Genomic DNA, 72,089 nt, shown 5'->3' on the forward strand with positions numbered 1-72,089 from the left:
TTGTGTACACCTGGATTGTACAATATTATTATTTCAAAATTCTTCAAGCTCTAGTTGTTGATCATTGCTGGACAACCATTGTCAAGTCTTGTCATAGATTTTCGAGCAGATTTAAGTCAAAACTGTAACTCGGCCACTGAGGAACATTCACTGTCTTCTTGGTAAGAAAGATCCAGCATAGATTTGGCCTTGTGTTTTAGGTTATTGTTCTGCAGAAAGGTGAATTAATCTTCCAGTGTCTGTTGGAAAGCAGACTGAACCAGGCTTTCTTATTTTTATTTTTTATCCTCAAAAACTCTCCAGTCCTTAACGATTCCAAGCATATCCATAACATGATGCAGCCACCACTATGCTTGAAAATATAGAGAGTGGTACTCAGTTGTATTGGATTTTTCCCAAACATAACACGTTGTATTCAGGACAAGAAATTAATTGCTTTGCCAAAAATAATTCTGTATTATTTTAGTGCCTTAGTGCCTTGTTGCAAACAGGTTGCATGTTTTGTAATATGTTTTATTCTGTACAGGCTTCCTTCTTGTCACACGGTCAATTCGTTTAGTATAGTGGAGTAACTACAATGTTGATCCATCCTCAGTTTTTTCCAATCCCACCCATTAAACTCTGTAACTGTTTTAAAGTCACCATTGGCCTCATTGTGAAATCTCTGAGCGTTGTCCTTCCTCTCCAGCAAACGGAGTTAGGAAGGACACCTGTATCTTTGTAGTGACTGGGTGTATTGATACACCACCCAACGTGTAATTAATAACTTCACCATGCTCAAAGGGATATTCAATGTCTGATTTTTTTATTTGTACCATCTAGGTGCCCTTCTATGTGAGGCATTGGAAAACCTCCCTGGTCTTTGTGGATGCATCTGTATCGGCTGATGTAAAAAGGGCTTTATAAATACATTTGATTGATGATGTTGGGGAAATACTTTTGGGAAGGTGCTGTAGCTCTGTATGCAGCTATCATCATTGATGATGTTGGAGAGATACTTTTGGAAGGTGCTGTAGCTCAGTATGCAGCTATCATCATTGATGATGTTGGGGAAATACTTTTGGAAGGTGCTGTAGCTCTGTATGCAGCTATCATCATTGATGATGTTGGGGAGATACTTTTGGAAGGTGCTGTAGCTCAGTATGCAGCTATCATCATTGATGATGTTGGGGAGATACTTTTGGAAGGTGCTGTAGCTCAGTATGCAGCTATCATCATTGATGATGTTGGGGAGATACTTTTGGAAGGTGCTGTAGCTCAGTATGCAGCTATCATCATTGATGATGTTGGGGAGATACTTTTGGAAGGTGCTGTAGCTCAGTATGCAGCTATCATCATTGATGATGTTGGGGAGATACTTTTGGAAGGTGCTGTAGCTCAGTATGCAGCTATCATCATTGATGATGTTGGGGAGATACTTTTGGAAGGTGCTGTAGCTCAGTATGCAGCTATCATCATTGGTGATGTTGGGGAGATACTTTTGGAAGGTGCTGTAGCTCAGTATGCAGCTGTCATCATTGATGATGTTGGGGAGATACTTTTGGAAGGTGCTGTAGCTCAGTATGCAGCTATCATCATTGATTATGTTGGGGAGATACTTTTGGAAGGTGCTGTAGCTCAGTATGCAGCTATCATCATTGATGATGTTTGGGCGATACTTTTGGAAGGTGCTGTAGCTCAGTATGCAGCTATCATCATTGGTGATGTTGGGGAGATACTTTTGGAAGGTGCTGTAGCTCAGTATGCAGCTATCATCATTGATGATGTTGGGGAGATACTTTTGGAAGGTGCTGTAGCTCAGTATGCAGCTATCATCATTAATGATGTTGGGGAGATACTTTTGGAAGGTGCTGTAGCTCAGTATGCAGCTATCATCATTGATGATGTTGGGGAGATACTTTTGGAAGGTGCTGTAGCTCAGTATGCAGCTATCATCATTGATGATGTTGGGGAGATACTTTTAGAAGGTGCTGTAGCTCAGTATGCAGCTATCATCATTGATGATGTTGGGGAGATACTTTTGGAAGGTGCTGTAGCTCAGTATGCAGCTATCATCATTGATGATGTTCATCATTGGGGAGATACTTTTGGAAGGTGCTGTAGCTCAGTATGCAGCTATCATCATTGATGATGTTGGGGAGATACTTTTAGAAGGTGCTGTAGCTCAGTATGCAGCTATCATCATTGATGATGTTGGGGAGATACTTTTGGAAGGTGCTGTAGCTCAGTATGCAGCTATCATCATTGATGATGTTGGGGAGATACTTTTGGAAGGTGCTGTAGCTCAGTATGCAGCTATCATCATTAATGATGTTGGGGCTCAGATACTTTTGGAAGGTGCTGTAGCTCAGTATGCAGCTATCATCATTAATGATGTTGGGGAGATACTTTTGGAAGGTGCTGTAGCTCAGTATGCAGCTATCATCATTGATGATGTTGGGGAGATACTTTTGGAAGGTGCTGTAGCTCAGTATGCAGCTATCATCATTGATGATGTTGGGGAGATACTTTTGGAAGGTGCTGTAGCTCAGTATGCAGCTATCATCATTGATGATGTTGGGGAGATACTTTTGGAAGGTGCTGTAGCTCAGTATGCAGCTATCATCATTGATGATGTTGGGGAGATACTTTTGGAAGGTGCTTTAGCTCAGTGCCGAATACAACAGTTGTACTGTGAAATGCTTACTTATGAGCCCTTTTCCAACATCACAGAGTTAAAAAGTAAGAATATTTGCACAAAAAAAGAAGGAAATACTGGTACTGGGTCTATTTGCAGGGGTATGAGGTAGTTGGGGTGATTGAGGTAATATGTACAGTTGAAGTCAGATATTTATATACACTTAGGTTGGAGTCATTAAAACTCGTTTTTCAACCAATCCACAAATTTCCTGTTAACAAACTATAGTTTTGGCAAGTCGGTTAGGACATCTACTTTGTGCATGACACAAGTAATTTTTCCAACAATTGTTTACAGACAGATTATTTCACTTCTAATTCACTGTATCTCAATTCCAGTGAGCCAGAAGTTTACATACACTAAGTTGACTGTGCCTTTAAACATGTCATGGCTTTAGAAGCTTCTGATAGCCTAATTTACATGATTTTATTAAATTGGAGATGTACCTGTGGATGTATTTCAAGGCTTACCTTCAAACTCAGTTCCTCTTTGCTTGACATCATGGGAAAATCAAAAGAAATCAGCCAAGAGCTCAGAATTTTTTTGTAGACATCCACAAGTCTGGTTCATCGTTGGGAGCAATTTCCAAACGCTTGATGGTGCCACGTTCATCTGTACAAACAATAGTACGCAAGTATAAACACCATGGGACCACACAGCCGTCATACCGCTCAGGAAGGAGACGCGTTCTGTCTTCTAGAGATGAACGTACTTTGCTGCGAAAGTGCAAATCAATCCCAGAACAACAGCAAACGACCTTGTGAAGATGCTGGAGGAAACAGGTGCAAAAGTATATATATCCACAGTAAAACGAGTCCTATATCGACATAACCTGAAAGGCCGCTCAGCAAGGAAGAAGCCACTGCTCCAAAACCTCCATAAAAAAGCCAGAACATGGTTTGCAACTGCACATGGGGACAAAGATTGTACTTTTTGGAGAAATGTCCTCTGGTCTGATGAAACAAAAATATAACTGTTTGACCATAATGACCATTGCTATGTTTGGAGAAAAAAGAAGAACACCATCCCAACTGTGAAGCATGTTGGTGGCAGCATCATGTTGTGGGTGTGCTTTGCTGCAGGAGGGACTGGTGCACTTCACAAAATAGAAAATTATGTGGATATATTTAAGCAACATCTCAAGACATCAGTCAGGAAGTTAAAGTTTGGTCGCAAATGGGTTTTCAAATGGACAATGACCCCAGGCATACTTCCAAAGTTGTGGAAAAATGGCTTAAGGACAACAAAGTCAAGGTATTGGAGTGACCATCACAAAGCCCTGACCTCAATCCTGTAGAAAATTTGATAGCAGAACTGAAAAGCGTGTGCGAGCAAGGAGGCCTACAAACCTGCCTCAGTTACACCAGCTCTGTCAGGAGGAATGGGCAAGAATTTACCCGACTTATTGTGGGAAGCTTGTGGAAGGCAACCTGAAACGTTTGACCCAAGTTAAACAATTTAAAGGCAATGCTACTAAATACTAATTGAGTGTATGTAAACTTCTGACCCACTGGGAATGTGATGAAAGAAATAAAAGTTGAAATAAATCCTTCTCTACTATTATTCTGACATTTCACATTCTTAAAATAAAGTGGTGATCCTAACTGACCTCAGACAGGGAATTTTTACTACGATTAAATGTCAGGAATTGTGAAAAACTGAGTTTACTTGTAATTAGCTAAAGTGTATGTAAACTTCTGACTTCAACTGTACATGTAGGTTGGGGTAAAAGTGACTAGGCAATCAGGATAGATAATCAACAGTAGCAGCAGCATATGTGAAGAGTGTGAAAGAGTGTGAGAGTGTGTGTGACTGTGTATGTGGCATCAATATGTATGCATGTGTGTGTGTGTGTTTTGTGTGTGTGAGCGTATGTAGTGTGCGTGTGTGTGTGGTGTGTATTGGAGTGTCAGTGTAGTGTGTGTGAGTGTGCAAGAGAGTCCGTTCAAAAATATTCTGAGTAGCCATTTGAGTAATTGTTCAGCAGTCTTATGGCTTGGGGGTAGAGCTGATCAGAAGCCTTTTGGACCTAGACTTGGTGCTCCGGTATTGCTTGCCGTGCGGTAGCAGAGAGAACAGTCTATGACTTGGGTGGCTAGTCATATACAATCTTCAGGGCCTTCCTCTGACACTGCTTGGTATAGAGGTCCTGGATGGGAGGGAGCTCGACCCCAGTGATGTACTTGGCTGTATGCACTACCATTTGTAGCGCCTTGGACTCGGATGCCAAGCAGTTCCCATAAGAAGCGGTGATACAGCCAGTCAAGATGCTCTCAATGGTGCAGATGTAGAACATTTTGAGGGTATGAGGGTCCATGCCAAATATTTTCAGTCTCCTGAGAGGGAAGAGGCGTTGTCGTGCCCTCTTCATGTGGGCACAACAATGATGTGAACACAGAGGAACTTGAACCTCTCATCCCGCTCCACTTCAGCCCCGTCAATGTGAATGGGGGCGTGCTCGGCCCTCCATTTCCTGTAGTCCACGATCAGTTCCTTTATCTTGCTGACATTGAGGGAGAGGTTGTTGTCTTGTCACTTGTCTTGTTTCATCGTCGTCGGTGTCTTGTTTCATCGTCGTCAGGCCGACCTCCGTTGTGTTGTCAGCAAACTTAATGATGGTGTTGGGAGTCGTATGCGACCACTCAGTCGTGGGTGAACAGAGACTACAGGAGGGGACTAATATGGAGCACTAAGATACTTAAAACAGGCTTAGTGTCTCACTGACTTATGAGCAGATCCAATAAATATCCCAAACGATCCAATAAACAATTGAGATATTATGAAGTATGTAAAGTTTTACTCTTCGGCTAAGTAATATGAAATGTTATTTTCATGAGTCAGACTGCGACTACCAATTTCTGCAACATCTAGTGGAGATTCTTTGCACTACATTTTTTTAATAACCTTGAAAATTGTGTCAAGTGAAAGATCCTCACCTCAAAACGTTATTTTTAGTAGTATGTGCTCTGTGATCACCAGCTGCAAAATGCAATAAAGGACACATGATATTTGTTGAATATTTAATTTTGAGGCAAAGACAGGAAACGGTCACAAATTGAATGTTTTGATGACGATCAGAAATATGATGATGATCAATGGAGAGAAAACAGAAAGCAGAAATAGCAGACCTGAAGCCAGAGAAACCCCTGGTGGGGCGGGGGAAGGGTATTGGGCTAACTAGCATCGTTGCCTCCCCATCCTCTGCATTATGGTTATGACAATTCGATCTGAAGGATTATTAGTGGATATGTCTTAAAATATAGTTAAAAAACAAATAAATATACTGAACAAATGTAAAACGATTACAGCACATATACAGTACGTCAGTCTGAAGCGCAAATAGTCTTTATGAAAGTCCCTTTGTGAGATTGTGACAATCATGTTACACACAAGTATATTGCATGAAACAATAATACTGACAGCAGTCATGTACATACATGATAATACCGACAGCAGTCATGTACATACATGATAATACCGACAGCAGTCATGTACAGACATGATAATACCGACAGCAGTCATGCACATACATGATAATACCGACTGCAGACATGTACATACATGATAATACCGACAGCAGTCATGTACAGACATGATAATACCGACAGCAGTCATGTACAGACATGATAATACCGTCAGCAGTCATGCACATACATGATAATACCGACAGCAGTCATGCACATACATGATAATACCGACTGCAGACATGTACATACATGATAATACCGACAGCAGTCATGTACAGACATGATAATACCGACAGCAGTCATGTACAGACATGATAATACCGACAGCAGTCATGTACAGACATGATAATACCGACAGCAGTCATGTACAGACATGATAATACCGACAGCAGTCATGTACAGACATGATAATACCGACAGCAGTCATGTACAGACACGTACAACTCAAATACAAAATAAATTAACATACTTTACAAACACCACAGGATGACCTCTCTTGACTTAAGGCCATTATTACAGAATGTGATAATGATAACATATCAAAGAAAGAGAGTAAAACAAGAGAGGGTCAGACAGACAGACAGACAGACAGACAGACAGACAGACAGACAGACAGCAAAACACTATTATAATTTTTAAGAAGAAAAACTGAAATAACTGCAGGCACATTCTTTCAAGAAGTGTTAACATTAGAACAGTATCTTCACGTTTTGTTGTCTATGTTAAATTGTTCAATTCAAGTCACAGCAGTATTACAAGGAGATAAGGAATCATTGCAGAGAGGAGGAGCCTCAACAAGGGCAGTTACTCTTATTAACATCTGTCTCTTGTGAAAGCCTAACCCTTCCATCCTCCCTCTCAACATCCCTGTACAGCAGGGACTTCTGGGCTTTCAGCCGACATGCCAGGCACATGAAAATGGAGTCCACATTTTGGCTCTCCTTGGGGTCCTTCGCTGAGGTCTCAAACAGCAGCATGTTGTGGGCATCTGCAAACTTGAGGGCAGTGTTGGAGGGTACTTGGATATGACTAACCAGGTCACACTTGTTACCCACCAGTACCCGAGGCACAGTGGGTGAGACACGGTGCCCGTTGCACTCCTGGATCCACGTCTTCAGGTTCTGGAATGAGGCCATCTTGGTGACGTCGTAAACGAAAACGACAGCGTGCACATTGCGGTAGTAGTGTTCTACCATGCTCTTTCTGAAGCGCTCCTGTCCTGCAGTGTCCCACACCTGAACCTGTTGAGGAGTAATAACACATCCAGTGGTCAGAGAGGAATCGTGTGTATTGGTCAGAGAGAAATGGGAAAACATCTCTAGATAATGCATCACAGTAAACACACACAACCTTGGCTGACCATTGCGTTGTGTTTGGAGGACCATTGCGTTATGTTTGGAGGACCATTGCGTTATGTTTGAAGGACCATTGCATTATGTTTGGAGGACCATTGCATTATGTTTAGAGGACCATTGCATTATGTTTGGAGGACCATTGCGTTATGTTTGAAGGACCATTGCATTATGTTTAGAGGACCATTGCATTATGTTTGGAGGACCATTGCGTTATGTTTGAAGGACCATTGCATTATGTTTAGAGGACCATTGCATTATGTTTAGAGGACCATTGCATTATGTTTAGAGGACCATTGCATTATGTTTAGAGGACCATTGCATTATGTTTAGAGGACCATTGCATTATGTTTGAAGGACCATTGCGTTATGTTTGAAGGACCATTGCATTATGTTTAGAGGACCATTGCATTATGTTTGGCGGACCATTGCGTTATGTTTGAAGGACCATTGCATTATGTTTAGAGGACCATTGCATTATGTTTAGAGGACCATTGCATTATGTTTGGAGGACCATTGCATTATGTTTAGAGGACCATTGCATTATGTTTAGAGGACCATTGCATTATGTTTAGAGGACCATTGCATTATGTTTAGAGGACCATTGCATTATGTTTAGAGGACCATTGCATTATGTTTAGAGGACCATTGCATTATGTTTGGAGGATCATTGCATTATGTTTGGAGGATCATTGCATTATGTTTGGAGGACCATTGCATTATGTTTGGAGGATCATTGCATTATTGTTAAGTTCCCCAGTTTCAGTGTTGTTGTGGGTTTGTATGTGTTTGTATGTGTGTGTTTCAGGATGGCTTCCTGGATTTTAAGCAGCTGATTGGTCGGCCCCATTGCAGATTGGAGCTCTGACCCTGCCCTCTCATCAGGGGATACAGCTGTCTGCAATTACCGACTCCTTCTGCAGCTTTAAAAGCCAGTGTTCCTTTGTTATGAGGGAGAGTGTCTTGGTATGTGCTGGTCTGGTAAATTTGTTGCAAAGTATTTTGTAGCCTAGAGAGGTATGTGTTTGCGTATAGTACCTAGTGTTTTTGGTTTATTAAAATTGTTCATGGAGGTTGACTTATGTTACATTTGTTCCCAGGAAAGCACCGTGGGAGTGTTTAGGCAAGAGGCCTGTAGGCATACATATACCCATTGTATGTACTCTTTCTAGGCACACTAGGTAAGACTTGGGTGGACCACCCCCTGTGCCAGGTGGCATTGAGAGTAGGTGGGTAGGCAGGTAAGTTAGGAGCGGGGACTTTAACTTTCACTTTGGTTCTGTTTATTTATTTAACTAGGCAAGTCTGTTAAGAACAAATTCTTATTTTCAATGACTGCCTAGGAACAGTGGGTTAACTGCCTTGTTCAGGGGCAGAACGACAGATTTGTACCTTGTCAGCTCGGGGATTTGATCTTGCAACCTTTCGGTTACTTGTCCAATGCTCTAACCACTAGGCTATGCTGCTGCCTCTTCTGTCCAGCACCTTTTTGGCCACTTTACTGTGTGAAGAGAACAAATTCCCTGTCAACGGTAATATTCTCTACCTCTGTCATTGTTACCTGCACCTACAGTCACATACCTCTTTCACTCCACGGGGAGTTGAGTGTAGCAGGGTGTTATGTACACCTCTTGGCGGGTAAGCAACAATTATGTTTGGAGGACCATTGCGTTATGCGGCCTGTGGGCATGAACCATTCCCAAAAGGGCAGACTATTAGAATAATTCCACATGGATGCTTTTATCATTAGAGATGAAACCCACTGGTCACACCTGTCATTTCAACGTGGACAACTGAGTAATATCTGGTTGAGATGTTGACAGATGAAATTACAACAGTCATTCACTCAAAGACAGACACAAGTTAGTTTCATTCACAATGTGTTATCACTGCGCTTTCAACCATCTAAAAGCACATCCAAATGACAATGGAACAAAGTCAGATTTTTGGTTTAGTTTTCATCTAAATGTTTTATCACTGGGATTCAACCATATAAAAGCGAAGTTGAAATAGGAATACAATGACTGACATTTTATTTATTTAACTTCATGTGTCATCACTGCCCTTCATCTAATAGCACAGCCACATGACCTGTACTGCTGTTGAGCTTACATTAACAGTATGTACCCTATGCATAGTATAGTGATCAATACTGCTTTATTATAGCATGCGAAGGTCGCAGGTGCTATCTTGACCACTTTCTATGATTACATAAAAGGACATAGATACAGTAACCTCAATGTGGTCACATATGTTACTCTTTAGGCCATTAACTTTATAATAAAACTAATTTTGACTTGTTGTTGACCAGGCAATCAAATATCAACATTTTTTTAAAGGAGAGCTACTGCTTGGATAGCTCCATCTGAGCCACTGACTTAATCCCATTTTACTTTTATTTTTGGTTGAGTTTTGGAGATGTAAGTCCAACATAAAAAAATGGTAAGTCATATTGAATTGTTTTGTCAACAAAAACAAATATCACCATTTAAACAAGATATACCTACTAGCTTTGGTTCCAATTTGTGTTGATTATGAAACAGATTGTCTGAGTGGCAGAATGAGAGAAATGTTGTTGTAGCTTAGCTGTGAATGTCTGCTTGAGAGAAATGCCGCCCTCGAGTGTTCTCTCCCTATCCCAGTCTGTTGTCCCCAAGTGCTTCAAGATGTACACCATTGTTCCTGTACCCAAGAAAGCAAATGTAACTGAACTGACTATCACCCCGCAGCACTCACTTCTGTCATCATGAAGTGCTTTGAGAGACTAGTCAAGGATCGTAATCACCTTACCTGACACCCTAAACCCACTTCAATTTGCTTACCGCCCCAACAGATCCACAGATGATGTCGTTACACTGCCCTATCCCATCTGGACAAGAGGAATACCTATGTAAGAATGCTGTTCATTGACTACAACTACAACCCCGCCCTGTGAAACTGGGTCCTGAACATTGACTGGCCTCCCCCAGGTGGTGAAGGTAGGAAACAACGCCACTTCACTGATCCTTAATTAACACTGGGGCCCCACAAGGATGCGTGCTCATTTCCCTTCTGTACTCCCTGTTCACCCATGACTGCGTGGCCACGCACTCCAACTCAAGATTACAGACGACACAACAGTAGTTGGCCTGATTACCAACAATGATGAGACAGCCTACAGGGAGGAGGTGATGCCAAAAAGACCAATGACGACAACCACCGAGGCACTGCCTGTTTACCCCGCACATTACCCCCCCACATATTACATTTGAAATCAACCAGAGCTTGAAACCCTAGACCTATTGTTTGTTTTTAGTTGAATTCTGGGTTGAATTGCAACAATAGCTATTGATGAATCAATATCATTAATGATACTATTTAGGCCTATATAGCATGTGAAGTCATCAAGTATGGTTACTGTTAAACCTATTTGAAATGACTGATTGCAACAGTGAATCTATTGCAACAGTGAATCTATTTAATTTTTCAGTGGAGGATTCTCACAATAGCACATTGCTAAGAGTCTGACAAATATGAAAGCTGAGCACGGCTGGCCTCGTTTAACACTGGATGCCTAGCGACTAGTTTTATCTCATAGGCAAATCTTCGATGTTATATCAACTGTTTAAAATTGATTCCCATGATGACATAATCCTGGGGTTGACATTTCCCCTTCAAAACAAGTTTGTTGATGAATTTTTGCAAATCCAATGCGTTTTAATTAAACCCATTCCATATCACAATATGTTGGCAAATTACATTGAAACAACGCCGACTCAACCAGTTTGTGCCCTGTGGGAAGGCACTATATTTTGAAGACTGTATTAGTGTGTCTTCCATTTCTGAATAAAATAACTACTTGAACAAAGATGCTCTATTGCTAATGTTTTCATACCGAGGAAAGGTTTATTTTGAGGGTGACTCTCAATGAGAAGTCATGATGAAGCGCTAATATTGTAAAAACATCACAATATCTATCGATGTCACTGTCTGTTGCTAGATACACTGGGATTAGGTCATGTTTGGGGCAGGGGCATTCAGAGGTTATACTACACTGACATTTTGTGTTTTTATATACACTGAATAAAAGTGTGAACGCTACATGTAAAGTGTTGGTCCCATTTTTTTTCATGAGCTGAAATAAAAATATCCCAGACATTTTCCATATGCACAAAAAGCTTTTCTATCAAATGTGCACAAATTTGTTTACAGCCCTGTTAGTGAGCGTCTATCCATTACCAAGATAATCCATCCACATGACATGTGTGGCATATCAATAAGCTAATTAAACAGCATGATCATTACACAGGTACACCTTGTGCTGGGGACAATAAGGTCACTCTAGAATGTGCAGTTTTTGTCACAACACAATGCCACAGATGTCTCAAGTTGAGGGAGTGTGCAATTGGCATGCTGACTGCAGGAATGTCCACCTAAGCTGTTGCCAGAGAATGTAATGTTCATTTCTCTAACATAAGCCGCCTAACAATTGAAAATTTGGCAGTATGTCCAACAGGTCTCACAACCGCAGAACACGTGTATGGAGTTGTGAACAGAGTGCCACATGATGGCGGTGGGGTTATGGTATGGGCTGGCATAAACTATGGGCAACAAACACAATTGCATTTTATCGATGGTAATGTGAATGCACAAAATCTGTGACGAGATCCTGAGGCCCATTGTAAAGGCCCTTTTTTTAAAGGTGACCAACATGCATATCTGTATTCCCAGTCATGTGAAATCCATAGATTAGAGCCTAATTTAAATTGACTGATTTTCTCAACTGTAACTCAACGAAATATTTTAAAGTGTTGCATGTTGCGTTTATATTTTTGTTTAGTTACTAGGCCTTGCAGAGAACGGTTGGTGAACTGGGGATGTGATGGTGATCTGAAATTAAACGGTAAATTCCGTAATTTGAGAACCATGCCAACATTGCTGAAGGATCTATTAATTCAAAAGATTCAACCTAACAGGCCATTAAATATAAATTGATGGACTCGGGAGAGAAATAATTCTCTACTCTGTTTATTGACATGTCATGCATAGATTTATAACGGTTAAAGCCGAACACATAAATGGTAAATTGACCCAAATAAAAACGACCCTGTCCCGACCAGATGCTAAATTAGGCTATTACCTTAATTTTTTCGCCCTCTATTTCCACTGCTTTCTCCCTGAAATCCACACCGATTGTCGCCTCCGTCTTCTCGGGAAAGCTTCCCCCGGTGAAGCGGAAGGTTAAGCAGGTCTTCCCTACATTTGAATCCCCGATTACAATTATTTTAAATATTCGAGTCTGAACACTTGAATCTAAGGACGTGCTGAGATCCACAGATGATGTGAAATGTGTATTTCTTGAGTTTCTCGAACCGGTACCTCCCTCATTTCCAAAAGATTCATTTGCCATTACGCTAAAATGATGTACACAGTTGTGCACTGGTCTCGCGGATGGGGGAAGGTGAGGCAGCCAGGCACCGCAACAACAGCGACCCACTCCCTCACAAGCAGCTTCATTGAAGAAGGCAAAATGCAATTCATACAATGTTCCCCTATTTACAAATACTGTAAATATGCATAGAAAATAGTTTCTAGTCAGTAAACACAATGGTAATGTTTAATGTGATTTATAGCCTATATAAAAGAGGAAATTAATAAGGCTACAGTAGGCTAATTTTTAACAATCTTTAGATTGTCAACATCTGTCAATATTGTTTATTCCTCTGCCATAGACATTTGATTTTTTACATGTATTCAAATGTAACCTACAAATGTATTTCACTCAGGTTTGATTTCACACTTGAAAAATCATGTGATCCATTCAGCTGATCAGATGCCATCATCCAAAATGGTGCAAATGCATTGGCCTCTTACCTGTTGTCCAGATAAGACAAGTGTCAAGTATAATACAGCTTTTAAGGTGAAAATCAATACTGAGAGGTTTCATGTAAGTGAGTGCACCAGTGATGCATATTTTCCACATTGTACTGGATATCCTAGGCCTATTATAAATAAATATGTAGGTCTAGTCATTAAGTGAAATTTCCCAAATATGTATTAACAATGTATTAAATACATTCACAGCTGGTAGAATTAGTTGCTGGGTCTCCATTTTGATTAGCTCTGTTGAACAATTAGAACATTTGTATCACACAAAGCTTCATTTTACGCCCTCTATGAAAGGCTCATTTGTTCCAAATGGTTTGCATAAAATCTGAAAGCATGCCTCAGAATGGGATTCGCACAATCAGAGAGGGCGTACAAACAGATTCCTGTGTAAGTGATTCACTTTTATTTTTTCTATTGTCAGAAGTAACACTAGGCACCTGCAAGCTGTATCTTAGTTAAAAAAAAAGGGATATAGATAAACCAACCATGTGAGTTCAGCCAACACAGTATAATTAGATATTTACATACAGGAAAATTTATAAATTCAAAGAAAAGAGAGCATTCCCTAAGTCACATCTGTTATGTTTTTATATGCTTATATTTCTGCCAACAATTAAAGCAGATATTTTTCTCCTTTCCTTGTTAGTGATATAAGAGTTCACACTATTTTACCTCATATAATATGCACATTAATGGTAAGGTTACATAAATACACTGTACATATGGTATTCTAGAGGATTAAGTTTTACATTCAAGTGTAATTGTCAGATTAGATTAGGGATCTATGTTGTGGCTCAGATCACCTGAAGATATGTTGCTTTGAAGTCACTTCCTAGAGCATTTTTTGCATTGCATTTGTAAATTCCTGAGTTCATAAGCACTGGGTCTTGTATGACCAAGCTGCCCTCAACCGTCATGTGAATTCCTCCCTGTGCCGTGAAACGGTTGTTGGGAACAAGTGTGGTTCTTCCAGGTAGAGTCCATGTTATCTCAGGCTTTGGTATGCCTGCAGCGATGCAGTTAAGTGTTACTGATGAACCTCTGTGGACTCTAGTGATGGAAGGGGGTGCGTTTGTGATACTTGGAGGATACACCATAACTGCAACTGGGTATGACAACGCAGATGACCCAAATGTGTTGGTGGCCTTGCAGACGTAGGTTCCCCTGTCAAATGTGGCGACCTCTTTGAGTTGAAGTGTGCCGTTTGATAAAAATGTAATTCTCCCAATAACCTGGGGCTTGTCCAGGACCAGGCCGTTTGGTAGGGTCCATGTTATTGAGGCCTGTGGCCAGCCATCCACAGAGCACGGCAGGTTCAGAATTTGGCCAAACGTGATCTTCATGATCCCTGTTGTGCCTCGAATCACAGGCTTTCTTCCTGGTTCTAGAGCGTATCGCTTCTCTGCAGTCCCAGCCACGTTTTTCGCCAGACAACGGTAAACCCCTTTGTCAGCTGTCACTGGCTGGTCGATGCGCAACGTCCCGTTTCCTCTATAGTGAGTGAAGTGTTGATGTCTAGTGCCTGGCATCAGCGCTGTGCCATTTGGCAGGATCCAAACAAACTCTGGGTTTGGCTTACCGCGGGCAGGACACTCCAGAGTGACATCACTTCCATCTTGTTTTATTGGTAAAATCTCAATGTTCGGCATGGCGAAGCTTGGCTTCTCTGCTATGGATGCCACTTCAAGCTCAATTGCCAGGCTTGCTTCTCCCAAGTGATTTTTGGCCAAACACACATACTGACCCTCGTCTGTCTTCCTCACTCCACGTAGCTCTAGACTCCCATTCTTGTGGACTTGGAAGCGTCCTCCCAGGTAAGGTGTTGGCAGAGAGAGGCCATACGGTGCGGCCCAGGAAACGCGTGGCTCAGGCTTGCCCTCCGCTCTGCAGTCGAGCAGTGTTGTCTGATAAGATACTGCCAACACTTTCATACTGCTTCTTCCACCTTGTTCATTGATGTGTGGCTCTCTTGGTTCTACTTGTATCTTAATGTTCTTGATGTCATCCCCAGCAGAACTCCTTGCCACACAAGCATACTTCCCTTGGTCGGCCAAAGTCACCTTCTTTATCACCAAAGTCCCATCATCTAAGGTTTGGTATTTGGTTGAAGAGGATGTGATGACGTCATTGGTTGGGGAGAGCCACACAATGGTTGGTGGAGGCTCACCAGTCGCCTGACACGTCATATAGGCAGACTCTCCGAGTCGGGCCGTGAGCAACAGCTGAGCCTTGGATGTGATTCGGGGGAAGTCAGGGCCTACTTTGATGCTCACCTTCATCTCATCCTCCCCCAGTTCATTCTTAGCATGGCATGTATAGTCCCCCTCATCCTTCTTTCCCATCTGCTGCAGCAACAGTGTTCCATTCCCGAAGATGACATAGCGGCGAGAACGGGTGCCGCTGTCGTCCGACTGTAGGGCGTTGTTGATCATGGTTCCATCAGGGAGACTCCAGGACACCTCTGGGTCAGGGAGGCCTGAGGCAACACAGTCCACCTGGAAGTTCTCCCCGGAGGTCACCCTCTTCGGAGCTGTGGCCAGATGTTCGATCTTAGGTGGCATCATGAGCACCTGCACCTGGAACAGCTCCATGTCCTCACCGTTGGGCCTCTGGAACATACACAGGTAGCTACCTCCGTCTTTTTCAGTCAGCTGCAGGATCCGTAAGGTCCCATTGGAGAACACGGTGACAGGTCTCTCAGGGCTGATTATGAAAGAAATAGTAAGAAACAATATTAATGTTTTTAACAAGGGTTGGAACCGGTTCAGAGTACAGAACCAAAAACCAGAAAATAACAATTACTTGAAGAAAAGAACCCGAACCGAAAAAGAAAGTGATCTATACTGTTCCGGAACAGAACTGTCATTTTAGTTAATAACATTAATAACATTATTTTATGTTACTGGCAATTTTGTTCCAGTCCCACAAAAATCGCAACAAAGTGCTTCAAGGCAAGCTTCCTCCATCCTCTCTATTAACCATAAACATTTCTGTTGCATCTCACACCCTACACTGTGACTGGCAGCACAGTGTGTGTGTTTGTCTGTCATTATGATTAAACCATGCTGTTATGACAAAATGCAATTTGCTCTTAATGACTTCACTATACAGATTAAATCACTTACCCACTACACAGCAAACTCCTCTATCCTCCCTGATTGGTGAAGTAATTTAATGTCGAGCTAAATGTAAAAATATATATATATATACAGTGGGGCAAAAAAATATTTAGTCAGCCACCAATTGTGCAAGTTTTCCCACTTTAGATGAGAGAGGCCTGTAATTTTCATCATAGGTACATTTAAACTATGACAGACAAAAGGAGAAAAAAAATCCAGAAAATCACATTGTAGGATTTTTTAATGAATTTATTTGAAAATGATGGTGGAAAATAAGTATTTGGTCAATAACTAAAGTTTATCTCAATACTTTGTTATATACACTTTGTTGGCAATGACAGAGGTCAAACGTTTTCTGTAAGTATTCACAAGGTTTTCACACACTGTTGCTGGTATTTTGGCCTATTCCTCCATGCAGATCTCTTCTAGAGCAGTGATGTTTTGGGGCTGTTGCTGGGCAACACAGACTTTCAACTCCCTCCAAAGATTTTCTATGGGGTTGAAATGCCACTCCAGGACCTTGAAATGCTTCTTACGAAGCCACTCCTTCGTTGCCCGGACAGTGTGTTTGGGATCATTGTCATGCTGAAAGACCCAGCCACGTTTCATCTTCAATGCCCTTGCTGATGGTAGGCTTTGTTACTTTGGTCCCAGCTCTCTGCAGGTCATTCACTAGGTCCCCCGTGTGGTTCTGGGATTTTTGCTCACCGTTCTTGTGATCATTTTGACCCCACGGGGTGAGATCTTGCGTGGAGCCCCAGATCAAGGGAGATTATCAGTGGTCTTGTATGTCTTCCATTTCCTAATAATTGCTCCTACAGTTGATTTCTTCAAACCAAGCTGTTTACCTATTGCAGATTCAGTCTTCCCAGCCTGGTGCAGGTCTACAATTTTGTTTCTGGTGTCCTTTGACAGCTCTTTGGTCTTGGCCATAGTGGAGTTTGGAGTGTGACTGTTTGAGGTTGTGGACAGGTGTCTTTTATACTGATAACAAGTTCAAACAGGTGCCATTAATACAGGTAACGAGTGGAGGACAGAGGAGCCTCTTAAAGAAGAAGTTACAGGTCTGTGAGAGCCAGAAATCTTGCTTGTTTGTAGGTGACCAAATGCTTATTTTCCACCATAATAAATTCATTAAAAATCCTACAATCTGATTTTCTGGATTTTCTTCCCTCATTTTGTCTGTCATAGTTGATGTGTACCTATGATGACAATTACAGGCCTCTCTCAGCTTTTTAAGTGGGAGAAATTGCACAATTGGTGGCTGACTAAATACTTTTTTGCCCCACTGTGTATATATATATATATATATACATATACATATAGTGGGGCAAAAGTACACCTTATATATATATATATATATAGGCTCTCCCTTGGCAGTACATATATATATAGTACATATATAGTACATATATATCAGAGGTTTAAAAAGGAATGACATGAGCCGGTACTTTTTTGGGGTTCTAACCGGTTCAGAACTTTATTTTGCTGCTCAGAACAGTGGAACATAACAAAAAACAATTATGGTTCCGTTCAGAACGAAACAATTAGAAAATCATTTTGGTTCCAACCCCTGGTTTTTAATCAGAAATACAATATGATTTTAGTGACATTGAGAACATTTTAAAATGTATTATGTTGTAAGATACATTCTAATCAAATGATGTGCAATAATTTACACCATTTAGTTACGCTGGATTTTCAATTACAGTGTATTTACGTAATGTAACTGCACAATAGATACTTTGTATTTGTACAACGGTGCTTCTCCCATTTCCTGCTTCTCTTGTCTTACTGAATTCTGTGCCACTAGTGTTCCACTGTTTGGGAACCATGTTGAGCAGGAATTAATTGGGTGTACTCGACAGACGCCCTGCAAATTGACCGTAAGGATATTTTTACACTGAAAGAAATGAGTTTTTTTTTAAAGGTTCTTCCTCAACTCTTAATGTTCCTTAGAGAACTCTTGCCCGATAAAGAACCTTCTAGTTCAGTGTGGGGTTCTTGACGTGGCATCTACGGTCTTTAGAATTCTAAAAGGTTATTTAGATGGAAGCATGTCCATTTAATAGCACACAGAAAATTGGCCAGTGTTCACTAGTGTTGATATTTCAGTGTAACATTTCTAGTATTGATTCAAGAGTTAAATTAACAATCAGTGGTGTAAAAGAACACACGTGTTGGTGTTAATAACAGAGTTGAACTAAAACCACGCCAACATTACCATATTTCCCAGCATGCTCTATTGCAGGTTGATTTTTGGTTTATATCTATGTTTTTGCATGTTTCTTGATTGTATGTTTTTTCATGTGTAATATTATTCTACTCAAATATAAATAACATACGTTTTCTAAACTAATCAAATCGGTTACTTGGACTTATTGCACCCATTATTAAAATGGTTGTTCCAGTTTAGAGGCTGGCTATCCCCACTCTGGGTGGCTTCCAATTGGAATTACACATCACTTTGCAAGCCAGAATAATGTGACTGGTATGCCTGATATGGCTGTAAACTATGAAAGGCCATTGTATTAGAGTAAAACGGGCCTAAAAATGAGGCTTTATGAAATAGGTATTGTCTTAAATCATTGAATTTGAATGATAACACATTCACTTAGGATCTCACTTGGTGAAGGCCACAGGCCTGAAAATTAATGAATGAAGCAGCCATTTCTCTTTGACAATCAAGCACAGTCATGGGTGGTACTGATTCACTCAAAAGGCACCCTGGGCAATATGAAAATAATGCTCAACACCTTATTTGCGTAAAATAAGGTGCTGAGTGTGTGTAATTCTTCAAAGAACCATCCCATTTAAGGTTATTCAGATAACCTAAAATGGTTCTCCTATGGCATTGCTCTGGAGAACCTTATTTTGTATTTTTTAAGAATGTAGTCTCTGACAGTGGGACCCATCAGGGTTTCTGACCCTGAGATCACAGGCTGGTTGACGGTGGTCAGGCTCCAGCAGATAGCTTGTTTTTAATTACACTAATTGTGTTTGAAAAAAATAATTGTGTTTGATTAAACCTCCCTGAAATTGAGGGCTGTAATAGAGTTGAGAAGTTCTTTATAAGGTCACTGGAGGGAAAGCGATTAGAACAGATAATTTAGCTTAATTAATAATTACAGCTATTCTTCAGATCTCTGATACCTAATCGATATCAGCACAGTGTATTATTATTATAGGAAAACTCCTATATAGGTTTGATTACTAGCATGGTGGAGTTACCTGTAGCGATGTTCCAGCAATGTTTTGGATGGTAGCTGCCACAGAGTGCCACGGGGAGTGCCAGTGGACTCTGGACAGTGCAGGTACACAGTGGAGCCATACATGGCTGTGACTCTGTGCTGTTGGGAGGGGTGGTGTGACAGTCGCAGGCTGGGGACCTCCTGCCTGGCCTTCAGGTGCAGAACTCTCCTGGCCGCACCCACTGCGTTGGTCACAGAGCACTCATACCTCCCTGAGTCTTCCGGAGAGATGTTCTTGATGTACAGCGTCCCATTGGGGAAGACAAACAGTCTCCTGCCGAGGATCTGGGAGGGTTTGACATGTACCCCTGCAGGGAGGGTCCACTTTAGCATGGGCGCAGGCTCTCCCTTGGCAGTGCAGTGGACGTACACACTTCTCCCTTCCTGGATGACGATGCTCTCCGAGGCCTCCTCATTGATGGTGGGCGGTAGCGCTGCCACGTGGATGTGAAAAGTCACTGTGTCAGCTCCGGCCGCATTGCTTGCAATACACCTATAGTCGCCTTTACTGGAGAAGTTAGCTGATTGGATCCTCAGGGTGCCGTTAGCCAGCAGAGAGGCTGACCTGTCAAGAGCTCCCACATCACGCACAAAGGTCTTGTCTGGAAGAATCCAGGAGATCTGAGCCTGGGGCTTGCCAGAGGCTACACAGTCTAAGCTTATAGGCTTCCCCAAATACACTGGGACCTCTCTGGAGTGGGGACCTATGATTTTGGGAGGCTGGGTCAGCACAGCCAGGGTAATGACCATTCGGTCCGAGCCAAATGTGTTCTGTGCCGTGCAGAGGTACTGGCCTCTGTCCTGTAGCTGAATGTTTTTAATCACAAAGGTGCCGTTCTTTACAACTTCAAATCTCTGTCCGTGTTTTGTGTTTGCTTGGACGGTAGCACCTGTTGTTGAAAAGAGAGAGAAGCACATCATTGGTACTCTGGATTAGGCTTGCGTCCTAATGTTAATGCAGTGAATTATTTTTTAGTTTTTGTCAAGGGTCTCTCTGTCAAATATTACAGCATGACTTGAGCACACTCCGGTGGTGCCATTTTGTTAATATATAATACAAATGTCTTTATTTTATTTTTATTTCACCTTTATTTTACCAGGTAGGCTAGCTGAGAACAAGTTCTCATTTACAACTGCGACCTGGCCAAGATGAAGCAAAGCAGTGCGACACAAACAACAACACAGAGTTACACATGGAATAAACAAACATACAGTCAATAATACAATAGAGAAAGTCTATATACAGTGTGTGCAAATGAGGTAGGATATGGGAGGTAGGACAATAAATAGGCCACAATGGCGAAATAATTACAATACAGCAATTAAACACTGGAGTGATAGATGTGCAGAAGATGAGTGTGCAAGTAGAGATACTGGGGTGCAAAGGAGCAAAATAAAAAATAAAAATAACAGTATGTGGATGAGGTAGTTGGATGGGCTGTTTACAGATGGGCTATGTACAGGTGCAGTGATCCTTGAGCTGCTCTGACAGCTGGTGCTTGAAGTTAGTGAGGGAGATTTGAGTCTCCAGCTTCAGTGATTTTTTGCAGTTAGTTCCAGTCATTGGCAGCAGAGAACTGGAAGGAAAGGCGACCAAATGAGGAATTGGCTTTGGGGGTGACCAGTGAAATATACCTGCTAGAGCGCGTGCTATGGGTGGGTGCTGCTATGGTGACCAATGAGCTGAGATAAGGCGGGGCTTTACCAAGCAAAGACTTATCCTTACCTGGAACCAGTGTGTTTGGCGATGAATATGAAGCGAGGGCCAGCCAACGAGAGCATACAGGTCGCAGTGGTGGGTTGTATATGGGGCTTTGGTGACAAAACAGATGGCACTGTGATAGATTGCATGAGTAGAGTGTTGGAGGCTATTTTGTAAATGACATTGCCGAAGACAAGGATCGGTAGGATAGTCTGTTTTACGAGGGTATGTTTGGCAGCATGAGTGAAAGATGCTTTGTTTGCGAAATAGGAAGCCGATTCTAGATTTAATTTTGGATTGGAGATGCTTAATGTGAGTTTGTAGGGAGAGCTTACAGTCTAACCAGATACCTATGTATTTGTAGTTGTTCACATATTCTAAGTCAGAACTGTCCAGAGTAGTGATGCTGGACGGGCGGGCAGGTGCTGGTAGCGATCGGATCATTTGAGAAACCACGGCTGTTGAGTCTGCTGATAAGAATGTGAAGATTGACAGAGTCGAAAGCCTTGGCCAGCTCGATGAATACAGATGCACAGTATTGTCTCTTATCAATGGCGATTATGATATCGTTTAGGACCTTGAGCATGGCTGAGGTGCACCCATGACCAGCTCGGAAACCAGATTGCATAGGGGAGAAGGTACGGTGGGATTCGAAATGGTCGGTGATCTGTTTGTTAACATGGCTTTCGAAGACCTTTGAAAGGCAGGGTAGGATAGATATAGGTCTGTAGGTCTGTCTAATCCGTTGCAGCCTCAATTAGCCTATGCATATATTATTTCTGCTGCTCCTTGAATGTTAACAAGCTTATAAAATATAGTATTTCTGTTGGATATTATTCTTTATAATGGTAAGCTCACAAGAGCCTGAAGTCAAAATATTTATGCCATGCATTACAGAGAGACTATACTGTAATTCCCTGCAGAGAGGCAATAATTGTTTCTACCCTACAAAGTCTTTCACAATAAAAGTGTTTAAATACCTGTGGAGACTTTAGTCCAGGAGAGCGCTGGCTGTGGGTCTCCTGATGCTTCACAGGGCAGCAGCACATCACCCTCAGCCAGGGCAGACACACTGACTGTATTCACAGAGCTGATCCTAGGCTTCACCCCACTACCCATCAAGTTGGGGAATGGCAGGGCCGTGCTCAGCCTCCTCTGGCCCCAGGGGCTGTAGTGCCAGCGGCTGCCGTACAGGACACTGGCTGTGGAGTAGGGCCTGTTGGTGGGCACGGGGAGGGAGGTGGTGTGGGGCACAGGCCAGTAGTTGTATGACGGAGTGGGAGGCTGGTAGTGAGGTCTAGGTGTAGGGTGACTGATCTTGGGCTTAGTTGTCACTCTCTTCCCTAGCTGTGAAATACGGTCCAGCTGAGCCTGTCTGTATCTGTTTCTGAGCTTGGAGAGCATTAAGAGGTCCTGCTGTCGGGTCCTGCTGGCTGGGCCTGGGCTCCTGTGGGGTGGGTGGTAGGTCAACGGGGCTGCCATGCCACTGCCTGGTGAAGCAGAGATGAACGCTGTGGGCCTGACAGTCTCAGCTGTGATTTCTGGTCGATTGGTGACCCCAATTCCCCGGCCCCCTGGGTGGGGGAAAAGCATGGGCCTCTCCGTAAAGAAAGGATGTGGCCCTGAACCATGAACTGAGGGCCACACTTGTAAGCGGCTAGAAGGCCAATAGGGGGTGGGAGCGCGGGGTGGAGGGGTGGTTTGAACTCTCATTTGGACATTCTGTTGGTAGATCCAGGGGTGGATGGGGAGACTGGGACTGTCAGGTTTCATTTGAGAGTGATCCTCTTTATATGAGTTTCTGTGTGTGTTCCTCAGAAAATACTCCCGAGCAACACTGCCTTTTGTAACGGTTCTCAAATGTGTTTGTGTCTTATCTTGTGATTTTTTAGGAGTTGGATTTAGAAAATGTACTTTTGTTAAAGGGGTTTCTGGCTTTGCAGCTCCTTTATCTGAAACGTCAAGTTTAGTCAGCACGGGCGTTGCCATAGCAACCGTATCATGTGACAAATGAGGTTTTAAATTAATGTTATAATTAATATGAGTGTGCTTTGTTGTTGTTGTTATCGTTGGGGATGTTTGCCTGTTTTGGGTAGTCTGTCTAATAACATCCTGTTTTTTTAAGTTCTCCCATGTCCTCTCCTGTCCAGGCACCTCAGTTGGGGGAGGTAGATTTTCTGCTGAGGTGATTGTCTCTGGTGTAGGCACATGCTCTCTGTTTGAAAGGTTAACTATGCTAAGGTCTTTCATCTCTGGTGTTAATGATTTTATGTGAATACTATCTGATTTGTCTGTAGAAGTGTTGGGATTAATGATCGGATCAACAGGCTCATTGTCATCATGTGTTGAAATAGTGGGTATGTGTTCTGGAATATTGTCCTCCATTTTAGAATTGTCGTTTTGCGATGCAGTAGATTCTTGTTTTTCCACTCTTGTTGCGGGTTGAGGGAGTGTCGTCTGTGGTTTGTGTGATGAGGAGAGGGAGGGTTTCTGAGGTCGAACCCGTCTCTGTGGGGGTCTGCCCCGTCTGTAAGGGGGTCTTCGTCTGTTTGTCCAAATAGGATTGTTCTTCTGGTTCACTCTCTCTCTCTCCCTCCCCACATGCTTGTCTTCTAGATGCATTGGTTGTGTGACGGATTGAGGAGCTTCTGTAACAGACAGATTTATGACCGAGTCTGAATCTGGGTTTGGACCTCCTCTACCTCTACCTCGGTTCACAAGTAATGCTTTCCCTCTTGGGGCCTGTGTCACATGTTTTCTAGGTGGAGGACGTAAAGGTTCAGGTCGCTTTTCGGAAAAGTCCAATTCACCTTCTGTTTCCGTGTGGTGACTTGTTTTAGAATGGCTCTTGGTGGGCTTTTTAGTTGTGGTTGTTCTGGTAGTTGAAGGAGGAGCAGTAATAGTTGTTGTGGTCGTGGTTGTTGTAGTTTTTCTCATGGTAGTGGTAGTAGGAGTAGTAGTGGTAGTAGGAGTAGTAGTGGGTTTAGGAGTAGTAGTGGTAGTAGTAGTAGTAGTGGGTTTAGGAGTAGTAGTAGTAGTGGGTTTAGGAGTAGTAGTGGTAGTAGTAGAAGTAGTGGGTTTAGGAGTAGTAGTGGTAGTAGTAGTAGTAGTGGGTTTAGGAGTAGTAGTAGTGGTTTTGGCTGTCATTGTCGTTGCTGTTTTTGTTGTTGGTGTAGTTGGTGCTGGTCTTGTAGGCGGTAGTGTCGGAGGTTTAGCATTAGCTTTGGCTAGGATCTCAGCCCAGCGGTTGGGGTCGAGCTCCTTGACAGACTTATTAGGTTTCCTCTTGTTATCCTTGATCCTCTTCCCTTTCATACCAGGGCGTAAAAACCCTCCAGGGTACCTCTGTTGTCCACCCACCCTCTTAGGAGACTGTGTAGCATGGGGGCCTTTTATCTCCTGGAACCCTGACCCCTCACCTTCATCCTCCTTACTCCCAAACAAAGGTGATTCTCCTTTGGCTGTTTCAACACCAGGTGATTCTTTCTCGACCTCTTCTTTTGCATCCGAGTCTTTCTCCCCTGTGACGACCACGAGATGAGCCAACATGTCTACTCCATAGAGGTTAGCAGCCAAACAGCTGTACTCCCCAGCGTCCTCATGAGTTGTCTTTTTGATCACCAGGGATCCATTTTGATTGACGTAGACCCTCCCCTTTGGTTGCGACGGTTGTAGGATCTGATTTTTAGGGAGGTACCAGCGTGTCTCGCTAGGCTGTGCTGAGTTCACATAGCAGGGGAGTGAGAGGGACTCCCCGCTCTCCACTTCCATCTTCTTCCCATTTAGAGTGTTCGGACTGAGCAGGCGTTCTTTCACTGTCAACCTCACAGGCACCATGTCCACATCAGTCTCTGTGCGGACTAGACAGTGATACAGCCCAGAGTCAGACACACTAGCATTTCCAATGACCAGTCTGCCTCCCTCAGACACCAGCCGGGAATTAGATTCTTCCAGGATAGATAGATCTGGGAGCATCCACTCCACAGACTGTGACCCTGAACTGATAACTGTACACCCCAGACTGACCTCTGAACCCTCCAGCACAGATTGAACTCTCCCAGGGCTTCCTCTCTTTATTAGGGCCCAGGAGGAAGTCACATCCTCCTGCTCTCCCCTACCACTGATGTGCTTGGAGATGAATGTGGTAAAGTCCAGCACCAGTTTTTTCGTGGTGGTTTGCCGTCTGTTCAGCTGCAGGGTGACCCTTGGTTGGAGGAGCCACGTCGGTTCAGCCATTAAGTGTCCTTTGAGATCTGTAAAGTAAGGGGATTCCTCGTTGTGTCCCTGGGAGTACTGAAACGTGACTCTGCTGGTGTTCTCCCTCCTCATCCCCCTCTCTAAGAGAGCAGGGCTCTCGTAGTAGTAGGCCACCAGCCTCCAGAGGTTCTGCAGAGCGTCCCGGTCGATCTCACATTCCAGCAGGCTGACCAGGCTCACGTTGACCGCCACCTCCCCGGACGTCCGCAGGTTCTCCCATGTCACGGAGGAGCTCTCGCTGGGCCGCCGGACATCGCAGGCCACATGTGCTTTGTTCCCGTGGTTGTCGGTCAGGACGAATGTGAGGTGGCCCAGGGGACGTTCCAGGTCCCTGGTGTAGGGTAGGTCGGGCTCTGAGTCCGCATCGTCCCAGCCGGGGCTGTCCCACTGCTTCAGATCGGACACCAGAGTGGGCCGCTCACAGACCAGCTGGCCAGCAGACAGTCCCAGGACCTGGCTGCCATTTAAGGACTGAGGTGAGGAGCAGACAGCACAGCTCTCACCAGAGGCAGCGTCACGCTCCTTCTTACACTTAATCACTCCTGACAGAGAGAGACAGACAGAGAGAGACAGACAGACAGAGAGACAGACAAAGACAGACAGACAGACAGAGAGACAGACAGACAGACAGACAGACAGACAGACAGACAGACAGACAGACAGACAGACAGACAGACAGACAGACAGAGAGAGAGAGACAGACAGACAGACAGACAGACAGACAGACAGACAGACAGACAGACAGACAGACAGACAGACAGACAGAGAGAGAGACAGACAGACAGACAGACAGAGAGAGAGAGAGACAGACAGACAGACAGACAGACAGACAGACAGACAGACAGACAGACAGACAGACAGACAGACAGACAGACAGACAGACAGTGAGAGTGAGTGAGTGAGTGAGTGAGTGAGTGAGTGAGTGAGTGAGTGAGAGAGAGAAAGAAAGAAAGAAAGAAAGAAAGAAAGAAGAGGTGAGGGTGTCAGAATTGTCATTTTTCAGTTTGTTTACCTTAAAGTTGGTTCAGAGAAAGTTACAGATTACTGCACGCTAATTAGAGCATTGTTTAGTGATCGAGTCATGCAACTATTTATAAATATTAGCAGTCCAACTGGGTCAGAGGAAACAGCACATAAACACTCACATTGATGTATTATACACATGTGCCGAATCATTGTTGTGAAGTGAATGACAAATATGTATGTGTTGGAGTGTATGGCAGACACTGGAGAAATATACAGCACAAACAACTAAAGAGAGAGGGAGAGGGAGAGATGGGAGAGAGCGATATGGCTGAGAGACAGAAAGAGAAAGAGAGAGAGACAGGAGAGAGAGAGAGAGAGGGCAGAGAGACAGAAAGAGAGAGAGGGCAAAGACAGAAAGAGAGAGACAGATAGACGGGAGAGAGAGAGAGAGAGAGAGGTCAGAGAGAGAGAGAGAGAGAGAGAGAGAGAGAGAGAGAGAGAGAGAGAGAGAGAGAGAGAGAGAGAGAGAGAGAGAGAGAGAGAGGAGGTCAGAGAGACAAAGAGATAGAGAGACTGGAAAGAGAGAGAGAGAGAGAGAGAGAGAGAGAGAGAGAGAGAGAGAGAGAGAGAGAGAGAGAGAGAGAGAGAGAGGCCTCACCCTCATGTTTGTTGTTCCACTCTAGCAGCCACTGGAGATGGCAGTCACAGGTCCAAGGGTTGCCATGCAGGGAGAGCAGCTCCAGTTTGCTGAGGGGCATCAGGGTCCCAGGCTGGAGGTAGTGCAGCTGGTTGTCCGACAGGTGGAGGTGACGCAGCCCAGAGCTCCAGAAGTTCCCCAGGAGAGAGAGGGTGATGAAGCTGTGTGGGTGGAGGTCCCTCAGCTTGTTGCCCTCTAGCTGTAGGAGTTTTAATGATGTTAGCCCACTGAAGGTGTACGGCTCGATGAAGTCTATGTTGTTGCGGTCCAGGTGGAGTCGCACCAGGCCGACCAAGCCCTCAAACATACCAGGGGTGATGGCCTCCAGCTTGTTGTAGCTCAGCTTCAGAATCTGACAAGAAATAGAAATTGGTAAAAAAAATGTAACATTTAAATGTTTTACAATATGGTTGCCTGTAGACAAGTGACTGAATATTTAATAGTGAGACACAATCCCCTGACTGTTATGCATCTATGTAGGTTATCCTTCTTGTCTTGAATGAGACAACAGACTCCCCTTGGTGCCAGCCTGTCTGTCGGGGGAACTCACCTGCAGAGAGCGCAGGCTGTAAAATGCTCCTGGAGACACGGTCGTGATATCATTCCCATGGAGCATAAGCATCTCCAGCTGGCGGAGTTGTGTGAACTCTGACCCCCCCACGGCCTGGAGGCTGTTATAGCTACACAGAGAGACATCGAGAGGGAGGGACAACATGAGAATGTTGCAGGAGCTGCCTGCCTGTGTGAAATATAAACAAGTAAAGAGCCAATAATCCTGAGAAATCCTCAGACATGGAACAGATCAATCCTTTGGCAGGGAAAGATGTTTAATTCCAACCCCCCACATGTACCGTAGATTGTTGGGTGCAAGTACAGGGCGTTCTTTAAAAACGATTATATATCAGTTCAATTCCCATAACCCAGAGCACCCCATAGTTTCTTGTAAATAGGCTACCATGTTATACTGGGCTGTCAAATAAAGTGTAACCAGAACATGTTGGCCTATTATATTGAATATTATTAAGATAGAGGACCTGACAGTCTGCTTACACTGAACAAAAATAGAGACACAACATGTACAGTGTTGGTCCCATCTTTCATGAGCTGAAATAATAAATATTTCTCACACATTTTGTGCACAAATTTGTTTTACATCCCTGTTTGTGAGTATTTCTCCTTGCCAAGATATTCCATCCACCTGGCATGTGTGGCATATCAAGAAGCTGATTGAACAGCATGATCATTAAAAGGGTACCTGCTGTCTCGACCTCTGAATGCTCGGCTATGAAAAGCCACCTGACATTTAGTCCTGAGGTACTGACCTGTTGCATCCTCTACAACCCCTGTGGTTATTATTTGACCCTGCTGGTCATCTACGAACATTTGAACATCTTGAAGAACAATCTGGCCTTAATGGCCATGTACTCTTATAATCCCCACATGGCACAACCAGAAGAGGACTGACCACCCCGCAGAGCTTGGTTCATCACCTTTCTAGGGAGTTTTTCCTAGCCACGGTGCTTCTACATATGCATTGCGGTCCACGAAAGTATGTCCACAAAGTGAACATTTTTGTATGGAGGTCAATGAGAGAGTGTTGACTTTTGTTAACACATTGTTAATTTGCTACGTGAGGCGTATTTGATAGAATAGAAGTTTCATCATGGTTAGGCTGTTATGTTTTTATTTAACTAGGCAAGTTAGTTAAGAAAAAAAATCTTATTTACAATGACTGCCTGGGCTAAACCCAGACAATTCTGGGCCAATTGTCCCAATCACGGCCAGATGTGATGCAGCCTGGATTCAAACTAGGTACTGCAGTGACACCTCTTGCATTGAGATGCAGTGTCTTAGACCACTAAACCACTCGGGAGCAATGGCTATGAACGTGTTGCTATAAGTGGACTCACGTGACATTTCGGCAACTTTGAAAAAACAACATCTTTATATTGGAGTTGTGCTTGTTGTCAGAGATAGAGGACTCATCATGGATATGATCTGTTTTGGCAAAATGGCTTCCACCATTTTAAAGTAGTCACCTGGGTGGGGATTCATCTGAGTTGGGAGCAAACAACCAATGAAGAAGAAGAAAAATGGACTACTTTAACATGGCGATAGACTCAGTAGCGCTGCCCGCGCTGTCACAGACACTATAATGATCACACGCATATCTGCCCTCTTATTGCCTAGAATGGTCCCACCTGATTTTGCTGCCTCCCTCCCGACTTCCATCTTTCAGGACATGCATTACCATTGTTAGAGCGGTCACTTGACCGTCTTGACATTATAATAGACAATCCTTGGGAAGGTATACACTTGTTTCCCCGTGGACCAGTTTGTACATGAAACATTCTCCATTCAGGCTACAAAGGCACAGATATCCTCCTTAACTCTATTTAATGGCATGCTCTCTGGACAGACGAGTCAAACATATAACCTTTGGCCTCAATTAGAAATGTTATGTTTGTCGAAAACCAAACACTGCGTTCAAACAGAAGAACCTCATCCCAAACGTCAAGAATGGTGGTGAGAGTGTGATAGTTTGGGGATGCTTTGCTGCCTCTGCACCTGGACCTATCAATGACACAACCATGAATTCTGCATTGTATCAGAAGATTCTAGAAGAGAATGTCAGGCTATCCGTTCTTGTGCTGAAGCTGAACCGAAAGTTAATCATGCAGCAAGACAATGTTCCTAACCTGACATGCAGATCTACCAAAGAATGGCTGCAGAAGAAGAAATTCCGCATTTTAAAATAGCCTAGACAAAGTCCGTACCGAAACCCCGTGGGAATGTTGTGGCAGGACCTGACGCCAGCTGTCCATACAAGGAAACCAGAACATGACATTTTGCAAACACTCCATCACATGACTATAGCTCACAACCTTGTCACACTCCAGAACATGACATTTTGACATCGTCACATGATGAAAGCACTCCAGAACATTACATTTTGACATATCATTAAATATAACATTTCTACAGTATTTGGAATACAGGAGCAGTCTTACCCCAGGTTAACCCTCTCTGTGTCCTTGGGCAGGTTACGTGGGGCAGAGGTGAGGTGGCGGAAGGTGCAGTGTACCTCCTTGATGCCAGGGCAGCTGCAGCCTCTGGGGCATGGGGCACACAGGGCCAGTGGAGAGAGGAGCAGCACCAGCAATAACAGCACTGCCCTCAGTCTCAGCCAGGGAGCCAGGACAGTGACACCCTCAGCAGCCATGGCAGGTCTCTCACGCCATCATCCGACCTGGGACAACATGAAGACACAGGAGAGAAGGTTAGTGTGCTTCAGCAGTTTCACTTTGTAAATGGTATAGCTATTGTTATTGTGATTGAACATTTGCAAACTCTAGAATACCTGTAATAGTGCAAATAAATCAAAATCTTCTTAAGTGGTAGTACAACATGCTAACATTACAAAAGCACAAAGGGCTGGAGTGGTATTAAACTGTTGAAAGTAGGCCTAGCTACAGTGTTTGGTTATATTCATTGCTGCATCGCTTGCTTTCGTAACGTTGTCCTTCACTCTTAGAAAAAAGGGTTCCAAAAGGGTTCTTTGGCTGTCCCCATAGGAGCATCCTTTTTTGTCCCAGCCAGGTAGAATGAAACCCAAAAAGGTTCTACTTGAAACCAAAAGGGTTTAACTTGCAACTAAAAAGGTTTCTTCAAAGGGTTCTCCTATCGGGACATCCGAAGAACCCCTTAACGTTAAGAGTGTAAGAATTATGGGAATGAGTTTTAGAATATTGTTTTAATGTTTCATATCCAAATGCATGGAGCTGTTGCTGAATTCATAGGGGGAAAAAACCCATAAGATTCTTCCTTAGAAAATGCAAAGCATTAAATACTTATTGCATGCCTGTGCTAGCAGGCCTACGCATTCAAGAGCTCAATTACAAAATCCCCCTTCAAAACGTTGATGACAAGTACAGTGCCTCCCAAACTGCAAAATATTCACCTTGAGGGCAAATAAAACAAGCTACAGTTTCTTGTGTTGTTGGTGCGTTGCCTTGTGTGGACCTTGGTGGTTAGAGGCTAAGCTGTTTGTCATGCCGTGTGTGCAGAGGGTCTATGAGGGAGACATGATTTATCATGTCTGTCGTTGGTATGATAATGACCCATGATGAGTGAGCCAATTTTGGACAGTTTCCTACCTCCCTCCCCCTCTTCCTGTCCCACCACCTTTGCTGACCCCAGCTTCATGTTGAAATACCCATCTGAGTGAGAATAAAACATACTGACAGCCCAGGCCAGCCCAGCCTAAAGGGACCCTGTAAGAGAGTGAAAATACACTCTGTCTGAGGATGACAGGAGTTGGTGTACGAGTAATACGACCATAATATAGTCTTCAATCTGACTCCATTATCATGTGAATGCTGTTGGTCCATAAGCGTATCCAATGGGTCTAGTCAAGGAAGCTAGCCTTGCATTACCACTCTGAATACTGTACACTGAGTTTACAAAACACCTGCTTTTTCTATGACAGACTGACCAGGTGAATCCAGGTGAAAGCTATGATCCCTTATTGATGTCACTTTTTAAATACACTTCAATCAGTGTAGATGAAGGGAAGGACACAGGTTAAAGAAGTTTTTTAAAGTCTTGAGACAATTGAGACATGAATTGTGTATGTGTGCCATTCAGAGGGTGAATTGGCAAGACAAAAGATTTAAGTGCCTTTGAATGGGGTATGGTAGTAGGTGACAGGTGCACTGGTTTTGTGTCAAGAACTGCAACGCTGCTGGGTTATTCACGCTCAACAGTTTCCCGTTTGTATCAAGAATGGTCCACCACACAAAGGACATCCAGCCAACTTGACACAACTGTAGGAAGCATTGGAGTCAACATGGGCCGGCATCCCTGTGAAACGCTTTCGACACCTTGTGGAGTCCATGCTTCTACAAATTAAGGCTGTTCTGTGAAGACGGTGAGGTACAACTCAATATTAGGAAGGTGTTCCTAATGTTTTAGGGGCGGCAGAGTAGCCTAGTGGTTAGAACCAGAAGGTTGCGAGTTCAAACCCCCGAGCTGACAAGGTACAAATCTGTCGTTCTGCCCCTGAACAAGCAGTTAACCCACTGTTCCCAGGCCGTCATTGAAAATAAGAATGTGTTCTTAACTGACTTGCCTAGTTAAATAAAGGTACAATTTTAAAAAAAGTTTAATTTTTTTATACACTCAGTAAGATACATGTGTCCAAGATAACCGTTATGCAATTATTAAGAAGCTGAGAGACAACGAGCTAACACTGTTTCTTGCGATTAATGTCCGCATTAAATTATTGAGTTAACCTTAGCTCAGAGCTGTACAGTTAAGAGGCCAAGCATATCTGCTATTTGTAGTGTGAATAACATTTATCATTAGGCCATACATAAAATAATAATTCACAGAATAATACTCAGACATTTGAGGACTACCTTTCATATTCATTTAAAAGTAATCAGATTTATTACAGCTATGCAATAAGAATACACTTATCAAATGGTTCCTACCAAAAGTCTTCGATGTCAAAAGATACTAAATATCTAAAAGTCTAAAGGTATAAAACCCCACTATAGTGTAATGGAACCCTACACCAGGAGGTTTACAATGACTCCATGAACAAAGTTTCCACCAGTCTTTTGTTCTCTGGGAATGTCCGGCGCTGGAGGAAGCCACGGATAAGGTATGTTTGACTCTTGTGATAGATGTCAGATGGTCAGCCATCCAGGCATGGCCATAAATCATGATGGAGTCATCACGCTGGGCCTCGGCGCCTGCAAGTCGCTAGACACATCTTCATCACTGGCCTTCATCATCATCTCTTTATTTTTAGACTACAACCCAAAACACAGCACACACACATCACTGATTACAGGAGTGAAAATAGAGAGAGGTTTGTGGTTACAGCAGTCTATGCTACATGTTTGCTAGCCGTAAAAGTTTGTTAGCTGTGCTTTTAAATCATTGTCAGTAGGTGATCATGCAGGCTTTGCTGGGTATAAACCGTATTGTGTGAAAATGTACAAATGTATACCACAGTTCTGAAAACACTCTCCAATCTTTGGTGCACACCTGATGACATGTCACGTACCACCAAAAGTTCATAACAAGTAACTACCAGTCAGTTGGTCCTTACATTGATGGGTTTAACACAACCCACAGCTATACACTAGAGTGGACTTTCTCTCCAGTCTTAAACCACCTGGCAGAGCTGAGGCACCACATGCCTGTAATGTATAATATATCTAATTCAGATCGAAATCACATGTGCTGTCTGGGAGTCAAAATAACACATATATGACACCCATATGTTTCCCATATATGATGTAATGTATGTTATGAAGAACCTTCACACTTTTTATTGAGATTTCAAGCATATTGAAGATGCCATTTTATAAAATGAATCTCTCGGACTGTAAAATGTTGGACTAAAGCCCCTTTTCCACATGTCTGTCTTTACTCTGAATTGTGATTAAGCGCTTCACTATGAATTGCGGTTATGTATATCCTAACCACAGGTCAATCAGTCCACAATGACAGGAACCATATAAAATAACATCCATGTATGTCTTGATTTAAGTGTTGAATTAGTTTCCAACTAGAATTGACTGTTTCTTATAGGTAAATGCTGTGTGTTTACATAGCCTGTATGTTGACAAATCAAAGATTCTTCAGGCAATTGCTCTTTTGATAACGTATGGTAAATTAATTCAGTCAGACTTGGCGTCAGTTGATTATTCACCTAAGACAGGAATTTTGTGCATCAGCAATAACTTCTTGCACCAACAACAATGTGAACTTCACTATGTGGCAATATTCTTCAACTCTTGTCAAATACTGTATGTTGCTTACCTGGAAATTCCTCCAAGAAAAAGTGGGTTGACAGCAGTGTTCACAGTAGACAATAAGACACCAGTTCGGTCGAGGAGTGAGGTATCCAGTCTGTGTTTAGTCTTGTGACGCTCTGAGGTAAACCAAGCAGCACTAGGTCTGTGTTAGGAGTGATGGAGGAGAGTTGGGTCTGTTTTAGAGAGGTGGGACCCTAGCTGAGTCTGCACTGGTCCACCCAGCTACACACATCTGGATTAGAGCTTAACTCTAACCCACTCCTCTCTTCCTGAGAGCCTGGCTATACAGGGGAGGAATGCTGTGCTCTGGCTCTGCCTTTGCTTCTCTCTCCTCCACCCCCTCTATTCTCTCTCTCTCCACCCTCCCCTCTCTTATTCTAACACTGTGATTATTTCTATCCTTTGGCTTGTCTGGTTGGTTTTTTCATAGAATATCATGAATGTAAAGATGATACATTTATAGTGTTTTGCATATTTTCAGATATATTTGAACAGGTTGGTATTAGATATATTCACATTAATACCCCCAAAGATAATCACATTGAAAGCAATGTTGTCAAATACTTTTGTGGATTTTCCAAATTGTAAGGTTGCAATATACACCCCCCCCCCCCACTCCAATATACACCCCCCCACCCCCCCACCTCCCCATTGTAAATATGAGTCAGACAGGTATTATTGTCAGATTGGGCTCTGACATTCCTGTCCCCCTTCTTCCTTTCACCTCCTAAACGTATCTTCTTCCCCATGTCTGCGATGACAGGCTTTGCAGTTTGCACCCATCATCCATCCACAGTACCCCCCACCCCAACCATCCACAGTACCCCCCCCAACCATCCATCTCCAGTCCCTCCCATCATCCATCCACAGTACCCCCCCATCCATCCACAGTACACCCCCCAACCATCCATCCCTAGTCCCTCCCACCATCCATCCAGTACCCCCCCACCCCATCATCCATCCATAGTATCCCCCCAACCCATCATCCATCCATAGTACCCCCCACCCCACCATCCATCCACAGTACCCCCACCCCATCATCCATCCACAGTACACCCCCACCCCATTATCCATCCATAGTACCTCCCCACCATCCATCCACAGTACCCCCACCCCATCATCCATCCATAGTACCCATCCATACATCCATCCATCCACAGTACCCCCCACCATCCATCCACAGTACCCCCCACCCCATCATCCATCCATAGTACCCACCCCACCATCCATCCATCCATAGTACCCCCACCCCATCATCCATCCACAGTACCCCCCACCCCATCATCCATCCACAGTACCCCCACCATCCATCCAGTACACCCCCACCCCATCATCCATCCATAGTACCCCCCACCATCCATCCACAGTACCCCCCATCATCCATCCACAGTACCCCCCACCCCATCATCCATCCACAGTACCCACCCCATCATCCATCCATAGTACCCCCCCACCCCATCATCCATCCACAGTACCCCCCACCCCATCATCTTTCAATCCACAGTACCCCCCACCCCATCATCCATCCATAGTACCCCCCACCCCATCATCCATCCACAGTACCCCCATCATCCATCCACAGTACCCCCCACCCCATCATCCATCCATAGTACCCCCACCCCATCATCCATCCATAGTACCCCCCACCCCATCATCCATCCATAGTACCCCCCACCCCATCATCCATCCATAGTACCCCCAACCCATCATCCATCCATAGTACCCCCCACCCCATCATCCATCCATAGTACCCCCCACCCCATCATCCATCCATAGTACCCCCTACCCCATCATCCATCCATCATCATTCATCCATCCACAGTACCCCCCCATCATCCATCATCCATCCATCCAGTACCCCCACCCCATCATCCATCCATAGTACCCCCACCCCATCATCCATCCATAGTACCCCCCCCATCATCCATCCATCCCCCATCATCCATCCATAGTACCCCCCACCCCATCATCCATCCATAGTACCCCCCACCCCATCATCCATCCATAGTACCCCCTACCCCATCATCCATCCATAGTACCCCCACCCCATCATCCATCCATAGTACCCCCCACCCCATCATCCATCCATAGTACCCCCCCCCCCCATCATCCATCCATAGTACCCCCCACCCCATCATTCATCCATAGTACTCCCCCACCCCATCATCCATCCATGGAACCCCCCACCCCATCATCCATCCATAGTACCCCCCCCCCCCCATCATCCATCCATAGTACCCCCCACCCCATCATCCATCCATAGTACCCCCCACCCCATCATCCATCCATAGTACCCCCCCCACCCCATCATCCATCCATAGTACTCCCCCTAACAGATTCTGTTCTGTTTTTTTTCTGTATTCTGCTGTTGTTTCATTTTCTGTCTTTGCCCAGCAGTGTCGGGACAGGATGTGTCTGCTCATCATGCTGACCATGTCTCTCAGCTGCATCTGGCAAATTAATTTGGCTCTCTCCACCTTTTACTGCTTCTCAGAGATAGTCAGACCTTGGAAAATGGTGGAAAGTGAAGAAATAGTAAACCACCCAATCAATCTGAATTTGCTAAATAGATTAGATATACAGGCCAATACCTTGTAGCTACAGTACATGTAGCAGAGGAAATAGGAAATCTGAACCATGGAAGCTGGCACAAAAGCCACAATCACTCCGAACCAAAAGAGAGACAGTCCATTTCTAGACTGAAAGTTATTTTGGTCTTAGTGTATCATTAATTCATCCTCCTTTTCTCTACCAACACAGATAAAGCCATGCCTGCCCTCTGCTTGCGGTACTGTGAGGGTTGACAGGGGAACAATGCTATGAAAGAGATCATGCACAGGAGAGGTCTCACCTTACACGAGTGGGCTCATCTTGCATTCCCAGAACACTGCTGCCAGTACTCTGTCTCTCTGATATGCAGACAACCCACCATGGGCTCCGGTATTAATGCATACACTCTCTGTTTCATCTTTACAATGGACTTAACACGTGTAAAACAACATGCTAAGGACAATTTGGGACTAAATAACTAACTCTCACTCACTCACTCACTCCTCCAGGGACGGAGTTCCTTTAGATCTCTTAGGTCATTACCCCAGCTAGCCCAGAGCTAAGTGGCAGCAGCATACCAAATCATGCCCCTCAGCTCTGCTCTTCACCAACTGGACCTGGCTGTCCTTTTGAGCGTGTAACTGCTATGTAATGCTGTGGTGGTGCTGTCCTGGACCAGGTCCATTTGAAGATCAAAGTATCATTGGGTGTTTGATCCAACTTTACTTGTACGTAAAGGGATCAGGTCTTGTTTTGCCTGCTGACCTAAAATCGATGGCAGATAGAACTACTACACCAGAAACCAACTTGCTCTAACCAACTTGCTCTAACCAACTTGCTCTAACCAACTTGCTCTAACCAACTTGCTCCGTAAAGAGCTGGAGCAGTTCACCTCAGGCCTACGTCATTAAAAAGGCATCATCAATCATTAACATTCAATTGAGCATTATGCTCTCACACAATGAGACCACTCAATAATGGCTATGGTCTATGCGCACCCTGAAAGCACATTCTTAAGATTCCACTCCATCGTGGGAGATGGCGTGATCATGCATTCCACTTCTCAATTCATAAAGATGCCAATGATATTTACTTGCAGTTTCACAGTGAGCCAGCCCATCATTCTGATGATCTAAAAAAAAATCAGGAGTGTAAATACTCTCCTCCATTTGCCAGGGTTGAAAAGAACCCAGCAGTGTGATGCATGATAACCTTTTCACTTTGGGCTACAGTGCTACCACATCTCCAGCAGAGCTGAGTCGAGTATTTAATTACCAAATTAGGCTCAGGATGATTGGACTCCCTGTGATACAAATGGAGAGTTTCACCAATCACATACTAAGGGGGTCTCCTTAATCACAATGAAACATACAGTCTATTATTGATGCCTTGCTCTGTCTCTCTCTCACCTCTCACCTTGTCCCTACTCGGTCCATCTCAACCCCTGGCTGCTCTCTCTCTCTCTCTCGCTTCTCCTCTCTCTCTCTGTTACTCTCCTTTTCTCTCTGTCTCTGTCTGTCTGTCTCCCCCATGTAATCCGTGACCCCCTTTGACAGCCATGAATCAAGTGGTCAACAGCTCAGTGGACAGGAAGTTAAAAGTTCACCGGACATGGTTATCACAACTTCTATCGAATGTGTTTGGCTTGTAATCTTCTCCTTGTGAAGTCAATAAGAGTTTATTCTTCTGGAAGCCTGTGTGGGCCATGTCAGTTTATTCTTCTGGAAGCCTGTGTGGGCCATGTCAGTTTATTCTTCTGGAAGCCTGTGTGGGCCGTGCCAGTTTATTCTTCTGGAAGCCTGTGTGGGCCGTGCCAGTTTATTCTTCTGGAAGCCTGTGTGGGCCGTGCCAGTTTATTCTTCTGGAAGCCTGTGTGGGCCGTGCCAGTTTATTCTTCTGGAAGCCTGTGTGGGCCGTGCCAGTTTATTCTTCTGGAAGCCTGTGTGGGCCGTGCCAGTTTATTCTTCTGGAAGCCTGTGTGGGCCGTGCCAGTTTATTCTTCTGGAAGCCTGTGTGGGCCGTGTCAGTTTATTCTTCTGGAAGCCTGTGTGGGCCGTGCCAGTTTATTCTTCTGGAAGCCTGTGTGGGCCGTGCCAGTTTATTCTTCTGGAAGTCTGTGTGCCGTGCCAGTTTATTCTTCTGTAAGCTTGTGTGCCAGCCAGTTTATTCTTCTGGAAGTCTGTGTGCCAGCCAGTTTATTCTTCTGTAAGCCTGTGGGCCGTGCCAGTTTATTCTTCTGGAAGTCTGTGTGCCGTGCCAGTTTATTCTTCTGTAAGCCTGTGTGCCGTGCCAGTTTATTCTTCTGTAAGCCTGTGGGCCGTGCCAGTTTATTCTTCTGTAAGCCTGTGTGCCGTGCCAGTTTATTCTTCTGGAAGCCTGTGGGCCGTGCCAGTTTATTCTTCTGTAAGCCTGTGTGCCGTGCCAGTTTATTCTTCTGTAAGCCTGTGGGCCGTGCCAGTTTATTATTCTGGAAGTCTGTGTGCCAGCCAGTTTATTCTTCTGTAAGCCTGTGTGCCAGCCAGTTTATTCTTCTGGAAGCCTGTGTGCCAGCCAGTTTATTCTTCTGTAAGTCTGTGGGCCGTGCCAGTTTATTCTTCTTTAAGCTTGTGTGCCAGCCAGTTTATTCTTCTGTAAGCCTGTGGGCCGTGCCAGTTTATTATTCTATAAGCTTGTGTGCCAGCCAGTTTATTCTTCTGTAAGCCTGTGGGCCGTGCCAGTTTATTATTCTGTAAGCTTGTGTGCCAGCCAGTTTATTATTCTGGAAGTCTGTGAGCCGTGCCAGTTTATTCTTCTGTAAGCTTGTGTGCCAGCCAGTTTACTATTCTGTAAACCTGTATGGGGCCGTGCCAGTTTATTATTCTGTAAACCCGTGGGTCGTGCCAGTTTATTCTTCTATAAGCCTGTGGGTCGTGCCAGTTTATTCTTCTGTAAGCCTGTGTGGGCCGTGTCAGTTTGTTCACCTCTTCTTCTATAGAGTTTTGGGGCATATCCAGGTTTCCTGGTGAGTAATCTCATCTCTGACTGGATTGTATTTGTCTCAGTAATTGATCTACCCAAGATCTTGGCATTAACACTTATTTATAATGCTTAACCCTTTCACAGGTCACTGCTCTTTGTGACATTCTGACTTCATGGTGGGATGATTTATCTGAATAACACCTAACCCTTCTGGGTGTCAATGGAGAAAGCCAGGTAGAGAAGTGCTGAGTCACTGAGAAATGTCTCCTTATCAATTAGAAAACAGTTAGGCCTATGGCCATTTGTTATCAATGTACCTCGGTGAGACAATTAATATCCATTGTGAATCTGTCCGACAGTGTCCTCATCAAATGACCCATCCCTCCATGTATTTCATACTTAGTTTGTTCTCACCCATATTGCCCCCAATTCCAATAACGTGGCGGATCAAGTCTGTCCTTCAGGAATGGACCAATGGAAATCTCTCCTAACCGAGACCAGCTGCAGACAGACAGGATGGAGCAGGGCCAAGAAGAAGGTTATCCCTGGGTAGATAAGTCCATGGCTCCTCAATGCTCTGTCACCCCTCCCTCCTCTGCAGAGCTGTAAATCTCTCTATAGTCAGACCAGACCAGACCAGGGCACGATAGGACAGGATACACCGTGCCTGCCCTGTGCGTGTGTGCAGTCCTGGCAGCTGGACTGTAGGGGAGCAGTCAAACACACTCATGGCGGTCAAGTCAGCCAAGTTCACTTCCATAGCAGGAGTTTTATTGGAACAGGACTATCCATTATCAACGCGACTTGACATATTATCCATCATGATTTAGGCTCCAATTGTTTTATAGAGATGGAGCATGGTTAGGGAGACAGCAGATGTCTCTGGTAGTGAGTGATATTACCACCGAACAATGCACAACAACAAAACCTTTCTTGGTTACACGTTGTGCATTTTATAAGAATGAGCTCCCGAGTGGCGCAGCGGTCTAAGGCAGTCCATGTCAGTGCAAGAGGTGACACTACAGCCCCTGGTTCAAATCCAGGCTGAATCACATCTTGCTGTGATCTGGAGTCCCATCGGTTGGTGCACAATTGGCCCAGCGTTGTCTGGGTTTGGCCGGGATAGGCCTTCATTGTTAAGTACAAATGTGTTCTTAACTTTCTTGCCTAGATAAATCAAAAATACAATAATAATATAACATTTTGTGTGTGTGAGAGCGTGAACGAGAGGACACAGCAAAGCAGGATGTCTTTCATTACCCGGCTGTGGGTGCCAACCCTCCCTCTCCGCCCCCTTTCCCTGACTAGGGTAGCTGAGGGCCAGCCAGCAGGTGGTGCCGTGGCATCTCCAGTACCTCATCACTCCCAGATGAAGGTAGTAAAGGGATTTGGCAGATCCACTTCTTAATAACGCTCACCTGCTGAGAGGCCCTCTCTGGGAGGCTTATCATCAGCGATGGCAGATAGAAAGGATGCCTTTCAGGTGCCCAGGGTTATCATATCCCTCTCCTCTTACTTCTCTTTCTTTATCTCTCTCTGATTCTCTCCCTTTCTTTCTCTCCCTTTCCCTCCCCCTTTATCACTCCCTTTCCTGCACTGTGAGGGCCAGGTTGTGCAGAGGGAGAGAAAAGGGGTCTTTAACATCTCATCAAAAAACAGATATGATAGTTGATGCCAAAAACATTGTTTCGTATTTTTTTTGTTACTGTTGACACAATATGTTGTTCACAGCATAAAGAAAGTATAGTATTGTCTGACTTCACCTTTAATATTGCATGTATTGGTAACTTATTTAAAGGAAAATATATATAAAAACATATATATATATATATATATATATATTTTATATACAGTACCAGTCAACAGTTTGGACACACTTACTCATTCCAGGGTTTTTCTATATTTGAGCTATTTTCTACGTTTTAGAATAATAGTGAAGACATACAATCTGTGAAATAACACATATGGAATCATGTAGTAACCATAAAAGTGTTAAACAAATCAAAATATATTTTATATTTGAGATTCTTCACAGTAGCCACCCTTTAGGGCTATCTTCTGTATACCACCAATACCTTGTCACAACACAACTGATTGGCTCAAATGCATTAAAAAGGAAAGCAATTCCACAATTTAACTTTCAACAAGGCATACCTGTTAATTGAAATGCATTCCAGGTGACTACCCCATGAAGCTGGTTGAGAGAATGCCAAGAGTTTGCAAAGCTGTCATCAAGGAAAGGGTGGGTACTTTGAAGAATCACAAATATAAAATATATTTAGATTTGTTTAACACTTTTATGGTTACTACATGAGTCCATATGTGTTATTTCATAGTTTTGATGTCTTCACTATTATTATACAATGTAGAAATAGTAAAAATTAAGAAAAACCCTGGAATGAGTAGGCGTGTCCAAACTTTTGACTGGTACTGTATATATATTTAAAAAAAATATATATATATATATATATATGGTGGATTGGAAATGATGCAGACAATTACATTGATGGAAGCCACAATCTATCTGTGTCACGTTCTGACCCTAGTTCTTGTGTTATTTGTTTGTTTTAGTTGGTCAGGACGTGAGTTGGGTGGGCATTCTATGTTTTGTGTTTCTAGGTTGGTTTTCTGTGTTTGGTCTAGTATGGTTCTCAGTCAGAGGCAGGTGTTGTTGGTTGTCTCTGATTGAGAATCATACTTAGGTAGCCTGGGTTTCACTGTTGTTTTGTGGGTGATTGTTTCCGTGTCTGTGTTTGTTCGCCACACAGTACTGGTTCGGTTTTGTTCACGTTTATTGTTTTGTATTTGTGTTCATGTTGAGTTTTTCATATTAAAAACCATGGACACTTACCCCGCCGCATCTTGGTCCGATCCTTGCTACACCTCTTCAGAGGAAGAGGAGGAAAACCGTTACTTCAATATTAAAGCAGATCTACCGCCTATTTTAAAAAATGACATTAAAAATACATACAGTGGGGTAAAAAAGTATTTAGTCAGCCACCAATTGTGTAAGTTCTCCCACTTAAAAAGATGAGAGAGGCCTGTAATTTTCATCATAGGTACACTTCAACTATGACAGACAAAATGAGAAAAAAAATCCAGAAAATCACATTGTAGGATTTTTAATGAATTTATTTGCACATTATGGTGGAAAATAAGAATTTGGTCACCTACAAACAAGCAAGATATCTGGCTCTCACAGACCTGTAACTTCTTCTTTAAGAGGCTCCTCTGTCCTCCACTCGTTACCTGTATTAATGGCACCTGTTTGAACTTGTTATCAGTATAAAAGACACCTGTCCACAACCTCAAACAGTCACACTCCAAACTCCACTATGGCCAAGACCAAAGAGCTGTCAAAGGACACCAGAAATGAAATTGTAGACCTGCACCAGGCTGGGAAGACTGAATCTGCAATAGGTAAACAGCTTGGTTTGAAGAAATCAACTGTGGTAGCAATTATTAGGAAATGGAAGACATAGAAGACCACTGATAATCCCCCTCTATCTGGGGCTTCATGCAAGATCTCACCCCGTGGGGTCAAAATGATCACAAGAACGTAACCTAGTGAATGACCTGCAGAGAGCTGGGACCAAAGTAACAAAGCCTACCATCAGTAACACACTACGCCGCCAGGGACTCAAATCCTGCAGTGCCAGACGTGTCCCCCTGCTTAAACCAGTACATGTCCAGGACCGTCTGAAGTTTGCTAGAGAGCATTTGGATTATCCAGAAGAAGATTAGGAGAATGTCATATGGTCAGATGAAACCAAAATATATATATATATATAACTTTTTGGTAAAAACTCAACTTGTCGTGTTTGGGAGACAAAGAATGCTGAGTTGCATTCAAAGAACACCATACTTACTGTGAAGCATGGGGGTGGAAACATCATGCTTTGGGGTTGTTTTCCTGCAAAGTGACCAGGAAGACTGATCCGTGTAAAGGAAAGAATGAATGGGGCCATGTATCGTGAGATTTTGAGTGAAAACCTCCTTCCATCAGCAAGGGCATTAAAGATGAAACGTGGCTGGGTCTTTCAGCATGACAATGATCCCAAACACAACGCCCGGGCAACGAAGGAGTGGCTTCGTAAGAAGCATTTCAAGGTCCTGGAGTGGCCTAGCCAGTCTCCAGATCTCAACCCCATAGAAAATCTTTGGAGGGAATTGAAAGTCTGTGTTGCCCAGCAACAGCCCCAAAACATCACTGCTCTAGAGGAGATCTGCATGGAGGCATGGGCCAAAATACCAGCAACAGTGTGTGAAAACCTTGTGAAGACTTACAGAAAACGTTTGACCTCTGTCATTGCCAACAAAGGGTATATAACAAAGTATTGAGATAAACTTTTGTTATTGACCAAATACTTATTTTCCACCATAATTTGCAAATAAATTCCTAAAAAAATCCTACAATGTGATTTTCTGGATTTTTTTTCTCCTTTTGTCTGTCATAGTTGAAATGTACCTATGATGAAAATTACAGGCCTCTCTCATCTAAAGTGGGAAAACTTGCACAATTGGTGGCTGACTACGTGTTTGCCCCACTGTATGTCCCATTCCCCGTAACAATACATAATAAATATCCTACTAAGACATTACTGAATTATTGAAAAAAGTAACAGCAACTAGACTATCCATTATATAATGGATTATTCTACGGAAGAGGCAGAATTATATCATATGTATCTATGTGAATGGGGTGATATGTGCACTTCACAGAGACCTACTAATTAATACAACATGCAGCTTATGGTACAAAGCTTCCGGCAAATGCTTTGGATGCATTGCCAATTTTCCGTCCATGCAGCACATGTAATCATGATACATTACAACAAATGGGCCGCCAAGTATCAAATCGAAGACTCTTGAATGAAAAGCATTGACCTATTATGACAAGCTGCTGAAAGGGCTGGCATGTGGGTGAATCTCCACCGGTTGGGACTCAAAACAAGCCTTGTCTCATTAGAACAGGAGAACAGATGTGTATAGGAGACATGGAATCTCATTTCCACTGTATCTCTTTACGCCCTCGAGGAGAAGCCAACACTCCGCCAATCAGAATTGCAGTCTGAGCAGTAGGCTCCACATCAGATGTGTGGAAATGCCTTTCCTCATTACTTCTGCATCCCTGTAGTTTCTCTGCCATTCTGTGGTATGGCATCTCAGCCATTATGTGAATGGAAATCAAGTTCAAGCAAACAGGTATGAGTCAGAGCATCTCAGACACTCTAACAGCACGTGTTAAAAACATAGGACACAGCCAGACTAAGACTTGGCGACTGGCCATTGTTTCAGTGGATCAATTATTTTTGGCTAAGGGAGAGATAACAGTTACATGGGACAGGTGTGTTCAGATTTCAGTTGGAGATAATGGGATCCGAGAGGAGGGTTATTGTACAGTATATCTCGCCTGCTAAGCAATGTAACATTCACAAGTGGTTTGACCAGATTATGGGGGAAATCTCTGCAATACAATATGCTGAGAAAACTGTGATGAAATATAATTTTTATATCCTTTTCCATTATTTTATCCAAAAGGCTGTGGATAGCCCTCTGAAGTTATTTTGTGTAGTTTTGCTGCAGTCAAGCATCTCCTACTGTTGGCTGTGGGTGTTAGGGGAGACTGAGGCATTGTCACGCCTTGCTGCTGATTGATCGTGTGGTGTGTGTGTTTGTGTGGTGTTCTTGTTTTGCAGTCATGTTTCAGTTGGGTTGGCGTGTTCTATGCTTTTCTCCATCAGAAACTTGACTGTGTTCCATTCACGTGTTTTTCCTCAGTGAGTGTCATTAGCCTCAACTCACCTAGGAAGCTAATATAGTTTTTGTTCAGTGCATGTCATTAGCCTCAACTCACATTGGACGCTAATTTAGTTTTTCCTTAGTGCGTGTCATTAGCCTCAACTCACCTAGGAAGCTAATTTAGTTTTTCCTCAATGCATGTCATTAGCCTCAACTCACCTAGGAAGCTAATTTAGTTTTTCCTCAGTGTGTGCCATTAGCCTCAACTCACCTAAGAAGCTAATTTAGATTTTCCTCAGTGAGTGTCATTAGCCTCAACTCACCTAGGAAGCTAATTTAGTTTTTCCTCAGTGCATGTCATTAGCCTCAACTCACCTAGGAAACTAATGTAGTGTCTTTTGGTCTCGGTTGCTGCTCTCCCAACTGCCTGAGGAAGACCAACAGTGTGATGAGGAAACCATCTGCTTCACGTCTTTCCTCTCCCCAGAGTCCACATGTTGGGAGATGATGTGGCCTCGTTTGTGATTAAACTGCCGTAGCATGGAAAATGTTCACTGGCTTTCTTCCTGGCACATCGTTTGCTACGTGAACACAGGCATCTGTCTTTCAACCATTATGTTTTCATGGACTAAATCAGTCACAGTTTTTGATTTGTGAATTTATAATTTGAGCTCAGGGGTTGGATGAGCTCTCCATTCAACCAAAACACAGGTTGCTTCTTTAATCTCCATAGCTCCATGATGATCCACCCTGGGAAGCCGTGTAGTTTCTGTGGTTGGAACAAAGCTGTGAATATTCAGTATAGTGGACTGGGTAGAGCCACTGATCTGACCTGAACTGATCTGACATTGCAGTTTACTCCCTTCAGTATTGAATACCTGTGTTGTTTCCTTCCTGTAACATAGAAGCCTGGCCTGTCCCAGATATCCACAGTCACAGCCCTCCTTTGGCAAACTTCACCATCAGGCCCGTATGGAGCTACACAGCTCCGACTTCCTTGGGTTTGATGTAAAGACAATGTATGCTTTGATCAGCCATGTTCCATCACTATAGCATCTCCTTCTGTGTTAAGTGTTTGAACAAACGGGAGGAGACAGCTGCTTGACTGTACATAACTTTGCCCCGGGCCAGAACACGCCCACCAGATGATTTGGAAATTCTTATACATGTCCATAAATATGCAAATGGGAAACAAGACTCAAAGACTTCATACTTCATCATCAATTATCATGATATATATATTTTTTTTTAACGCTGTAGTACTATGTCAGAGAAGATTGGAGTCGGAGCGAGGTGTGGGATATTATATGCACACATTTGACACAATTATAGGATACTAGCATTCAATAGTTCCATTATACTGAATCCAAATTACACTGCATAACAGTAACCTGTAATGACCTCCCTTCAGCAGAAAATTGTCATTGTATAGAATCGCTGCCAATTTGGCTCAGAGGCAAGCGAGTGCCGGTGCACGCACATTCCATCACAAAACATCCAACAAGCCGTTTCATGTATAAAGCAGAGGTGGGGTAACATCACTCATCATCTTGACTCCTAATAAGTAACAACCTAGAGTCATGGGAGTAAAGGAAAGCAAAGCCTGAGAGACATCTTTCCCTCTGCTCTCGTTTGCTGCTACGGACTGCAGATGCTTGACAAACTGATATGATTCAGCTGCACAACCTAGGTCTTATCAGAGGGCTTTTCTTAGGGAGGATCAGTGTCCGTCTGTGGTTTTAGGGCTGGGCCTCCTGACTCCCTCTCTTGATAGGTTAACAATGCTTGACTGCCAGGCATGAATCCAAAAGGCATCCAGAGGATCGTATTGGCTGAGTTGATCATGCAGAAGGAGCATGCATGGAGACTTAGCTAGTCTGGCTCCTTTCACAGACTTTTCAGGAGGATTCACATGTTATGGCTGTATTTTTCTCAGAGAACGATTACAGTCAGTCAATTTTACTGGAGACCAGGTTTAATCTGTAGGATATGATCCATGTTTCCTAGCTGGGTCACCATAAGGTACTCTGAACAACTGTGCTGCTGTCTAAATAGTTCCAGCCTTCCCTTGTTATTTTTACCTGAATGAAGTGGTGCAGCTGGAAAATAAATTGCATTTTACACCCATCTCATGACTGAGCCTAGTGAGATGGAAAGTCAATGAGGAGCAGAAATCTGTCGGGCTTTTCATTGAAACTGACTGAGTGATTCTTCAATTCAAGCCCATTCACTAACAGTTCCAGTAAGGCTGACTTCCATCAGCCATCTTGTGTGGCTGGCGGAAGACGCATTGTGCTGGTGCTCGGCGGCGCACGCTAACTTGCTAAATGAACAGGAGACATGGAAAAGCCATTGTGCCTGCCAGGGGAGGAAAGCGAGAGCTCAGCACTCAGGCTTTGAAAGTACGCTGTTTGAAATGTAGGCCACCGAAAGAATCGGCACAGCAAATTAGTAGCTCAGGTTGTCGAGCAGGCACACAATAGCAGGACAGGCTCATATATCAGCTCAGTGGCTCTAGCTCATAGTAGTAGAGGGAGTAGTAGAGAGTATGGAGGGGCCAGGGTGGCCTGGTGGATGGCCAGGCAAGGTTTACAGTACCTGAGGATGAGGCCAATACAGAGACAGAGGCTCTCCTGTCTGATGGCAGGCCCAGATGTGAATGCTGAGCTGCAGGCTGCAGGGACCAGGCACGTCAGGCCAGTCCACAACAGAACCCACCACCCTGGGGACCACCACGTGATTTATGGGACTCAAAACCCCACTTCCTCTTCCCACTCTGCTTCAGCCCCAGAACGATCTTTATTTGTCCAGGCTGCTCTGTTTCCGTATTCAGATCCAGCCAAGTCTCCGGGAATGAAATGCCTGCATGCAGGAGAAGAGCACCTTTAAAATACATCAGCTCCCTGTTTTAAAATGTGGCGCTTGTTGGACCTTAGGGACTGGATAATATGGGTCAAGCAGAGGAGGCTGGGTCGAGGAGATATAGCTGGATGGGCTCATTGAGCCCGTCCTACTGTAGCTCCGTCCACCAGCCTCCTCTGGTGTCAAGGCCCATGGAACATCTCTTTCAACAATGAGCCTTTTTGTGGCCAGGAGTATGGACTGGAAAGCTGGCAGCCTCATGTGCAGGATTCTATACTGTTACAGCTCAGCCTCTGCTGTAGTCAGATCAGGAAATGCCTACATGCACATTGGCAACACATGGCATGGGTTTCCTCTGTTCATTCACCTCTCCTCCACTAGATGGTGCTCCATTCCACTCAAAATCTTTGATGTCCTCCACTAGACTGCACAGAGCTGCATGAGGACATTTCACAAAAGTCCACAACATTATGAAGTCTATTGTTATCGTTTTCTGGGATAATGATAAACTACAGGAAACGCTATATTATATTTTTATATGGTTCTGTGTTATATGATGTCATGATATCATCCTCATTAGCGAACATGGAAGATAACATTTGAGGCCTTGTGTCTTTCAGACAAGGCCCGAATCCCCCCCCTCCCCCACACACACATGCAGTCTTGTACAGATAACCGTGTGGGAACACACAATTCAGTCCCATTCAAAATCCTATTTTTCCCTAACTCCTAACCCTAAACCTAGCCTGTACTCTTACCGTAACCCTTACCTTAACCCTAACCCTAGCCCAAAGACCTAACCCTAACCTTAATCCAAAAACCTAACCTTAACCCTAACCCAGCTCCTAACCCTAACCCTAAAACTAAACCCCCTAGAAATATCATTTGACCTTGTGGGGACCAACAAAATGTCTCCAGTTGGTCAATTTTTTTGTTAGAATTAGTGTTAGGGTTAGAATTCCGTTAAGGCTTAGGGTTAGGAGCTAGGGTTAGTTTTAGGGTTATGGTTAGGAGCTAGGTTTAGAGTTAGGGTCCCTAAACCCCATAGAAATAGCATTTGACCTTGTGGGGACTAACAAAATGTCCCCAGTTGGTCAAATTTTTGTTTGTTTACAATTCTTGTGGGGAGTTAATAGTCCACACGCACGCACACACACACACACACACACACACACACACACACACACACACACACACACACACACACACACACACACACACACACACACACACACACACACACACACACACACACAATCGTCTTATCTTTTCCTGTCTTCTCGGTACCATACTCTCCCTATCTGCTGTAAATCCCAGCAACGGGGAGTGTGTGGCAGAGATGATTGAAGGTATGATTGTGTTTGGTTAGGGACGAGCTCAGGTGATGCCATATCCAGTGAGTGTATTGCTCCGTGGGCAGGTTCATAAGAACCACAGTTATTTGTGTTTGCCCTGGGATCTATATGAAATCCATGTCTGTGTGTGGTGTTCTAGTCAAGCCCAGCTGGACCTCTCTGTGCTGGGCCTGCCTCCACTGGGCTCTCCCTGGGTGGGTTGGGGGGTTGGATTTGTCTGGGAGTATCAGCACATGGCTCTCACCCTCTCAACTGACAGCTGCCAACACTGCAGTCTGTCTCCCCTGGCGGGTGTCTGACTCTGAACCTCCCACGTCACAAACTTAAGCCCGTTGGCACGTGTTCCCTCCATAACCCCCCCCAGCTCACTGCTATCCTGTGCTAGAGGTGACTTCTCTGAGTGGGTTTGGGTATGTACTGGATCAGATTTTATATTAAGGTCTATACTGGATCAGATATTATATTAAGGTCTATACTGGATCAGATATTATATTAAGGTCTATACTGGATCAGATTTTATATTAGGGTCTATACTGGATCAGATATTATATTAGGGTCTATACTAGATCAGATATTATATTAGGGTCTATACTGGATCAGATATTATATTAGGGTCTATACTGGATCAGATATTATATTAGGGTCTATACTGGATCAGATATTATATTAGGGTCTATACTAGATCAGATATTATATTAAGGTCTATACTGGATCAGATTTTATATTAAGGTCTATACTGGATCAGATTTTATATTAAGGTCTATACTGGATCAGATAGTATATTAGGGTCTATACTGGATCAGATAGTATATTAGGGTCTGTACTGGATCAGATAGTATATTAGGGTCTATACTGGATCAGATAGTATATTAGGGTCTATACTGGATCAGATAGTATATTAGGGTCTATACTGGATCAGATAGTATATTAGGGTCTATACTGGATCAGATAGTATATTAGGGTCTATACTGGATCAGATGTTATATTAGGGTCTATACTGGATCAGATATTATATTAGGGTCTATACTGGATCACATATTATATTAGGGTCTATACTAGATCAGATATTATATTGGGGTCTATACTGGATCAGATATTATATTAGGATCTATACTGGATCAGATATTATATTAGGGTCTATACTGGATCAGATAGTATATTAGGGTCTATACTGGATCAGATATTATATTGGGGTCTATACTGGATCAGATAGTATATTAGGGTCTATACTGGATCAGATAGTATATTAGGGTCTATACTGGATCAGATAGTATATTAGGGTCTATACTGGATCAGATAGTATATTAGGGTCTATACTGGATCAGATAGTATATTAGGGTCTGTACTAGATCAGATAGTATATTAGGGTCTATACTGGATCAGATAGTATATTAGGGTCTATACTGGATCAGATAGTATATTAGGGTCTATACTGGATCAGATAGTATATTAGGGTCTGTACTGGATCAGATAGTATATTAGGGTCTGTACTGGATCAGATAGTATATTAGGGTCTGTACTGGATCAGATAGTATATTAGGGTCTATACTGGATCAGATAGTATATTAGGGTCTATACTGGATCAGATAGTATATTAGGGTCTATACTGGATCAGATAGTATATTAGGGTCTATACTGGATCAGATAGTATATTAGGGTCTGTACTGGATCAGATAGTATATTAGGGTCTGTACTGGATCAGATAGTATATTAGGGTCTATACTGGATCAGATAGTATATTAGGGTCTATACTGGATCAGATAGTATATTAGGGTCTATACTGGATCAGATAGTATATTAGGGTCTATACTGGATCAGATATTATATTAGGGTCTATACTGGATCAGATAGTATATTAGGGTCTATACTGGATCAGATAGTATATTAGGGTCTATACTGGATCAGATAGTATATTAGGGTCTATACTGGATCAGATATTATATTGGGGTCTATACTGGATCAGATAGTATATTAGGGTCTATACTGGATCAGATAGTATATTAGGGTCTATACTGGATCAGATAGTATATTAGGGTCTATACTGGATCAGATAGTATATTAGGGTCTATACTGGATCAGATAGTATATTAGGGTCTATACTGGATCAGATAGTATATTAGGGTCTATACTGGATCAGATAGTATATTAGGGTCTATACTGGATCAGATATTATATTAGGGTCTATACTGGATCAGATAGTATATTAGGGTCTATACTGGATCAGATAGTATATTAGGGTCTATACTGGATCAGATAGTATATTAGGGTCTATACTGGATCAGATAGTATATTAGGGTCTATACTGGATCAGATAGTATATTAGGGTCTATACTGGATCAGATAGTATATTAGGGTCTATACTGGATCAGATAGTATATTAGGGTCTATACTGGATCAGATAGTATATTAGGGTCTATACTGGATCAGATATTTCCTCCCTCATGTTCTGTTTTGTTTTACTTAATCATATTCTGCTTTATCCCTGCTTAACAGAAAGTCAGGATTTCAGTGGCGGTGTGGCTGAGTTATACGTGGTCTCTGGCTCAGTCTGGGGCCAGAACCTGTTAGCAGACAGAGGAGCAGGGGTTTGTGTTTGAAGGGGAGAGTTGTATGTCCCCCTGCCTCTACATAGTAGGGAACACAGTTGTTTACCCTCTGAGCCCTCAAAGCTGGGGCAACACAATTATCCCGTAGGACGGGATTCTCATCTAAGAATTACCACTGTTTTTCTCACCTTCTGGGATTTTTCCTGGCGGCATGCATACATTATTGCAGTGCTTGTGCTGGGCAAACCTCTTATGGTGTAATTATACTAAATTGCGTTGTCATGCAGAGGTTTAACACGGTTGCAGTCACTTTTAAGATTGAAAAGGAAATGAGCATATTATAAAAACGTTCACCTTCAATCGTGAAACCTCCAAAGGAAAAACAACAATCCACATTTAAATTTTCTATTACGTTAAACTTTCAGGTCAGCCACATTATTTTCACTTGACTGCTCCCTTGTCCTTCACATTACTTACACAGAGTCAATAATGTCTCTCCCAAAGGAAAACGGGCTCATTTTAATTTCCTGGTTAGTTGGCATTCTCTTCTCCTTCAGTAGGTGTCGTTGTGGCTCTCTGTTCAACTCATGTCGCCCAGGCAACGGGGGAACTGCTGTGCACAAGGTTCTCATCCCCTTACCTTTCCAGACGACAGCAGCAACAATAGATGCGGTTTGAAACTCCCCTTAATCTGACTAATCCCCTTCCACTGAGTGGAGACCACTCCTCTGTCTTTGGACCAGTGGTTGTTATTAAACTGTGCTATGCCCCTGAGGCTCCTATAGCCCTGAACCGGGAATATCAGGCTGGGTGCTGGTCGGTGGGGTGGGGGGGGGGGGCTTCCTGACACCCCACAGTCATCATAGATCTACATTCACCCCATTGTGGAAGATGTGCTATCATTTAAAACCAGAAGGGGATTCCAATAACCACTGCCAAACCAAATCATTACACGCTTCTGCGGCTTTCTGTTACTGTGCTATTAACTCTCATTATGAACACAATGGTAGCTACCCACAACGTCGCTCAGGAGTGGAGGGAACAGGCCCTGTCTTCTGGCTGCTGTAAACTGTGAGAGGATGGTTGTTCCTGGCTGATACTGAGACGGAAGGATGCGAAAATTGGGTGTCGTGACCCTTGTCCCGCTACTCTCCTGGGATCCACCTAAACACTGTTGAGGCCTCAGACGTGGGCTTTGCCAAGGCTAGGCCAGGTTTGAAGTGAGGCAAGGCATGTTTCTCAATATGCATACTACTGTGCCCCACACTCTCATGCGCTTAGTGCATTCTCCAAACATGTTCTCTTGAGTACGTTCTTGTGAGGATGAGAGAGTGTGGAGAATGCCTAAAGCAATACATTTGAGAAGCACTCGCACTCCCACCACTGTATTGACTTACACCTCACCTCCCTATTCACTGAACCTTCTTCCAGCCAGGACAATGGTAACAATAGAGGAGATATACACAAAGCAAAAGTTTTACTTCATAATTATCAGTTAGATATGTGAACCGTAATAATCTAGCTAGCCAGCTAGTTAAACAGTAAAAAATTACCTAAAACAAATGTTATTCAAGGTAGCTACCAATTCTTCATGGCTAGATAGCTAGCCAGTTAGCACTATTGACTTACTATGGACTTACAGTACCCATTCACTGAACCGTCTTCCAGCCAGGACAACAATGGAAATAGAGACGAAACAAGATATACACAAAGCAACCATTTTACTTCATAACTATAAGCTAGATATATGTGAACCATACTAATGTAGCGAACCATGTAGTTTAACAAGCGAAAAGGACCTAAAACGTATATTATGCAAGATAGATGTAAATTCTTTGTGGGTAGCTAGCTAACAGTTCTTTGTGGCTATATAGCTAGCTAAGAGTACTAGTACCTAGCCAGTTAGCCCTATTGACTTATTATGGGCTTGCTATCTCAAATCAAATACAATTTAATTGGTCACATACACGTGCTTAGCAGATGTTATTGCGGGTGTAGTGAAATGCTTGTATTTCTAGCTCCAACAGTGCAGTAATATCGAACAAGTAGAATCTAACAATTTCACAACAATATACACAATACCCCTAAATCTAAAGTAAAGGAATGGAATCAAGAATATATAAATATTTGGACGAGCAATGTCAGAGCGGCATAGACTAAGATACAGAAGAATATAATAGAATACAGTAAAAATGTATGAGATGAGTAATGCAAAATATGTAAACATTATTAAAGTGACTAGTGTCCCATTATTAATGTGGCCAGTGATTTCATGTCTATATAGGGGAGCAGCCTCTAATGTGCTAGCAGTGGCTATTTAACAGTCTGATGAAGCTGTTTTTCAGTCTCTCGGTCTCAGCTTTGATGCCCCTGTACCGACCTCGCCTTCTGGATGATAGCGGGGTGAACAGTCAGTAGCTTGGGTGGTTGTTGTCCTTGATGATCTTTTTGGCCTTCCTGTGACATCGGGTACTGTAGGTGTCCTGGAAGGCAGATAGTTTGCCCCCAGTGATACATTGGGCAGACCACACCACCCTCTGGAGAGCCCTGCAATTGTAGGCGGTGCAGTTGCCATTCCAGAAGGTGATACTGTAAAAGTACTGTAAAAGTTAGTGAGGGTTTAAGGTGCAAAGCCAAATTTCTTCAGCTTCCTTAGGCTTCTTCACCACACTGTCTGTCTACAGTATGTAGGCAGATAAACATGCCTAAATTAACACAACATGGATTTATTAACATATGAGATGTGAATAGGCAACATTTCATTGCGAAGTCGGAGTGTATTTTCTCCCGCTTCAGTTCAAATAATGGCAGGCATTGATTTCAAGAAATGGTGCAATTTTTTTTACATGTTTGCGTCATATTTCTTTGCATACTATCCGTTTGCATCGATGCATGCTTCAAAATATGTACAAATGCAGTACGCATTCGAGAAGTGCCCTCCGTGCTCTGTTTCGCATACCTTGATTTGTACCTTGATTTGGACTCGTACCCCGACCCTCCCGTGGAGCACAGTAGAATGTATTTTGAGAAGCATGAAGTGCACCACTTGACCAGCGCACATTAAAGCACGATATATGGAATATGGTGCCATTTTGGGACATCACAGCAGCAGGGTAGCAGTAGTTAGAGACACAGCAGCTAGAGTAGCTTTAGCTAGGGTAGCAGTAGCTAGAGTCACAGCAGCTAGGGTAGCATTAGCTAGGGTAGTGGTAGCTAGAGTCACATCAGCTAGGGTAGCAGTAGTTAGAGTCACAGCAGCTACGGTAGCAGTTGCTAGAGACACAGCAGATAGGGTAGCAGTAGCTAGAGTCACAGCAGCTAGGGTGGCAGTTGCAAGAGACACAGCAGCTAGGGTAGCAGTAGCTAGAGTCACAGCAGCTAGGGTAGCAGTTACTAGAGACACAGCAGCTAGGGTAGCAGTAGCTAGAGTCACAGCAGCTAGGGTAGCAGTTACTAGAGACACAGCAGCTAGGGTAGCAGTAGCTAGAGTCACAGCAGCTAGGGTAGCAGTTACTAGAGACACAGCAGCTAGGGTAGCAGTAGCTAGAGACACAGGGAAGCCAGTTAAATGACATTAATGATCCTCTGGGTGTGAAGTGGCTGTGGATTTGGACAGGTGCTCTCCCCAGCTACACTCACATTTATAGCAACGCTTGCAGCCAACCCTCTCACTGCCTAGCTGGTGAATAGGACTCTATACTCTACTTGCCTACTGGTTGGTTACCATGGCTCCTGACTGCTTTCATTTTGGTCTTGGAAAGCACAGATAAATAAAATAGAAGGAGGGGAGTGGTGGGGGGTGGAAAGGTTTCCCGTTGTTGGCGTTATGAGCTTTCTTCCTGTAGGTCTGGGGCATGTATAGTTAAACTTGAAATGGTTTCTTCTATGGCCTCCCGAGTGGCAAAGCGGTCTAAGGCACTACATCGCAGTGCTTGAGGCATAACTACAGACCAGGTTCGATCCCAGTCTGTGAGAGACCCATGAGGGGGTGCACAATTGTCCCAGCGTCGTCCGGGTTAGGGGAGGGTTTGCCCGGCCGGGATGTCCTTGTCCCATCGCGATCGAGCAACTCCTTGTGGCTGGCCGGGTGCATGCACACTTACTTCAGTCGCCAGTTGTATGCTGTTTCCTCCAACACATTGGTGAGGCTGGCTTCTGGGTTAAGCGAGCAGTGTGTCAAGAAGCAGTGCGGCTTAGCAGAGTGGTGTTTCAGAGGATGCATGGTTCTCGACCTTCACCTCTCCTGAGTCCATACGGGAGTTGCAGTGATGGGACAAGACTTTAACTGCCAATCAATATCACAAAAAAGGGGGGTAAAATGTAAAATATTTAGCCGTCTCAAAATGAACATCAGCCAATTCAAATCTTTGATTTACTTACATGTTATAGAAAGCTACATTGTAGCTGGTCCCATCAGATAACCTGGCACACATTAGCCCTATGCTAACCTCACCAGCTCACAGTGATTATTTCCTGCAACAGATTCCTCAACAACCTATCAAAGATTTTAGACTTTAAATCCATGAACCAATGGCATTTCTTAAAATAAGTCAACCCTGGCCACCAGAGGGACAATTTAAACCTACAAATTCAAGGTTTACTTTCGTTCTGTTGATCTCTAACAAAATGTGCGCCAATATTGCGTTGATGCATCCTTGACTAGGCTACTAGCTAGCTGCTAGTACTAACATAAGACAAAAAAATGTTTGGACCTTACGACATGTCCGTTTATTGTATGTCGTAGGAAAAAAAGAGGAAGAGACTTGTGAAATAGCAGTCCTGTACCATTACCACTGCTTCCTTGTGCCATATACTGTTAATAGAATAGAATAACAGAAGAATTCTATTCTGTGAGGCATGTTGTACACGTGGAGTAGGATGAAATCTCAGGGACATCCTTTCTACATTCTGGGTACATAACCATACCTTGAAGCACACAGACTGTATGACATTGGCTTAGCCAGGAAAGGAAAGAAAAAAAAGGCTTTTACTTGACAGATTTTCATCACTATCTGATTGATTTTTGCTGGGTTTTTCCTTTTGCTTAGTAATGTTGTTGGCTTCTGAAACTATACACACTTGAGGGGAGATACATAAATATACCTTTGAATCAATGGTGAACTGAATTTATATCAGTTACCTTGGTAACGGGAGGCTGTGCTATGCAATAAGAGGGAATACATTCAGTACAGTAGGCTAGATGAAGAGCAAAGACTGTTTTTCATGTAAAAGTTCAAATGAATGTTGCGAAACCTAGCCAAGGGAAGATAAATCCAAATCTGGCAGTTGTATAACATCATTCATAACCCTAGTTAACCTGCTGGATGCCAATCACGATCAAAGCAATATTATTTTTGATTTACAATAGTCAAGGCCATTACTGGATCCGAGTATAGCTAAATACAATTGAGAGATTCATAACACCAGGCCTGGAATTGACATATTTCTGGAAGCCCATAGCTAATTAGTCCTAATTCAAATATCATCAGAGGTACAGTATGTAATAGTTAAACTGCATATTGAGCAGCTGTGTGCCGGTGATTTGGAGCTAGATTTTTCTCTCTTGTTTTGGATGAGCGGTCACAAAGCTGCAGTGATGATGGAGGGGAAGGCCCATGCCTGGCAGGGCACTACGCTGGCCATTGAAAAATGTAGGCGCACACAAAGAAATGTTGGATCACAATGAAAAATATTTGAGGTAATGAAGCTAGAATCCTTAATTTTGCTAGGCGCACTGGTGCTCCTAAATTTAAATTCCAGGTTGCACAGCAAAATATTTAGGCGCATATGCAAGTAAATTGGTCGCACTTTTAGAGCCCTGCCAGGTATGGAACTCTGGGGCACGGTGGGTTTGGCCCAGGCGCACCCGCTGAGGGATTGATCGGCATGAACTTGAGAAAGAAAGAGCAGTGAAGCAGTTTATTGAGTAGAAGGTGGGGGTTAGGGAGGATATTGGGCCCAGCTCAGCAACTTTTCACTCCCTGTTTGGGGCAGGCTTGCCCCCCTCCTATGGCCCAGTGACATTTGGAGCGCCAGCCCGAGAGACGCATGGCAGAGGCTAATAGATTTACTACTTAATGATCTGCCGATGCCCAGATGGAAGGACAGGACCGAGTTGGGGACAAAGTCTTTGGAATTTGTTGTGTTTTTCAGTGGAATAGAGGTGTGAATCAGCAGAACACTGTAGTCTACTGGTTCACGTCCTCAATAAAAACAGTATATGTTTGCTCCCACATCCTTAAGAGCATGAATCATGATGTTGTTTATTAGTTTGACAGGGACATGGTTCTACTCATGATGCTACAAAAATATCTGGCATGTCAACCCATTCTCATCCACCTCTAGCTGAGCTATTCTTAGCATCTGATTAAACATGCTCTTTGTGACAACAAAATGAACTTACCCATTTTTCATACAATTTGTGCTCACTAGTCCTAGGTCTGTAAATACACCATATCACCAAGAAAGATTGCGTTAAACAGAACGCTGAAAGGCACTATATCTATCAGAGTTTGCATATTAAGCTGCCAAGACACGTAATCCTCTCTTGCAAGTAATTCATGTGAGGTAATTTACTTATTTGTACATAAAAAAATCCATCCGGCGAATAGACAACAAACCACAACCAAAGGTTGAAATGATCATGCTCTAAGTACGTTGGGAGTTATGTGGCTGGAAGTCAGAAATGGGCATTGATACAAGAGCTTTTGGAATGGGGTTATCTTGATTTCATTCCTTAGGTGTGGGAACACTCTCTGTTCTTCCTGTTTTCAGGGAACACTATGTTCTTCCTGTTATCAGGGAACACTATGTTCTTCCTGTTATCAGGGAACACGCTGTTCTTCCTGTTATCAGGGAACACACTATGTTCTTCCTGTTATCAGGGAAGACACTATGTTCTTCCTGTTATCAGGGAACACGCTGTTCTTCCTGTTATCAGGGAAGACACTATGTTCTTCCTGTTATCAGGGAACACGCTGTTCTTCCTGTTATCAGGGAAGACACTATGTTCTTCCTGTTATCAGGGAACACACTATGTTCTTCCTGTTATCAGGGAAGACACTATGTTCTTCCTGTTATCAGGGAAGACACTATGTTCTTCCTGTTATCAGGGAAGACACTATGTTCTTCCTGTTATCAGGAAACACACTGTTCTTCCTGTTATCAGGGAACACACTGTTCTTCCTGTTATCAGTGAACAAACCAAGACATGTAATCATCTGCTTCGCTTCAAGTCCTTAGGGACTGTGCAGTATTGTGTTTTTGTATGTATTATTTATTACATTGTTAGCCCATAAAACCTTAAGCGTTATTACATACAACCGGGAAAAACTATTTGATATCAGAGAGACGTCAACTTACCACCACAACCAGCACTACGACCAGGAATATGACTTTCCCAAAGCAAATCCTTTGTCTGCACCTCCCAGGGCATTTAAGCTGATTCCAGAGGCCGACCCAAAACAACGCAGTCGGAGTAGAGGGTGCCGGAGCCGTCTTCTAGTAAGGTTTCTGATGCGCACACACCACGCACCACTTCCGAGAATATTACTCACTAATGTCCAGTCCCTAGTTAACAAAGTCGACGGAATTAGGGCAAGAGTTGCTTTCCAAAGAGACATATTGGAGTGCTAACAAAAGAATATCTTCAAAGGTAAGGCATGAATTATATAGTTATTTCTGCGTTTTGTATCGCACCTGGCAGGTTGAAATATGAATGTCATGTGTTTGTTTGGTGGTGTGCTATCCTCAGATAATCGCACGGTTTGCTTTCGTCGTAAATCCTTTTTGAAATCTGACACGTTGGCTGGATTAACAACAAGTGTAGCTTTAATTTGGTGTATTGCATGTGGGATTTCATGAAAGTTTATTATTTATAGTAATTTAATTTGAATTTGGCGCTCTGCCATTTCACCGGATGTTGTCGAGGGGTTCCGCTAGCGGAATGTCTAGCTGTAACATGTTTTAACAAACTATAGTTTTGGAAAGTCGGTTAGGACATCTACTTTGTGCATGACACAAGTAATTCTTCCAAAAATAGTTTACAGACAGATTATTTCACTTATAATTCACTGTATCACACAATTCCAGAAAATTAGGCTTTAGAAGCTTCTGATAGGCTAATTGACGTCATTTGAGTCAATTGGAGGTGTACCTGTGGATGGATTTCAAGGCCTACCTTCAAACTCAGTGCTCTTTGCTTGACATCATGGGAAAATCAAAAGAAATCGGCCAAGACCTCAGAAAAAAAGTGTAGACGTCCACAAGTCTGGTTCATCCTTGGGAGCAATTTGCAAACACCTGAAGGTACCACATTCATCTGTACAAAAAATAGTATGCAAGTATAAACACCATGGAACCACACAGCTGTCATACCGCTCAGGAAGGAGACGTGTTCTGTCTCCTAGAGATGAACGTACTTTGGTGCAAAAAGTGCAAATCATTCCCAGAACAGATGCTGGAGGAAACAGGTACAATGTGTATATATATATCCACAGTAAAAACAAGTCCTATATTGACATTACCTGAAAGGCCGATCAGCAAGGAAGAAGCCACTGCTCCAAAACCGCCATAAAAAAACGTCAGACTACAGTTTGCCATTGCACATGGGGACAAAGATCGTACTTTTTGGAGAAATGTCCTTTGGTCTGATGAAACAAAAAGAGAACTGTTTGGTCATAATGACCATTGTTATTATGGCCAAACCGGGGGAGGCTTGCAAGCCGAAGAACACCATCCCAACTGTGAAGAACAGGGGTGGCAGCATCATGTTGTGGGGGTGCTTTGCTGCAGGAGGGACTGGTGAACTTCACAAAATAGATGGCATCATGAGGGAAGGAAAATTAGGTGGATATATTGAAGCAACAACAAGACATCAGTCAGGAAGTTAAAACTTGGTAGCAAATGGATCTTCCAGATGGACAATGACCCCAAGCATACTCCCAAAGGTGTGGCAAAATGGCAACAACAACAAAGTCAAGATATTGGAGTGGCCATCACAAAGCCCTGACCTCAATCCTATAGAACATTTGTGGGCAGATCTGAAAAAGTGTGTGAGAGCAAGGAGGCCTACAAACCTGACTCATTTTCACCAGCTCTGTCAGAGGGAATGGGCCAAAATCCACCAAACTTATTGTGGGAAGCTTGTGGAAGGCTACCTGAAATGTTTGACCAAAGTTAAACAATTTTAAGGCAATGCTACCAAATACTAATTGAGTGTATGTAAACTTCTGACCCACTTGGAATGTGATGAAAGAAATAAAAGCTTAAATAAATCATTCTCTCTACTCTTATTCTGACATTTCACATCCTAACTGACCTAAGACAGGTCATTTTTATTAGGATTAAATGTCAGGAATTGTGAAAAACTGAGTTTAAATGTACTTGGCTAAGGTGTATGTAAACTTCCGACTTCAACTGTATATACTTTATACTGTGTCTTTCACTATCTATTCTTTACTATCTATTGCATCTTAGCTGCTATGTCACTGCCCAACCATATATTTTATACTTATATATTCTCATCTTATTCCTTTAATAGATTGTGTGTATTAGGTTTGTTGTGGAATTGTTAGATATTACCTGTTAGATACGGCTGCACTGTCGGATCTAGAAGCATAAACATTTCGCTACACTCACAATAAAATCTGCACAGTATGCGACCAATACAATTTGATTTGATTTGACACCGTTCGTTCCTGATATCGGTGAACGTCCCCGGTCATTCTTGTTATCAGGGAACACTCTGTTCTTCCTGTTATCAGGGAACACTCTCTGTTCTTCCTGTTATCAGAGAACACTCTATGCTCTTCCTGTTGTCAGGGAAGCACCAAACTCACCATCAAGGATTTACACAGCGGGAGGTCAAACAAGGAACTGACCGCTCTAATTTCCTTTGGGCTAAATGTGATGCGTAGGAGATTGAAAAAAATGAAATGCACTTTTACTGTCTGGGCCTCTGTGACCTGAGTTTGTGTGTGGGCTTGTGTCAGTGTGTGAGTGTGCAATTAATGTGTGTGTGTGTGTGTGTGTGTGTGTGTTGCTGAGTGCTCCTTCCCCCATGCTCATTAACTCTCTCCTCCATCTCCCTCTGGGAGCAGACGGTGGTGTGGTTCTTGATGACTACTGGGTGAGAAAGATATAAAGATAAAAGGTTATTCCTATTATACAGGAGGGGACATCAAAGACACTACCACTCCCTGCATTTCAGAGTGGTTTCATTCTCTCATTGTATTTGCTAATCCTAAAAAGTGGACTTGTCCACTAACAATGTGGCTGGGGAATCGTTTGAAGTTTCAATTGAGGCACTCAGACATGTACGAGGGCGATAGCACCGCAAGGAAAGCATCGCTTTCCCCAAAAATCTTCCGTGTCATTAACATGACTACGAGGATAGGAAACCTACAGTACCGCACAATTTCTTCCAGTCTTTGAAAGAGAGACTTGCAGTGAAGTCACTCTTCTCCCATATACGTCACACAGTGCTTCCAGGCCCTCTGAGTCTCTCTCTCTGTGCAGGTTTTTAGAGTATTTTTTAGCTGTAGCTCCATGGTAGTCAGGTAGAAGCAGCATTGCTCATTAAAGGGTAATGGAAACACTAAGATTTAGAATGTGAAGTATTAGTGGATTGAGTACATCTCTTTCCTTAGATTTACTTCTTAAAGTGTTTCCATTCTCCTTTAATAGCTGTATCTCACTCTGTCTTGTTTCATGCCATCCAGCCACCCAGCCAGCTCCAACAGATAGATTACTGTCCCCTCGACAGACAGACAGACAGACAGGCAGGCAGGCAGGCAGAGAGAGAGAGAGAGAGAGAGCGAGAGAGAGAGAGAGAGAGGCCCTGTCTGTCTATGTGTGAATCTCAATTGGCACCCTTTTCCCTATCTAGTCCACTACTTTTGGGCTTTGGTCAAAATAGGGCCCTGGTCAAAAGTAGTGCACTATACATTGAAAAGTAGTCCAATAGGGTGCAATTTGGGATACAGACTCTCATTCACCCAGGGGAGGGGGATAAAGGAAAATCCACTGGACCGGGGAGAGGGGGGATCGGAGGGCTGCCCAGAGAGCCTCCCAGGCAGAGGGCGAGGGATCGGAGGGCTGCCCAGAGTGCAGAGAGCCTCCCAGGCAGAGGGCGAGGGATCGGAGGGCTGCCCAGAGTGCAGAGAGCCTCCCAGGCAGAGGGTGAGGTATCGGAGGGTTGCCCAGAGAGCCTCGAAGGCAGAGGGTAAGGGATCGAAGGGCTGCCCAGAGTGCCGAAAGCCTCCCAGGCAGAGGGCGAGGGTTCGGAGGGTTGCCCAGAGAGCCTCCCAGGCAGTGCACGTCTGGCAGGGTGACGGGCTAATGACATGCCAGCAGGACAAGGCTGAGCTACTGCCTCATATCATAATAAGGTCTGCTGTTGGAGTTGCATGGATCTCCTGTCCCTGCTCCGACTGGGCACCCGGCTGGGCTCCTAAACAGTGGTTCTCCTTGCACCACGGTAATTGTCCTGTGTAAACAGAAACAGCAGCTACCCCACTCTTCCACTTCCTTCTCTTCTACCTCACTCCTACACTTCTTCCCCCTCTCCCACACACACACACACAAGGCCCTCTCCTATTGTCTCCTTCATGCCCAGAGGTGAGAGGTTGGAAGTAATTGGATAGGTATCCATTGGAAACAGGCTGTGGTGTTGTGCCCATGCCCACATGGGATGCCCGCCCCCTTCCTGGAGCGCTAAGGCAGCAGGCTGTCTCCTCAACACCCTGGAACTATTGCAGCATTTCCCTATTGTACCTGAGGGCTTACTATACTGGTTACACAGACACACACCGGTACACACACATACCGGTACACACACACACACCGGTACACACACCTGTACACACACGCCAGCATAGCCCTTCCAAATCTGACTGAGGGTTTCTGTAAATTACTGCCTTTTCCACAAAACTTTTTAGGCCGAAATAAATCGCAGGAGGTTTCACACTATGCTGAGGAATACCTGATGCGTTTGCCAACAAAGCACAAGCTCTGATTCGCTCATTTCTCACACATAACCGTGCATACATTCACACTCTACAGTCAAACCACCTTTGTACTGTGTTGGTTTGTTGCATTGGTTGTTTGTTTGACCATTGCAGCAGTCAGCTCTTCTCTCCCACTATTTTGTCCTCTTACCAAGGATGAGGGATGCAATGCAGTCTCTGTGTTTCCCTCTATTTTCATGCTAAATTCTTGCCACCTCTGAAAAAGAAATATTAGATATAAAAATATATACACACACACCACCGGTCAAAAGTTTTGGAACACCTACTCAAGCACTTGTTGACAGCTTTTCCTTCATTCTGCGGTCCAACTCATCCCAAACCATCTCAATTGGGTCAGGTTATTGTGGAGGCCAGGTCATCTGATGCAGCACTCCATCACTCTCCTTCTTGGTCAAATAGCCCTTACAGCCCTTACACAGCCTGCAGGTGTGTTGGGTCATTGTCCTATTGAAAAACAAATTATATTCCCACTAAGCGCAAACCAGATGCGATGGCATATTGCTGCAGAATGCTGTGGTAGCCATGCTGGTTAAGGTTGCCTTGAATTCTAAATAAATCACAAACAGCGTCACCAGCAAAGCACCCCCACACCATCACAAAACCCTTGAATGAGTGTGTCCAACATTTTGTCTGGTACTGGTACACTATCGTTCAAAGGTTTGGGGTCACTTAGAAATGTCCTTGTTTTCCGGGAAAAAATACATGAAATGAGTTGGAAAATGAATAGGAAATAGTCAAGACATTGACAATGTTATAAATAATGATTTTTAATTTAAATAATAATTGTGTCCTTCAAACTTTGCTTTCATCAAAGAATCCTCCATTTGCAGCAATTACAGCGTTGCAGACCTTTGACATTCTAGTTGTCAATTTGTTGAGGTAATCTGAAGAGATTTCACCCCATGCTTCCTGAAGCACCTCCGACAAGTTGGATTGGCTTGATGGGCACTTCTTATGTACCATGTGGTCAAGCTGCTCCCACAACAGCTCAATAGGTTTGAGATCCGGTGATTGTGCTGGCCACTCCATTGTAGACAGAATACCAGCTGACCGCTTCTTCCCTAAATAGTTATTGCATAGTTTGGAGCTGTGCTTTGGGTCATTGTCCTATTGTAGGAGGAAATTGGCTCCAATTAAGCGCAGTCAACAGGGTATGGCATGGCGTTGCAAAATGGAGTGATAGCCTTCCTTCTTCAAGATCCATTTTATCCTCTACAAATCTCCCACTTTACCACCACCAAAGCACCCCCAGACCATCACATTGCCTCCACCATGATTGACAGATGACGTCAAGCACTCCTCCAGCATCTCACAAATGTTCTTCTCTGTGATCTGAACACCTCAAACTTAGATTTGTCTGTCCATAACACTCTTTTCCAATCTTCCTCTGTCCAGTGTCTGTGTTCTTTTGCCCATATTAATCTTTTATTTTTATTGGCCAGTCTGAAATATGGCTTTTTCTTTGCAACTCTGCCTAGAAGGCCAGCATCCCGGAGTCGCGTCTTCACTGTTGACGTTGAGACTGGTGTTTTGCGGGTACTGTTTAATGAAACTACCAGTTGAGGACTTGTGAGGCATCTGTTTCTCAAACTAGACACTAATGTACTTGTCCTCTTGCTCAGTTGTGCACCGGGGCCTCCCACTTCTCTTTCTATTCTGGTTAGCGCCAGTTTGCACTGTTCTGTGAAGGGAGTAGTACACAGTGTTGTACGAGATCTTTAGTTTCTTGTACATTTTTTTGCATGGAATAGCCTTCATTTCTCATAACAAGAATAAACTGACAAGTTCCAGAAGAATGTTCTTTGTTTCTGGCCATTTTGAGCCTGTAATCGAACCCACAAATACTGATGCTCCAGATAGTCAACTAGTCTAAAGTGTAATGAACACGATGGGAGACAGAGAGCTGGTTTCAAGTGCAGGGTGCAGCAGGTTTTTATTTGTAAAGGACCACAGTAGGAGGAAGGTAGCTGGTTTCAGGGACAGCCAGAAGGTCATACACAGGGGGTCCAAAAAGGCAACAGTACAGGCAGGGAAACGTCGTCCGGGAGATCAGGCAATAGGTTGATAACAGGAAAACCGATAGGCTAAAGTACAGGCAGGGAAGAGGTAAAAGGCATCGTTAGTGAGGCAGGCAAAAACTATCATACACGGGAGGAGTGAATTATTGGGCAAACCAGCGCTCCGAATAGAAGCATGTCACAAAACAAACAATACCTCACAATGATTGGAGAGAACTGAACTAAATAGTGTGTGACAATGACATACAGGTGGGTGAACAGGTGATCAGAATTCAGGTGATCGGGATCTGGAGAGTGACCTGCGTTCAGGGGATCTACGTGTTTGAGAGTGTGAGTTGGAAGCAGACATTACATAAAGAAGGCCAGTTGTATTGCTTCTTTAATCAGAACACGTGTTCAGCTGTGCAAGCATAATTGCAAAATGGTTTTCTAATGATCAGTTAGCCTTTTAAAATGATAAACTTGGATTAGCTAACACAATGTGCCATTGGAACACATGAGTGACGGTTGCTGATAATGGGACAGAAATACTTCTCAGTTTCATCAGCTGTCCGGGTAGCTGGTCTCAGATGATCCCGCAGGTAAAGAAGCTGAATGTGTAGGTCCTGGACTGGCATGGTTACATGTGGTTTGCAGTTGTGGGGCTGGTTGGACATACTGCCAAATTAAATTTAAAAAACATTGGAAGATGCTTATGGTAGAGAAATTAACATTAAATTCTCTGGAAACAGCTCTGGTGGACATTCCTGCAGTCAGCATGCCAATTGCACGCTCCCTCAAAACTTGAGACATCTGTGTCATTAATTGTATTGTCCCCAGCACAAGGTGCACCTGTGTAATGATCATTCTGTTTAATCAGTTTCATGATATGTCACACCTGTCAGGTGGATGGATTATCTTGGCAAAGGAGAAATGCTCACTAACAGGGATGTAAACAAATTTGTGCACCAAATTTGAGCAAAATAATATTTTTGTGTGTATGGAAAAATGATTGGATCTTTTATTTCAGTTGTTCCGTTTATATTTTTGCAGAGACACGCTTTTAAATGGATAGTAGTTGGCTCAATGACCGAACGTCTACGGGAACAGCTAGCATGTCATTGCGCTAATGCTAGTAGCAATGCAACCCCCCCCCTCCCCCTTGCCACCACTGCGGAAAAAATCTTGGTGGAAACACTGCAGTCTGATTGTTCTCTGCTGTGCTCTGCCATGGCTGTGCCAGTTAAATAAGGACCCACACAATTAGGCCCCTCCCAGCCCTGGGCCCTGTAATGAATCCCCTCACTGATGAGTAATGTGTTGGCCTGTCTGTCGCTTGGCTAATAGAGCTTTGTCTCTTCTAGCTCTGCACCGGGGAAAATGAATGGCTGACAAATGAGCCGCGTCCTCTGGCAGAGCCCGGTCCCTCTGTGTGTTTAGTTCCCAGGACAGGGTTGGGGGACCAGCCATGGGCATGAGGCAGGACCAGTGCTAGGTGCCTAGGCCTGCAGGTAGCAGACCTAGGCCGCCAGGCCCAGTGCTGCACTGGCTGTGTTGGGCTTAGAAATGTTCCCTGATGCCCTTTTTACTTCCACTATTCCCATCCATATGGGCTGCCACACTTCATCAACAGATATCATTTTTAGGCTAGCACCGGTTGGCTGGTACTGACTGCCATCCACTAAGGTGTGTCAGCATTAGGGCTAATACTCCTTTTGTCAGCAGAAACTAATTGGTGCTGATTCATTTCTTTTGTCCATCATTACCAGAATGTATATCCTATACTGTTGGAGAACAAGCAATGTGTTGTTTAGAAAATAATATGCTGTAATTCCTTCTTTACCTAGAATACCTGGATGTTGTGTTGTTATAATAATGAGTGTGAGCTCTTTCGTTTTTTGTATTGGTCACTAATGACAGGTCACGTCCACCGTGTTCATGCTGCTCCAATATGAGGCACCTGAGAGCTCCATATGGACCCCAGGGGAGCTGCCCAGACCACTGATCCTGTCTTCTGTCACTACAGCAACAGCCGTGGCCATTAGCACAGCCTTAATTACACAGCAGTCAGTGAGTCTTGATGCCCTCCTCCCCCCTCTCCTCCCCCTTCCCCTCCACAACCCTCTGTCGCTGCAGCCTGTTGTCTATCTCATGTTCAGCCCCCACATCCACAACAATCCATCACACAGGCTTGGCATGGGGAGAGCTCATGGATTGGCGGGCCACTGTCTCTCTCCTACCAACCTGGAGAACATCAGCTCTGTCACAACCTCAGGATCTGAGTTTCTATTTACATGTGAGCCTCTGCCACTGGCACGCTACAGAGAGAGAGAGAGAGGACGTACGATGAAGTCATAGTCCTTATGATGAAAAGAAACAGAACAAGAGGATGAGAAGAAAAGAGAGAAAAAAAGCACAGCCATCAACAAACATAGTTCTCCTCCGTAGGGGTCTGGGTAATGAGTGGGCTGGTAGCAGGAGGTGGTGGTGTTCTGTCGTACCGCTGAGTGTAAATCCATCAACCTTGGAGACAACATCATGTGAAGACATTCAAATGGCGAGTGTGTGTGACATCTAGGTACTGTAGCGATGCATGCCATTCGTCACACCTGGAGAGACATGCTTCCGACAACCAATCCAAACCCGGCGCTTTACGAAATCTTGTTTTTTCTTTCTGTTTCGTGTTGGATCAATTTCTTCCTCCTATATTATTAATTTGATATCATTTGTAATTCTGAGCAGGCAATACATTTCAAATGAATTAAATCGGAGAATCAGACTTGTAGATCTGCAGAGCCCCCCACACACACACCACACAAATATCAGCCATTGGAAGAGGAGGCTCTTGAATTCTAGAAAACCAGCACCAATTTGCAGTGCATTATGAAATGTCTCCTCATAGAGACATTTAAGGCCGTATTTAAGCTTGCATTGTTTTTTTTACCTTGTAGCAGCACTAAGCAAGTTTAACTAATGGCCTCAGATGACTAGCGATGGACATCAAACCAGCAACAAGATGAGCCTGGTGGAGAGAGGCTTTACCCCAGGGAATCAGGGCACTGTAACAGCATTGCTAATTGCCCCTCAGGCAGCCTCTGCGCAGGGATCCTCTTTTGAATGAATATGTTGAAACACTAAACAATGGAGCCAACTAAGATGTGTGTATAAAAGACACACACAGCCAGAGACAAATACAACCTCTTCTCTCCAGGTGATATTGAATTGACCTGCTGTAAGTACATGGGAATATCACCAACATAGTGCTTGATGCTTTAAGTACCCTGCCTATGAATGTGTCCTGTATGAGTAACTTAAGTGCTCCCTCTATCCTCCAGTTCAGGGATGCTAGATGTGCTGCATGCTAGTTTATTAAAGGTACATTGCTTGATGACTATGTGGGGAATGAAAGAGGCCATATCCTATACTGTCATTCAGAAATATGCATTCAGCTTGAAGATCCCCTTTCCCTTGAATCATTGAATGATTCATGTTGTGAAAGTTTATTTGTGTTAAAGAATATTTGTGACCATGCTGTATCTCAACATCTTCTGTTTGCGGAGATACATGGCATTTCATCCCAACAAGGACATATTTTAGATTACAGTAACAAAACCTGATTTAATAAGATGGCGAAGGCTTCAGCTCTTCTGCTTGCTATTCACCTCACATTCCAATGCAACACAAACTGCTGCATCGCCAGATGGAATTTACACATTGTAATCAATGGTTTATTCCTGTTGAGGAGACGTGGTTGAGCCTGATATTGCCCTCCTGCTGGGAGTGAAGGAACGCCATCGATAATGCTCCGGCTCCAGTCTGAATGAGGAAACAAACTGGAGCGTAGTTCCACACTGGGATTAGGAACCATGACTCAGGCACACGAGAGAGAGGAACGGGAAAGGGGCTGCCTCAAACTGACTGACTCACAGCCCCATGCAGATGTAGATTCACTGGCCAACGTGCAGTGAAAGTCCATGAAATTATGTTTGTCCCACTACTGCTAGCCCCATTGCGTCTTTTCTCTTTGTTCAGCAGCGTAGGGCCTTGAAATAAACCAGTGATCAATGTTCATCTTCTGGCATATTGGCATACAAGTTTGTCCGTTTTAATGAACTCGCTCTGGCAGTTCTATTAAATCAGAGGCGATTATTATCTTGGCTTTTTATGATTTGGTTCATTGGACCGCAGAATGAACTCTATATTAAATAGCATTCATTGAACATTTCCTATTTGTGCCAGTAACCATTATATTCAGTGTTCCAACACAGTCTACTGATGTCTTCCATTGCATGAAGATTCATCAGGGCCCTTATCAGAAAGAGATGAAAAGTTATTCACAACAGATTATGGGGTAGTTGGTTGATAGAAACCCTCTCCTCTCTGGTTTATGAAAAGACTTTTGCTCACGTATGCTCTTCTATGGGAGGTGAACTCTATGGGAGGTGAACTTTCAGAGAGCCATAGACAGAATGTGTTTAGTCACTGTATGTAGTCACATCATGTGAGTCAATTAATGCTCTTCCAGTGTCACCATAAGTTAAAAGACAGGCCATTTTGTAGGTATATCAACCCTGTAAATGCCCATCAGGGAGCAAGCCTATGATATGGCTTGTCATGATACAGGGTTGCTTTTCCCAGTTAGGGGACATTTACTGTGATCCTAACCTCCCGGTGTCATCGCTCCAAACAGAACCCTCGTAATGAGAATACGCCCAACAACAAAGATACATCTCCTGTATTTGCAGAGTGGGCGTGTGTCATACCTTTTAACTGGGATGCCTGGGTGGCTTTGATCCCCCAGAAATCAGTGGGGTTTGTTGAGCTGAATGCGGTGCGGGGAGGTTGAGCGGGCCACTAATGCGCTTTGTGTTTATGGGGCTGCTGCCATGTACTGTGCTGATGCATACTGGAGACTTGCCTGTGCCTCTGGGTGGAAGACACACTTCCCAGGCTGCACAATGGATTGGTTATGCATGATTTAAGAAATTTGGGGGATGCTCTGTGCAGATGGAAAGCTGCCTTTCTTTTCCCTGTTGAGGTTGTAAATCACCACTGGAAACGACTCTTTGGAAAACAGCTGACCTCCACCACTCTCTGTCTGTCAGTGAATTCATTCCTCATTCAAGTTACTCACAACTGATTAGTATGCACAACTACAGTGACATGTTCTGTTCTTGAACACTGAGCGTTAATTGCTTAAACTTGTGCCATGGCATTGGTACATCAAGTATTTTTGGGCGCTGCAGTTCCTCTTGCAGTTCCTACTTCTCTTTTTTGATGCTTCTATCACTCTCGCTGGTCTTGTTGCCTTATTGGAAATCAACCCAGTAAGGACCCGGTGTCCTTTACGATTAAGAGCAGTAGTCTGGTGCTCCGGTCTCTCCTCTGTAGACTTTGATAATAAGTAATGTCCCCTCCTTAGTAACCTAACACAGTAAGGGGCTCTCCTCTCCTCTTCACTAACCTAACACAATAAGGGCATTGGTCATCTGAGAGAGCTGGCATCTGCTGTTGTCTGCCATCACTACAGGGGGTAGGGAGAGGGCACAGGCATGGCACCCCAGGAGTGTGGGGGGGGGTGACTCTCACAGTGCAGCTGTTCTATTATCTCCCCCCTGTGACGCAAGGACAAGACTCTGTCATGACCCCCCCTCGTGACCTGATAGTGGCCCCCCCAGTTCTGATGGAGTGGCATATGATGGCCCAGATCCCTGCTCCCTGCATGGGAAAAATACATCCTACTGACACAGACCTCCTCTGGGGAGATGGCATAATGACATAGTCCCTTGTCTGAGGATGCTGTTCTGCTCCTCCCAACATGACTCACAGAGAAAGAGGGGGAGCAGAGAGATGGGGGTAAA

The 72,089-nt window shown here is 43.7% G+C and overlaps 2 protein-coding genes across 3 annotated transcripts; both read right to left on the reverse strand.

The window, feature by feature from the left end:
* Positions 1-5,689: 5,689 nt before the first annotated feature.
* Positions 5,690-12,987, reverse strand: rab33a (RAB33A, member RAS oncogene family). The gene is made up of 2 exons (XM_035744048.2): positions 12,616-12,987; positions 5,690-7,385 (listed from the first exon to the last, which is right to left on the reverse strand). Exons 1-2 carry the CDS (start codon positions 12,883-12,885, stop codon positions 6,936-6,938), a joined length of 720 nt encoding a protein of 239 aa, XP_035599941.1. The 5' UTR covers positions 12,886-12,987; the 3' UTR covers positions 5,690-6,935.
* Positions 12,988-13,857: 870 nt separating this feature from the next.
* si:ch211-159i8.4 (matrix-remodeling-associated protein 5) lies at positions 13,858-34,465 on the reverse strand. Of its 2 annotated transcripts, XM_035744046.1 has the most exons (7): positions 34,194-34,465; positions 30,368-30,606; positions 27,907-28,036; positions 27,318-27,708; positions 22,417-26,235; positions 19,715-20,624; positions 13,858-16,067 (listed from the first exon to the last, which is right to left on the reverse strand). In XM_035744046.1, the coding sequence occupies exons 2-7, from the start codon at positions 30,577-30,579 to the stop codon at positions 14,159-14,161; spliced, it is 7,371 nt and encodes a 2,456-aa protein (XP_035599939.1). In that variant the 5' UTR covers positions 30,580-30,606; positions 34,194-34,465; the 3' UTR covers positions 13,858-14,158. The 2 variants fall into 2 exon arrangements, with proteins under 2 accessions (XP_035599939.1, XP_035599940.1); XM_035744047.1 differs by lacking the exon at positions 22,417-26,235.
* Positions 34,466-72,089: the final 37,624 nt, after the last annotated feature.

This window comes from Oncorhynchus keta, chromosome 30 (assembly GCF_023373465.1).
Source record: "Oncorhynchus keta strain PuntledgeMale-10-30-2019 chromosome 30, Oket_V2, whole genome shotgun sequence".
Lineage (NCBI taxonomy): Eukaryota > Metazoa > Chordata > Actinopteri > Salmoniformes > Salmonidae > Oncorhynchus > Oncorhynchus keta.

Excerpts from the sequence above, each read along its gene's own strand:
- rab33a (XM_035744048.2), bottom strand. The coding sequence starts at position 12,885 with ATGGCAAATGAATCTTTTGGAAATGAGGGAGGTACCGGTTCGAGAAAC. Across the intron at positions 7,386-12,615 it reads TAGAGGGCGAAAAAATTAAG|GTTCAGGTGTGGGACACTGC; the intron begins GTAATAGCCTAA and ends ACTCCTCAACAG.
- si:ch211-159i8.4 (XM_035744046.1), bottom strand. The coding sequence starts at position 30,579 with ATGGCTGCTGAGGGTGTCACTGTCCTGGCTCCCTGGCTGAGACTGAGG. Across the intron at positions 26,236-27,317 it reads GTGGAACAACAAACATGAGG|GAGTGATTAAGTGTAAGAAG; the intron begins GTGAGGCCTCTC and ends TCTCTCTGTCAG. Across the intron at positions 16,068-19,714 it reads TTGCTGGAACATCGCTACAG|CCCTGAGAGACCTGTCACCG; the intron begins GTAACTCCACCA and ends TTTCATAATCAG.